This window comes from Anomaloglossus baeobatrachus, chromosome 11, assembly GCF_048569485.1.
Source record: "Anomaloglossus baeobatrachus isolate aAnoBae1 chromosome 11, aAnoBae1.hap1, whole genome shotgun sequence".
Classification (NCBI taxonomy): Eukaryota; Metazoa; Chordata; class Amphibia; order Anura; family Aromobatidae; genus Anomaloglossus; species Anomaloglossus baeobatrachus.
Window position 1 is genome coordinate 16,511,173 of NC_134363.1, and position 71,806 is coordinate 16,582,978.

At 44.0% G+C, this 71,806-nt stretch overlaps 2 protein-coding genes across 4 annotated transcripts; both read left to right on the forward strand.

The window, feature by feature from the left end:
- Window positions 1–18,877: 18,877 nt before the first annotated feature.
- On the forward strand, window positions 18,878–26,488 carry LOC142256652 (phospholipase A2 inhibitor and Ly6/PLAUR domain-containing protein-like). 2 transcript variants are annotated; one of them, XM_075328457.1, is made up of 5 exons: window positions 18,878–19,063; window positions 20,220–20,299; window positions 20,387–20,533; window positions 23,819–23,968; window positions 26,325–26,488. In XM_075328457.1, exons 1-5 carry the CDS (start codon window positions 18,954–18,956, stop codon window positions 26,438–26,440), a joined length of 603 nt encoding a protein of 200 aa, XP_075184572.1. In that variant the 5' UTR covers window positions 18,878–18,953; the 3' UTR covers window positions 26,441–26,488. The 2 variants fall into 2 exon arrangements, with proteins under 2 accessions (XP_075184572.1, XP_075184573.1); XM_075328458.1 differs by having other exon boundaries at window positions 18,955–19,063; window positions 20,186–20,299.
- A 6,078-nt stretch (window positions 26,489–32,566) lies between these two features.
- LOC142256399 (uncharacterized) lies at window positions 32,567–42,618 on the forward strand. Of its 2 annotated transcripts, none has more exons than XM_075328063.1 (5): window positions 32,567–32,772; window positions 33,411–33,530; window positions 33,610–33,756; window positions 39,519–39,668; window positions 42,396–42,618. In XM_075328063.1, exons 1-5 carry the CDS (start codon window positions 32,655–32,657, stop codon window positions 42,470–42,472), a joined length of 612 nt encoding a protein of 203 aa, XP_075184178.1. In that variant the 5' UTR covers window positions 32,567–32,654; the 3' UTR covers window positions 42,473–42,618. The 2 variants fall into 2 exon arrangements, with proteins under 2 accessions (XP_075184178.1, XP_075184179.1); XM_075328064.1 differs by having other exon boundaries at window positions 32,570–32,772; window positions 33,411–33,524.
- The last annotated feature ends 29,188 nt before the right edge of the window (window positions 42,619–71,806 follow it).

Below are 71,806 nucleotides of genomic sequence, written 5' to 3' on the forward strand. Positions count from 1 at the left end.
ACAGCCAGTTCTATGATGCCACTAAATGGCAGTATTTTTTGCTATCATTATAGCTTATTAAAAACAGAGCAGGAGGGTGTCATGCAGAGGTGCTAGAAATAGCTTGGCACCAGTGGGGCACTAATCTAATACAACAGCCAGTTCTATGATGCCACTAAATGGCAGTATTTTTTGCTATCATTATAGCTTATTAAAAACAGAGCAGGAGGGTGTCATGCAGAGGTGCTGCACATAGATTTGCACCAGTGGGGCACTAATGGAGTACAACAGCCAGTTCTATGATGCCACTAAATGGCAGTATTTTTTGCTATCATTATAGCTTATTAAAAACAGAGCAGGAGGGTGTCATGCAGAGGTGCTGCACATAGATTTGCACCAGTGGGGCACTAATGGAGTACAACAGCCAGTTCTATGATGCCACTAAATGGCAGTATTTTTTGCTATCATTATAGCTTATTAAAAACAGAGCAGGAGGGTGTCATGCAGAGGTGCTGCACATAGATTTGCACCAGTGGGGCACTAATGGAGTACAACAGCCAGTTCTATGATGCCACTAAATGGCAGTATTTTTTGCTACCATTATAGCTTATTAAAAACAGAGCAGGAGGGTGTCATGCAGAGGTGCTGCACACAGATTTGCACCAGTGGGGCACTAATGGAGTACAAAAGCCAGTTCTATGATGCCACTAAATGGCAGTATTTTTTGCTATCATTATAGCTTATTAAAAACAGAGCAGGAGGGTGTCATGCAGAGGTGCTACAAATAGCTTGGCACCAGTGGGGCACTAATCTAATACAACAGCCAGTTCTATGATGCCACTAAATGGCAGTATTTTTTGCTATCATTATAGCTTATTAAAAACAGAGCAGGAGGGTGTCATGCAGAGGTGCTGCACACAGATTTGCACCAGTGGGGCACTAATGGAGTACAACAGCCAGTTCTATGATGCCACTAAATGGCAGTATTTTTTCCTATCATTATAGCTTATTAAAAACAGAGCAGGAGGGTGTCATGCAGAGGTGCTAGAAATAGCTTGGCACCAGTGGGGCACTAATGGAATACAACAGCCATTTCTATGATGCCACTAAATGGCAGTATTTTTTGCTATCATTATAGCTTATTAAAAACAGAGCAGGAGGGTGTAATGCAGAGGTGCTATAAATAGCTTGGCACCAGTGGGGCACTAATGGAATACAACAGCCAGTTCTATGATGCCACTAAATGGCAGTATTTTTTGCTATCAAAAACAGAGCAGGAGGGTGTCATGCAGAGGTGCTAGAAATAGCTTGGCACCAGTGGGGCACTAATGGAATACAACAGCCAGTTCTATGATGCCACTAAATGGCAGTATTTTTTGCTATCATTATAGCTTATTAAAAACAGAGCAGGAGGGTGTCATGCAGATGTGCTAGAAAGAGCTTGGCACCAGTGGGGCACTAATGGAATACAACAGCCAGTTCTATGATGCCACTAAATGGCAGTATTTTTTGCTATCAAAAACAGAGCAGGAGGGTGTCATGCAGAGGTGCTAGAAATAGCTTGTCACCAGTGGGGCACTAATGGAATACAACAGCCAGTTCTATGATGCCACTAAATGGCAGTATTTTTTGCTATCATTATAGCTTATTAAAAACAGAGCAGGAGGGTGTCATGCAGAGGTGCTAGAAATAGCTTGGCACCAGTGGGGCACTAATGGAATACAACAGCCAGTTCTATGATGCCACTAAATGGCAGTATTTTTTGCTATCATTATAGCTTATTAAAAACAGAGCAGGAGGGTGTAATGCAGAGGTGCTAGAAATAGCTTGGCACCAGTGGGGCACTAATGGAATACAACAGCCAGTTCTATGATGCCACTAAATGGCAGTATTTTTTGCTATCATTATAGCTTATTAAAAACAGAGCAGGAGGGTGTCATGCAGAGGTGGTAGAAATAGCTTGGCACAAGTGGGGCACTAATGGAATACAACAGCCAGTTCTATGATGCCACTAAATGGCAGTATTTTTTGCTATCATTATAGCTTATTAAAAACAGAGCAGGAGGGTGTCATGCAGAGGTGCTAGAAATAGCTTGGCACCAGTTGGGCACTAATCTAATACAACAGCCAGTTCTATGATGCCACTAAATGGCAGTATTTTTTGCTATCATTATAGCTTATTAAAAACAGAGCAGGAGGGTGTCATGCAGAGGTGCTGCACATAGATTTGCACCAGTGGGGCACTAATGGAGTACAAAAGCCAGTTCTATGATGCCACTAAATGGCAGTATTTTTTGCTATCATTATAGCTTATTAAAAACAGAGCAGGAGGGTGTCATGCAGAGGTGCTGCACATAGATTTGCACCAGTGGGGCACTAATGGAGTACAACAGCCAGTTCTATGATGCCACTAAATGGCAGTATTTTTTGCTATCATTATAGCTTATTAAAAACAGAGCAGGAGGGTGTCATGCAGAGGTGCTGCACACAGATTTGCACCAGTGGGGCACTAATGGAGTACAAAAGCCAGTTCTATGATGCCACTAAATGGCAGTATTTTTTCCTATCATTATAGCTTATTAAAAACAGAGCAGGAGGGTGTCATGCAGAGGTGCTAGAAATAGCTTGGCACCAGTGGGGCACTAATGGAATACAACAGCCAGTTCTATGATGCCACTAAATGGCAGTATTTTTTGCTATCAAAAACAGAGCAGGAGGGTGTCATGCAGAGGTGCTAGAAATAGCTTGGCACCAGTGGGGCACTAATGGAATACAACAGCCAGTTCTATGATGCCACTAAATGGCAGTATTTTTTGCTATCATTATAGCTTATTAAAAACAGAGCAGGAGGGTGTCATGCAGAGGTGCTATAAATAGCTTGGCACCAGTGGGGCACTAATGGAATACAACAGCCAGTTCTATGATGCCACTAAATGGCAGTATTTTTTGCTATCAAAAACAGAGCAGGAGGGTGTCATGCAGAGGTGCTAGAAATAGCTTGGCACCAGTGGGGCACTAATGGAATACAACAGCCAGTTCTATGATGCCACTAAATGGCAGTATTTTTTGCTATCATTATAGCTTATTAAAAACAGAGCAGGAGGGTGTCATGCACAGGTGCTAGAAATAGCTTGGCACCAGTGGGGCACTAATGGAATACAACAGCCAGTTCTATGATGCCACTAAATGGCAGTATTTTTTGCTATCATTATAGCTTATTAAAAACAGAGCAGGAGGGTGTCATGCAGAGGTGCTAGAAATAGCTTGGCACCAGTGGGGCACTAATCTAATACAACAGCCAGTTCTATGATGCCACTAAATGGCAGTATTTTTTGCTATCATTATAGCTTATTAAAAACAGAGCAGGAGGGTGTCATGCAGAGGTGCTGCACACAGATTTGCACCAGTGTGGCACTAATGGAGTACAACAGCCAGTTCTATGATGCCACTAAATGGCAGTATTTTTTCCTATCATTATAGCTTATTAAAAACAGAGCAGGAGGGTGTCATGCAGAGGTGCTAGAAATAGCTTGGCACCAGTGGGGCACTAATGGAATACAACAGCCATTTCTATGATGCCACTAAATGGCAGTATTTTTTGCTATCATTATAGCTTATTAAAAACAGAGCAGGAGGGTGTAATGCAGAGGTGCTAGAAATAGCTTGGCACCAGTGGGGCACTAATGGAATACAACAGCCAGTTCTATGATGCCACTAAATGGCAGTATTTTTTGCTATCATTATAGCTTATTAAAAACAGAGCAGGAGGGTGTCATGCAGAGGTGCTAGAAATAGCTTGGCACCAGTGGGGCACTAATGGAATACAACAGCCAGTTCTATGATGCCACTAAATGGCAGTATTTTTTGCTATCATTATAGCTTATTAAAAACAGAGCAGGAGGGTGTCATGCAGAGGTGCTAGAAATAGCTTGGCACCAGTGGGGCACTAATGGAATACAACAGCCAGTTCTATGATGCCACTAAATGACAGTATTTTTTGCTATCATTATAGCTTATTAAAAACAGAGCAGGAGGGTGTCATGCAGAGGTGGTAGAAATAGCTTGGCACAAGTGGGGCACTAATGGAATACAACAGCCAGTTCTATGATGCCACTAAATGGCAGTATTTTTTGCTATCATTATAGCTTATTAAAAACAGAGCAGGAGGGTGTCATGCAGAGGTGCTAGAAATAGCTTGGCACCAGTGGGGCACTAATCTAATACAACAGCCAGTTCTATGATGCCACTAAATGGCAGTATTTTTTGCTATCATTATAGCTTATTAAAAACAGAGCAGGAGGGTGTCATGCAGAGGTGCTGCACATAGATTTGCACCAGTGGGGCACTAATGGAGTACAACAGCCAGTTCTATGATGCCACTAAATGGCAGTATTTTTTGCTATCATTATAGTTTATTAAAAACAGAGCAGGAGGGTGTCATGCAGAGGTGCTGCACATAGATTTGCACCAGTGGGGCACTAATGGAGTACAACAGCCAGTTCTATGATGCCACTAAATGGCAGTATTTTTTGCTATCATTATAGCTTATTAAAAACAGAGCAGGAGGGTGTCATGCAGAGGTGCTGCACACAGATTTGCACCAGTGGGGCACTAATGGAGTACAACAGCCAGTTCTATGATGCCACTAAATGGCAGTATTTTTTCCTATCATTATAGCTTATTAAAAACAGAGCAGGAGGGTGTCATGCAGAGGTGCTAGAAATAGCTTGGCACCAGTGGGGCACTAATGGAATACAACAGCCAGTTCTATGATGCCACTAAATGGCAGTATTTTTTGCTATCATTATAGCTTATTAAAAACAGAGCAGGAGGGTGTCATGCAGAGGTGCTATAAATAGCTTGGCACCAGTGGGGCACTAATGGAATACAACAGCCAGTTCTATGATGCCACTAAATGGCAGTATTTTTTGCTATCAAAAACAGAGCAGGAGGGTGTCATGCAGAGGTGCTAGAAATAGCTTGGCACCAGTGGGGCACTAATGGAATACAACAGCCAGTTCTATGATGCCACTAAATGGCAGTATTTTTTGCTATCATTATAGCTTATTAAAAACAGAGCAGGAGGGTGTCATGCACAGGTGCTAGAAATAGCTTGGCACCAGTGGGGCACTAATGGAATACAACAGCCAGTTCTATGATGCCACTAAATGGCAGTATTTTTTGCTATCATTATAGCTTATTAAAAACAGAGCAGGAGGGTGTCATGCAGAGGTGCTAGAAATAGCTTGGCACCAGTGGGGCACTAATCTAATACAACAGCCAGTTCTATGATGCCACTAAATGGCAGTATTTTTTGCTATCAAAAACAGAGCAGGAGGGTGTCATGCAGAGGTGCTAGAAATAGCTTGGCACCAGTGGGGCACTAATGGAATACAACAGCCAGTTCTATGATGCCACTAAATGGCAGTATTTTTTGCTATTATTATAGCTTATTAAAAACAGAGCAGGAGGGTGTCATGCAGAGGTGCTAGAAATAGCTTGGCACCAGTGGGGCACTAATGGAATACAACAGCCAGTTCTATGATGCCACTAAATGGCAGTATTTTTTGCTATCATTATAGCTTATTAAAAACAGAGCAGGAGGGTGTCATGCAGAGGTGCTAGAAATAGCTTGGCACCAGTGGGGCACTAATGGAATACAACAGCCAGTTCTATGATGCCACTAAATGGCAGTATTTTTTGCTATCATTATAGCTTATTAAAAACAGAGCAGGAGGGTGTCATGCAGAGGTGGTAGAAATAGCTTGGCACAAGTGGGGCACTAATGGAATACAACAGCCAGTTCTATGATGCCACTAAATGGCAGTATTTTTTGCTATCATTATAGCTTATTAAAAACAGAGCAGGAGGGTGTCATGCAGAGGTGCTACAAATAGCTTGGCACCAGTGGGGCACTAATGGAATACAACAGCCAGTTCTATGATGCCACTAAATGGCAGTATTTTTTGCTATCATTATAGCTTATTAAAAACAGAGCAGGAGGGTGTCATGCAGAGGTGCTGCACACAGATTTGCACCAGTGGGGCACTAATGGAGTACAACAGCCAGTTCTATGATGCCACTAAATGGCAGTATTTTTTCCTATCATTATAGCTTATTAAAAACAGAGCAGGAGGGTGTCATGCACAGGTGCTAGAAATAGCTTGGCACCAGTGGGGCACTAATGGAATACAACAGCCATTTCTATGATGCCACTAAATGGCAGTATTTTTGCTATCATTATAGCTTATTAAAAACAGAGCAGGAGGGTGTAATGCAGAGGTGCTATAAATAGCTTGGCACCAGTGGGGCACTAATGGAATACAACAGCCAGTTCTATGATGCCACTAAATGGCAGTATTTTTTGCTATCAAAAACAGAGCAGGAGGGTGTCATGCAGAGGTGCTAGAAATAGCTTGGCACCAGTGGGGCACTAATGGAATACAACAGCCAGTTCTATGATGCCACTAAATGGCAGTATTTTTTGCTATCATTATAGCTTATTAAAAACAGAGCAGGAGGGTGTCATGCAGAGGTGCTAGAAATAGCTTGGCACCAGTGGGGCACTAATGGAATACAACAGCCAGTTCTATGATGCCACTAAATGGCAGTATTTTTTGCTATCATTATAGCTTATTAAAAACAGAGCAGGAGGGTGTAATGCAGAGGTGCTAGAAATAGCTTGGCACCAGTGGGGCACTAATGGAATACAACAGCCAGTTCTATGATGCCACTAAATGGCAGTATTTTTTGCTATCATTATAGCTTATTAAAAACAGAGCAGGAGAATGTCATGCAGAGGTGGTAGAAATAGCTTGGCACAAGTGGGGCACTAATGGAATACAACAGCCAGTTCTATGATGCCACTAAATGGCAGTATTTTTTGCTATCATTATAGCTTATTAAAAACAGAGCAGGAGGGTGTCATGCAGAGGTGCTAGAAAGAGCTTGGCACCAGTGGGGCACTAATGGAATACAACAGCCAGTTCTATGATGCCACTAAATGGCAGTATTTTTTGCTATCATTATAGCTTATTAAAAACAGAGCAGGAGGGTGTAATGCAGAGGTGCTAGAAATAGCTTGGCACCAGTGGGGCACTAATGGAATACAACAGCCAGTTCTATGATGCCACTAAATGGCAGTATTTTTTGCTATCATTATAGCTTATTAAAAACAGAGCAGGAGGGTGTCATGCAGAGGTGGTAGAAATAGCTTGGCACAAGTGGGGCACTAATGGAATACAACAGCCAGTTCTATGATGCCACTAAATGGCAGTATTTTTTGCTATCATTATAGCTTATTAAAAACAGAGCAGGAGGGTGTCATGCAGAGGTGCTAGAAATAGCTTGGCACCAGTGGGGCACTAATCTAATATAACAGCCAGTTCTATGATGCCACTAAATGGCAGTATTTTTTGCTATCATTATAGCTTATTAAAAACAGAGCAGGAGGGTGTCATGCAGAGGTGCTGCACATAGATTTGCACCAGTGGGGCACTAATGGAGTACAAAAGCCAGTTCTATGATGCCACTAAATGGCAGTATTTTTTGCTATCATTATAGCTTATTAAATACAGAGCAGGAGGGTGTCATGCAGAGGTGCTGCACATAGATTTGCACCAGTGGGGCACTAATGGAGTACAAAAGCCAGTTCTATGATGCCACTAAATGGCAGTATTTTTTGCTATCATTATAGCTTATTAAAAACAGAGCAGGAGGGTGTCATGCAGAGGTGCTAGAAATAGCTTGGCACCAGTGGGGCACTAATCTAATAAAACAGCCAGTTCTATGATGCCACTAAATGGCAGTATTTTTTGCTATCATTATAGCTTATTAAAAACAGAGCAGGAGGGTGTCATGCAGAGGTGCTGCACACAGATTTGCACCAGTGGGGCACTAATGGAGTACAACAGCCAGTTCTATGATGCCACTAAATGGCAGTATTTTTTCCTATCATTATAGCTTATTAAAAACAGAGCAGGAGGGTGTCATGCAGAGGTGCTAGAAATAGCTTGGCACCAGTGGGGCACTAATGGAATACAACAGCCATTTCTATGATGCCACTAAATGGCAGTATTTTTTGCTATCATTATAGCTTATTAAAAACAGAGCAGGAGGGTGTAATGCAGAGGTGCTATAAATAGCTTGGCACCAGTGGGGCACTAATGGAATACAACAGCCAGTTCTATGATGCCACTAAATGGCAGTATTTTTTGCTATCAAAAACAGAGCAGGAGGGTGTCATGCAGAGGTGCTAGAAATAGCTTGGCACCAGTGGGGCACTAATGGAATACAACAGCCAGTTCTATGATGCCACTAAATGGCAGTATTTTTTGCTATCATTATAGCTTATTAAAAACAGAGCAGGAGGGTGTCATGCAGAGGTGCTAGAAATAGCTTGGCACCAGTGGGGCACTAATGGAATACAACAGCCAGTTCTATGATGCCACTAAATGGCAGTATTTTTTGCTATCATTATAGCTTATTAAAAACAGAGCAGGAGGGTGTCATGCAGATGTGCTAGAAAGAGCTTGGCACCAGTGGGGCACTAATGGAATACAACAGCCAGTTCTATGATGCCACTAAATGGCAGTATTTTTTGCTATCATTATAGCTTATTAAAAACAGAGCAGGAGGGTGTCATGCAGAGGTGCTAGAAATAGCTTGGCACCAGTGGGGCACTAATGGAATACAACAGCCAGTTCTATGATGCCACTAAATGGCAGTATTTTTTGCTATCATTATAGCTTATTAAAAACAGAGCAGGAGGGTGTAATGCAGAGGTGCTAGAAATAGCTTGGCACCAGTGGGGCACTAATGGAATACAACAGCCAGTTCTATGATGCCACTAAATGGCAGTATTTTTTGCTATCATTATAGCTTATTAAAAACAGAGCAGGAGGGTGTCATGCAGAGGTGGTAGAAATAGCTTGGCACAAGTGGGGCACTAATGGAATACAACAGCCAGTTCTATGATGCCACTAAATGGCAGTATTTTTTGCTATCATTATAGCTTATTAAAAACAGAGCAGGAGGGTGTCATGCAGAGGTGCTAGAAATAGCTTGGCACCAGTGGGGCACTAATCTAATATAACAGCCAGTTCTATGATGCCACTAAATGGCAGTATTTTTTGCTATCATTATAGCTTATTAAAAACAGAGCAGGAGGGTGTCATGCAGAGGTGCTGCACATAGATTTGCACCAGTGGGGCACTAATGGAGTACAAAAGCCAGTTCTATGATGCCACTAAATGGCAGTATTTTTTGCTATCATTATAGCTTATTAAAAACAGAGCAGGAGGGTGTCATGCAGAGGTGCTGCACATAGATTTGCACCAGTGGGGCACTAATGGAGTACAACAGCCAGTTCTATGATGCCACTAAATGGCAGTATTTTTTGCTATCATTATAGCTTATTAAAAACAGAGCAGGAGGGTGTCATGCAGAGGTGCTGCACACAGATTTGCACCAGTGGGGCACTAATGGAGTACAAAAGCCAGTTCTATGATGCCACTAAATGGCAGTATTTTTTCCTATCATTATAGCTTATTAAAAACAGAGCAGGAGGGTGTCATGCAGAGGTGCTAGAAATAGCTTGGCACCAGTGGGGCACTAATGGAATACAACAGCCAGTTCTATGATGCCACTAAATGGCAGTATTTTTTGCTATCATTATAGCTTATTAAAAACAGAGCAGGAGGGTGTCATGCAGAGGTGCTATAAATAGCTTGGCACCAGTGGGGCACTAATGGAATACAACAGCCAGTTCTATGATGCCACTAAATGGCAGTATTTTTTGCTATCAAAAACAGAGCAGGAGGGTGTCATGCAGAGGTGCTAGAAATAGCTTGGCACCAGTGGGGCACTAATGGAATACAACAGCCAGTTCTATGATGCCACTAAATGGCAGTATTTTTTGCTATCATTATAGCTTATTAAAAACAGAGCAGGAGGGTGTCATGCACAGGTGCTAGAAATAGCTTGGCACCAGTGGGGCACTAATGGAATACAACAGCCAGTTCTATGATGCCACTAAATGGCAGTATTTTTTGCTATCATTATAGCTTATTAAAAACAGAGCAGGAGGGTGTCATGCAGAGGTGCTAGAAATAGCTTGGCACCAGAGGGGCACTAATCTAATACAACAGCCAGTTCTATGATGCCACTAAATGGCAGTATTTTTTGCTATCATTATAGCTTATTAAAAACAGAGCAGGAGGGTGTCATGCAGAGGTGCTGCACACAGATTTGCACCAGTGTGGCACTAATGGAGTACAACAGCCAGTTCTATGATGCCACTAAATGGCAGTATTTTTTCCTATCATTATAGCTTATTAAAAACAGAGCAGGAGGGTGTCATGCAGAGGTGCTAGAAATAGCTTGGCACCAGTGGGGCACTAATGGAATACAACAGCCATTTCTATGATGCCACTAAATGGCAGTATTTTTTGCTATCATTATAGCTTATTAAAAACAGAGCAGGAGGGTGTAATGCAGAGGTGCTAGAAATAGCTTGGCACCAGTGGGGCACTAATGGAATACAACAGCCAGTTCTATGATGCCACTAAATGGCAGTATTTTTTGCTATCATTATAGCTTATTAAAAACAGAGCAGGAGGGTGTCATGCAGAGGTGCTAGAAATAGCTTGGCACCAGTGGGGCACTAATGGAATACAACAGCCAGTTCTATGATGCCACTAAATGGCAGTATTTTTTGCTATCATTATAGCTTATTAAAAACAGAGCAGGAGGGTGTCATGCAGAGGTGCTGCACACAGATTTGCACCAGTGTGGCACTAATGGAGTACAACAGCCAGTTCTATGATGCCACTAAATGGCAGTATTTTTTCCTATCATTATAGCTTATTAAAAACAGAGCAGGAGGGTGTCATGCAGAGGTGCTAGAAATAGCTTGGCACCAGTGGGGCACTAATGGAATACAACAGCCATTTCTATGATGCCACTAAATGGCAGTATTTTTTGCTATCATTATAGCTTATTAAAAACAGAGCAGGAGGGTGTAATGCAGAGGTGCTAGAAATAGCTTGGCACCAGTGGGGCACTAATGGAATACAACAGCCAGTTCTATGATGCCACTAAATGGCAGTATTTTTTGCTATCATTATAGCTTATTAAAAACAGAGCAGGAGGGTGTCATGCAGAGGTGCTAGAAATAGCTTGGCACCAGTGGGGCACTAATGGAATACAACAGCCAGTTCTATGATGCCACTAAATGGCAGTATTTTTTGCTATCATTATAGCTTATTAAAAACAGAGCAGGAGGGTGTCATGCAGAGGTGCTAGAAATAGCTTGGCACCAGTGGGGCACTAATGGAATACAACAGCCAGTTCTATGATGCCACTAAATGACAGTATTTTTTGCTATCATTATAGCATATTAAAAACAGAGCAGGAGGGTGTCATGCAGAGGTGGTAGAAATAGCTTGGCACAAGTGGGGCACTAATGGAATACAACAGCCAGTTCTATGATGCCACTAAATGGCAGTATTTTTTGCTATCATTATAGCTTATTAAAAACAGAGCAGGAGGGTGTCATGCAGAGGTGCTAGAAATAGCTTGGCACCAGTGGGGCACTAATCTAATACAACAGCCAGTTCTATGATGCCACTAAATGGCAGTATTTTTTGCTATCATTATAGCTTATTAAAAACAGAGCAGGAGGGTGTCATGCAGAGGTGCTGCACATAGATTTGCACCAGTGGGGCACTAATGGAGTACAACAGCCAGTTCTATGATGCCACTAAATGGCAGTATTTTTTGCTATCATTATAGCTTATTAAAAACAGAGCAGGAGGGTGTCATGCAGAGGTGTGCTGCACATAGATTTGCACCAGTGGGGCACTAATGGAGTACAACAGCCAGTTCTATGATGCCACTAAATGGCAGTATTTTTTGCTATCATTATAGCTTATTAAAAACAGAGCAGGAGGGTGTCATGCAGAGGTGCTGCACACAGATTTGCACCAGTGGGGCACTAATGGAGTACAACAGCCAGTTCTATGATGCCACTAAATGGCAGTATTTTTTCCTATCATTATAGCTTATTAAAAACAGAGCAGGAGGGTGTCATGCACAGGTGCTAGAAATAGCTTGGCACCAGTGGGGCACTAATGGAATACAACAGCCAGTTCTATGATGCCACTAAATGGCAGTATTTTTTGCTATCATTATAGCTTATTAAAAACAGAGCAGGAGGGTGTCATGCAGAGGTGCTAGAAATAGCTTGGCACCAGTGGGGCACTAATCTAATACAACAGCCAGTTCTATGATGCCACTAAATGGCAGTATTTTTTGCTATCATTATAGCTTATTAAAAACAGAGCAGGAGGGTGTCATGCACAGGTGCTAGAAATAGCTTGGCACCAGTGGGGCACTAATGGAATACAACAGCCAGTTCTATGATGCCACTAAATGGCAGTATTTTTTCCTATCATTATAGCTTATTAAAAACAGAGCAGGAGGGTGTCATGCAGAGGTGCTAGAAATAGCTTGGCACCAGTGGGGCACTAATGGAATACAACAGCCATTTCTATGATGCCACTAAATGGCAGTATTTTTTGCTATCATTATAGCTTATTAAAAACAGAGCAGGAGGGTGTAATGCAGAGGTGCTATAAATAGCTTGGCACCAGTGGGGCACTAATGGAATACAACAGCCAGTTCTATGATGCCACTAAATGGCAGTATTTTTTGCTATCAAAAACAGAGCAGGAGGGTGTCATGCAGAGGTGCTAGAAATAGCTTGGCACCAGTGGGGCACTAATGGAATACAACAGCCAGTTCTATGATGCCACTAAATGGCAGTATTTTTTGCTATCATTATAGCTTATTAAAAACAGAGCAGGAGGGTGTCATGCAGAGGTGCTAGAAATAGCTTGGCACCAGTGGGGCACTAATGGAATACAACAGCCAGTTCTATGATGCCACTAAATGGCAGTATTTTTTGCTATCATTATAGCTTATTAAAAACAGAGCAGGAGGGTGTCATGCAGAGGTGCTAGAAATAGCTTGGCACCAGTGGGGCACTAATGGAATACAACAGCCAGTTCTATGATGCCACTAAATGGCAGTATTTTTTGCTATCATTATAGCTTATTAAAAACAGAGCAGGAAGGTGTCATGCAGAGGTGCTAGAAATAGCTTGGCACCAGTGGGGCACTAATGGAATACAACAGCCAGTTCTATGATGCCACTAAATGGCAGTATTTTTTGCTATCATTATAGCTTATTAAAAACAGAGCAGGAGGGTGTAATGCAGAGGTGCTAGAAATAGCTTGGCACCAGTGGGGCACTAATGGAATACAACAGACAGTTCTATGATGCCACTAAATGGCAGTATTTTTTGCTATCATTATAGCTTATTAAAAACAGAGCAGGAAGGTGTCATGCAGAGGTGCTAGAAATAGCTTGGCACCAGTGGGGCACTAATGGAATACAACAGCCAGTTCTATGATGCCACTAAATGGCAGTATTTTTTGCTATCATTATAGCTTATTAAAAACAGAGCAGGAGGGTGTCATGCAGAGGTGCTGCACATAGATTTGCACCAGTGGGGCACTAATGGAGTACAACAGCCACTTCTTGTATGCCACTAGGTACACTCAGTGTTTGCTAGTATAATGGCTTAGTTAAAAAGAGTTTGAATGTGCAATGCAGGCAGACGTGCTGCAAATATCTTTGCACTGGTGAAACTAGACAAAAGTCCAATAGCCACGTTTAGGATGCCACTAGGTACACTGACTGTTTGCTAGTATAATGGCTTAGTTAAAAAGAGTTTGAGTGTGCAATGCAGGCAGACGTGCTGCAAATATCTTTGCACTAGTGGGACTAGACAAAAGTCCAATAGCCACGTTTAGGATGCCACTAGGTACACTGACTGTTTGCTAGTATAATGGCTTAGTTAAAAAGAGTTTGCGTGTGCAATGCAGGCAGACGTGCTGCAAATATCTTTGCACTAGTGTGACTAGACAAAAGTCCAATAGCCACGTTTAGGATGCCACTAGGTACACTGAGTGTTTGCTAGTATAATGGCTTAGTTAAAAATAGTTTGAGTGTGCAATGCAGGCAGACTTGCTGCAAATATCTTTGCACTAGTGGGACTAGACAAAAGTCCAATAGCCACGTTTAGGATGCCACTAGGTACACTGACTGTTTGCTAGTATAATGGCTTAGTTAAAGAGAGTTTGAGTGTGCAATGCAGGCAGACGTGCTGCAAATATCTTTGCACTAGTGTGACTAGACAAAAGTCCAATAGCCACATTTAGGATGCCACTAGGTACACTGACTGTTTGCTAGTATAATGGCTTAGTTAAAGAGAGTTTGAGTGTGCAATGCAGGCAGACGTGCTGCAAATATCTTTGCACTAGTGTGACTAGACAAAAGTCCAATAGCCACATTTAGGATGCCACTAGGTACACTGACTGTTTGCTAGTATAATGGCTTAGTTAAAAAGAGTTTGAGTGTGCAATGAAGGCAGACGTGCTGCAAATATCTTTGCACTAGTGGGACTAGACAAAAGTCCAATAGCCACGTTTAGGATGCCACTAGGTACACTGACTGTTTGCTAGTATAATGGCTTAGTTAAAAAGAGTTTGAGTGTGCAATGCAGGCAGACGTGCTGCAAATATCTTTGCACTAGTGGGACTAGACAAAAGTCCAATAGCCACGTTTAGGATGCCACTGCCACTAGGTACACTGACTGTTTGTTAGTATAATGGCTTAGTTAAAAAGAGTTTGAGTGTGCAATGCAGGCAGACGTGCTGCAAATATCTTTGCACTAGTGTGACTAGACAAAAGTCCAATAGCCACGTTTAGGATGCCACTGCCACTAGGTACACTGACTGTTTGTTAGTATAATGGCTTAGTTAAAAAGAGTTTGAGTGTGCAATGCAGGCAGAGGTGCTGCAAATATCTTTGCACTAGTGGGACTATAGCAAAGTCCAATAGCCACGTTTAGGATGCCACTAGGTACACTGAGTGTTTGCTAGTATAATGGCTTAGTTATAATGAGTTGGAGTGTGCAATGCAGGCAGAGGTGCTGCAAATATCTTTGCACTAGTGGGACTATAGCAAAGTCCAATAGCCACGTTTAGGATGCCACTAGGTACACTGAGTGTTTGCTAGTATAATGGCTTAGTTATAATGAGTTGGAGTGTGCAATGCAGGCAGAGGTGCTGCAAATATCTTTGCATTAGTGGGACTATAGCAAAGTCCAATAGCCACGTTTAGGATGCCACTAGGTACACTGAGTGTTTGCTAGTATAATGGCTTAGTTATAATGAGTTGGAGTGTGCAATGCAGGCAGAGGTGCTGCAAATATCTTTGCACTAGTGGGAGTATAGCAAAGTCCAATAGCCACGTTTAGGATGCCACTAGGTACACTGAGTGTTTGCTAGTATAATGGCTTAGTTATAATGAGTTGGAGTGTGCAATGCAGGCAGAGGTGCTGCAAATATCTTTGCACTAGTGGGACTATAGCAAAGTCCAATAGCCACGTTTAGGATGCCACTAGGTACACTGAGTGTTTGCTAGTATAATGGCTTAGTTATAATTTGTTGGAGTGTGCAGAGGACAGGAGGGTACAGTGCCAGGGTTGTGGGGCTCTGGGTAGAGGAATGGAAACCTGCCTTTCTATTCCCTCCTAATGGGGAAATGCAGCGAGGAAATCCCTGACCTTAGCTACACAGACGCTGTCTCTGTTTTCAGGACCTGTCACCTATGGCTCTGACCCTGCCGGTACGAGCCCTTAAAAGGACTGATAGAAAGTGCTCTCCCTAAGCTGTCCAGCGCTGTGGATGGAGCGCATACAGCTGTATTAGCGATAGGATTTAGGACGGACCTGCGCCAGTGATGTCTGACACCAAGGACGCAGAAGGCAGATAATGGCGTGCTGGAGGAAAATGTCCGGTTTTATAATGCAGGGACATGTGACATGAACATCCTATCACACATGCCGTTGCTCCTCTGGCTAAAAGTCCACTTAGCTGTGTGTGTGTCTGGGTTTGGCTGACATGCTGGCCCTCCCCACTACACGCGCGCGCTTAGGGAAGGAAGACAAGGAAAAAAAAAAATGGCGATCGCCATTATACAAACAGCAGTGATCTGAAGGCGCTGTTCCCGCACACTATACACTGAAAATTCATAATAGTGTGAGTCACAGAGTGACTTACACTATTACAGCGGAAAGCCAGCTAGGAATTAGCTGTTTTTTTGCTGCTAGAACCGTTCTCGAACGTTTCTAGAACTATCGAGCTTTTGCAAAAAGCTCGAGTTCTAGTTCGATCTAGAACAGGCCCCAAAATCACTCGAGCCTAGAACTGGAGAACCTCGAACCGCGAACCGCGCTCAACTCTACCAATAACCATGGGCCTTCCCAGCTTGATAATACCACAACTGTCTGATTTACCTTGGCTTGTTATTAAAAATAGGGGGAACTCTCCACACATTTTTTTTAATTATCTACATAACTAATTTTAAAAACGAATCACCATTTGATAACCTGCCAAGGTAAAGCAGACAACTGAGGGCAATTTTTGCTAGTTTGATTTACCTGTGCTGGATATCAAAAATAATGGGGACTCAATGTAATTTTTATTTTTCTTAGTTATTGTTCACAGAAGCGTACAGTCATCTTCCTCATGCCAAAAAGCTTATAAATTTAAAATCAACAAACTTTATTAGCATATTAAAAGCATCCGAGTCCAAAGTCAAACACAGACTTTTTGAAAGTCAATATTTGACTTTCAGCCCCGAATATGTTTTATATCAGGGTAACTCACAACTAATCATTAGAATTATTGTTTAACAATTTGAAAAATTAACATTAATTGTTTGGATCGCATTTTATGGAGCAGTATATAGCATGGGGAAGAATGGCATTGAGATAAGCTCAGAAACAGAAGATAGAAGACAAAGTAAAGAAGATAGAGAAGATTGGAGGAGCAGTGTTGGAATGGCGATTGGAAGGCAAGTAATCCGTTGTCTGTATATGACATCACAATTATAGAAATCTTTGGAATTTTGCGGTTTTTACACTGACCAGTGAGCTTTACTGATTGTTTTTAACTGCAATGAAAAGATTCCATGCTTAGGCTACTGTAATACAAATCTCAAAACCACTATTTATTGATAAAAGCAGCATTTAAGGCAAATTGACTGCCCCCTAAATGATGAGCAGGAATTAGAAGAAATACTGATAGAATAGAAAAATAAAAATAAAGTAGAAAAAAAAGAAAAAAAAGTACAAGAAAAAAGTATTTTGATTTGCACACTTCCCAGGGGCAATGCACCTAGGATTTCACTGTGTTGAGCACCTTTGCTTGCTGCTGGCAGTGTTTTCTCTGGCTTTTTTCCCCAAGATCAGTGTCTGTTTTGTCTTGCTGGTCTACTAGGCATTGCTCCCACCTGGCAAGAATCCTACTCCACACTGATGAGGGACAATACCCCGAAACAGCTGTCTGTGGATGGATACCTGGCCTTGGTATTTCCCTTGTCATATCTTTAAACTCGTCAAAAGCTGGATATTTACTAAAAGGGCCACTTAATATGGTGGTTATGGTGGTCTCCTAAAAAGAGCCACTTCTTTGCTAGGTCCTTTCCGGAAGGATATCAGGCTATTTTCCGTGTCGAGACTCCTAACAGAGACTTCACGGGCCCTTTTGATTTTCAAGAAAAAAGGTTTGACAGCAAAGACACCAGATATGATTACAGGGAAACTTTATAATTGCCCTTAGTTAATTGCATACTTTCAAATGCTTTCAGATTGCATTTGAGTGCAATATTTATTTGTAAGTGATACATATTGACTGTGAATTCCTGAATATGGTCAGGCATATTGGAAACACACCAGAAACGCGTTGATGCATATGCTTTTAAAGCGGTTTCCTTATGAAAGTTTTAATGTCCTGTGTACTTGAAATTATCAAGAAAGAAAGAATAAATTGTTAATTTCAAATTTACTTGTATAAAAATATATTTTACTAATTTTCTAGGACATTGTATACCTTATCATGAAATAGATGTGTATTGTATCCTTCTCCATTTGAGATGTGGAAAATGTTAACTTTCGAAAACTTTTGTGAATTCCCTGATAATTAACTTTTTTGCAAATGAACACCAAACCAATAATCCATCATTTCACAGAAAAGTAAAACAGTAAAGGAAAAAAGTTTCAGATAAGTAAAAGTTTTCTAAATTGTTAACAGATAAAATGGCGCATCAAAAAAAAAAAAATAACTGTCCACAAAGTGTCTCTGCGGACAATCAAATAACAAAGCTCTAACCCCTAAGAAGAAAACTTTTAGGAATTCCCTGATTATTTTTTTTAAACAAACACTAAACTAATCATCTACATTTCACCAGAAAGTAAAACAGGAAAGGAAAACATTTTAAGATAAGTAAAAGGAATTAAAGATTGTTATCACATAAAATGCGAGTAATACAAAAATAATTAATTTTCCCAAAATTGTCTACGTGGACAATCAAGGATCAAAAATACAGAGCTCTAACCTTATAAAAATATAAAGTTCTATGAGTTTATCAGATAAGGGATTTCATCTATTTAAATTATGAAAATGAAAATGGGGTGAAGAAATGGAAATTAAGAGAGAAATTAAGAGAGAAACAAACAGTAAAAGCTTCTGATCACAAATAAAATAATTCCACCCAAACTTCCTCAGGGAAGGCAAATATGTTCTCCTGATATATTTAAAGCTAATAGTTAAGCATTGCAAAACAGCAAACAAGACAGGAACGTTCTCTTTAGGCAAGATCAAATAGAATGACATTCTGATGGATTCCTTGTAAGTTACATCATCACTGTATTGCTTTATTACTAGAAACATGAACTTTGCTGAGAAGAGAATGACCATCTAAGAGAAATGTTTTGGGCTAAATCTCATCCATCCCATGATACAATAGTATGTTTACCTTTCCAAAGACTATTTATATGATCCATGTGTGCAGACAACAGGACAAGCAGAAGAAAATCCGAGAAGGTGCCCATTATCCACAATGAAGAACCTGGTCACTCTACTTTGCATGATCTCTGCTCTTGTTGTCTCAGGTAAGATGAATCGAGTCACTACACATTATATACATATAGGGCATCACGGAGTGTTGTCAAACTCTATTGCAAAATTTCTCTATCGTGTTAAACAGGTCTATGCTAATATAAAATGAAATTTCTTATGAATCTTGTACGTCTCTGGTAAATCTGGTTTGCGGTAATAATTTTAACATATTGAAAAATAAACTATGGTGAAATCAGACCTGATGTAAATGTGTCCCAAAACATTTCATGGATTCATCACTTACCAAATCAAGTGGTGAGTCCACATCGACCAAAAATTCTTAGCCAGAGATGGTTTTAGTTAGACCCATTTTTACGCTACATAGATGATTTGTGAAAACTTGTGATTGATCTAAAAAGTTAATTATCTTAACGTAAAAGTGTGAATGAAGGGAACCCCTCAAAAATAGTAGGGCGAATGCACAAACAAAAGTTCACCCACTTATTTTATGCTAAAAAAAATATAAGTTCGTAATTCAAGTCACCATACGGCCAAGTGTTGGAAGTGACATATATCCTGTTCTTGTTGAGTATGATAACAAAAAAAAGATGTCAATATCAACCAATATACTAATCTTTTTACCTGAATTCCCCTTTATTTTATGGCTCTCACCAAATAATTTGACTATTCAAAATGGAGTAGAGAAGGGGTTAACGCCGCACATCAGCCAATGAAACAGGAGAGGTGTTGCTGAAAAATATCTTTATTTTATTTTATCGGTCTACGCGTTTTGAGGTTGAAACCTCTTCCTCGGGACCAGTACATCTACAAAAGCCAAGGGCTTTTGTTGATGTACTGGTCCCGAGGAAGAGGTTTCGACCTCGAAACGCGTAGACCGATAAAATAAAAGAAAGATATTTTTCATCAACTTCTCTACAGTTTCATTTGGCTGATGCGCAGCGTTAACCCCTTCTCTACTTTGTTTTGAATGTTCATCCATGTGGGGCTGCAGCAGATGCCATTATCTTATGCTTATCAGTGGTTGTAACTTTCACAACCGAATTAGGTGAGTGTATTTTTCCTATATACTACACTTGTTCATCTGGTGTTACACTATCAGCACTTCTTATTTTTAGATTTACAAATAATATGACTGAAATATCCCCTTTATTCAGCTTTAACCTATAAATGTTATTCGGGCTTCTCCAGCAACTCTACAACATGTAAAGAGTCTGAGGTTGAATGTCTTGGAAATCGATGCATGACCGCTTCCCAATATGTTGACAGAAGTGAGTGTAACTTATTTCTTCTTTAAGAAAATTATGGTATCACCTTCTCAGTTCCTATTTTCTGATGTTTATGTTCTCTTTTTGTAGAAGGTAATGTGTTTAAATCCATACTAAAAAGCTGCGCGAATGAAACCTTTTGTGGAACCAATGGCTCAGTAGCAATAAAGAATGCAATGTATCGATTTTATGTCAAATGCTGCACTGGACACTTATGCAATACCGATGGATATGAACGTAAGTGTCACAATGGCAATAATTATCTTAGCATAATTGACTGATAATCAAAACCAAAATCTTATTGAAGTTCAACATGTTTTACCTTTACAAAAAACTTTTTTTAATGAATGTAACTTTTACAAGATTTATTTGTAAATGTGAATAGAGATGAGCAAACCCCCCGCATCTCGCTGAGCTTAATCGAGCAAAATATGCACTCTTAAGTTTTTATTAAACAGAACCTGAACCAACCCTAAGCCTTTATACCATTAACTTGGATGATCTTCTGACGACAACCCCGTGACACTTGGAAGCACTGGTGTAGCGGCAATGTTGTCAGGAGGTCATCTGAGTTCATTTGATACTCTGATCACCTCCTGTCATTGCTTGGTACTCACCGGCGATGCTGTCCCCGGTGATGCTGTTGTTTCCAGGTTTGCGTGTCCACATCTGCTACAGTAATGTCTAAATTACAGTGGGTAAAAAGACCTTTGCTGACGTTCTGCCCGTGTGACCAGAAGGGCTGCCCTTCAAGTCTTATGGGCTTGATATGAGCAAAGGCCTCCACAAACATCGCTGATAAGAGGAAGCAACATTATTTTTCTAAGTCCATGTGGGCACGGAGTTGATTATAATAGAAGTGGCGGTCTGGGGGTAAGTCTCTCAGATGCTGGGCTTCCACCATTAGCATGCAAGGGGGGCTTTGCCTCTCCTGCATCCTTCATATCTGGAGGTCTCACCCCACAACATTGCTTCTATTATAATCAACTCCATGCCTATGTGGACTTAGAAAAATGTTTATTCTGTCTGAAAATGACGGACTGCATTTTGAAATGATGTCATACCTGGAAGGAGCCCGTACACTAAAGCATCTACGATCAGTATCATGGTATAAACATAAATAAGTAATACAATCGGCATAGGGTCCCCCCATATTATGATACCCAGCACAGATAAAGCACATGGTTTCAGGCTGCAACCCCAAGCCATCCACTTATCTTGGCTGTGTAGCAAAATAAGAGGAACCACATATATTTTTTTACTTAATTAAATAAATAATTAAATAAAAGAGGGTGTGGTCCCCCTAATTTTGATACCTAGACATGATAAAGCCTGAAAGCTGGGGATGGTATTCTCAAACTGGGGAAGCCTATGGTTATTAAGTTACCCAGCCTAAAATTAGCAACCTGTAGCTGTCCAAGATTATCACATCCATTAGATACATAAATCTCAGCACTTTACCAGCTTTCCCAATTGCCTTGGTGCAGTGGCAATCAAGGTATTGAGGGGTTAATAAAAGCGCCCAACTTTCATCAAGGCCAAAATTAATGATAAGAAGGGACTTTCTATGAGAGTAAAAAGAAATACACAAACACCGAGAAAACAATGGCAGTGCGGGCAGGGGGCCAGTCACAATTAGAAGTGATATCACTAAGGGAAGAAGGACCATGGGAACCTTTCTGCTATGACCGCAACTTACCTGAATGATGTTACCGCTGATCACGGCACTGTCACTGTTAAAGTGTGGGGTATTGTCCTGCTCACCTCCAGCCCTTCAACACTAACAATTCCATCCTGGGAGTGTGGGAAATCCTGCACCTCCATGCTGGCACTGTTACTGTTAAACTGCTGGTGGAGTGTGGGACATGGCCCTGTACTTTAAGCCAGAGTGCTTTAGGTCATATCGTGGGAATCCGGGTATGACCTACGATGAACTGAGTGAAGTCACTGCTGAAAGCCAGGCCTTGTTGTCAGTGTTTCCTGGAGCCTGGAGAGATTAGAAATGTTTTCGGTTTCTCCCAGCACAGATGTAGCAGAGCCAGGACCGTTGTGGGACCTCGTGTGGATATCGTCGGACCATTTTGGGGTTAATAAAGTGGAGAAAGAGGGTGAATTTTTTGTTTTTTCAAAATAAAGCATTTGTTTCTGCTTGTTTTTATTTACTTTTACTTACGTATTAGTGATGGGGGTGTCAAAGATGCCTGTCATTACTAATCTAGGACTTAGTAGCAGCTGTGAGCTCTTATTAACCCATTATTACCACGATTGCCACCACACCAGGGCAACAGGAAGAGCTGGGTAAAGTGCAGGGCTTGTCACAGTTAATGGATGCAACAATCTTGGGCATCTACAGGTTGCTATTTTTAGGCTTGGGGCCTACTAACCAAAGGCCTCCACAGTCTGAAAATATCAGTCCCAGCTTTTGGACTTTATCATGGCTGGACTTCAAAATTGTGGGGACTGCAAATTGTTTTTTAAATTATTTATTTAAATAGTTAAAAAAAAGCTGCATGTGGTTCCTCCTATTTTAATACACAGCCAAGATGAGCGCAGGGCTAGGCGCTGCATCCTGTAGCCGAGGGCTTTATCTGTGCTGGGTATCAGAATATCGGGGGATCCTACACCAATTGTTTTATTTATTAATTTATTTTTATACCAGGGTACTGAGTCACAAACAGCGCCTGTCATTGGTTGCAGGAAGGCTGGGGCTCGTCTGACTGCAACCAATCACAGACACCATGATGGCTGGTTGGTGGGGAAAGCAGGGAAAGCAGTGCATATATGATGAGCGGCACAGGAAGTGAAGGAGAGGCCGCAAGAACAGCATACTGCCGCATATGAGCAGTGTGACAGCAGCCCCGGTGAATCGGGGAGTATTAAGTCCTTGCTCCTACCCCTTTGCACCAGATTCGAAATGTACTTTTGGAAATGCAGGGTTCGTGGCAAAACTTAACTGAACACCAAGTTTTAATTGTAATGCTAATGTTTGCCGAGCCCAAATGAATAAGCTTAAGCTCGTACCGAACAGGAGTTTGGCGAGCCTTTATCGAACAGGTTTGCTCATCTCTAAATGTGAACTTTTTTGCTTACAGACTTAAATTCCATACAAATATGATCCCTTTTATAGGTTAGAGCAGTGTTTACCAACTCCAGTACTCAGGTTCCACAAGCAGTGCATGTTTTCAGGATTTCCTTATCACTGCACATGTGTTGGAATCATAACCTGTTCAGGTTATTAATTTATCACCTGTGCAATACTAAGGAAATCCTGAAAACATGCACTGTTGGTGGGCCCTGAGGACTGGAGTTGGGGAACCCTGGGTTAGAACACTGGATGTCAAAAAGTAAAACATTTGTGCTGCTGCCTCTGTTGACCAGAAAGTAACACATCACTACAATCAAGGTCTCAACTTCTACATTATGCTGCTCTCAGATTACATAGCAAAAACCTGCTGACAGATTCCCTTTATACGTTTTAAGACAATACTCAGTCCAAATATTTCATTTTGTGTATTTCTCCAGTTATTTCTGAAGATCCAACACCTAATGGTGTGAAATGTCCATCTGCCTACTGTATCGGCACCTTTGAGAAATGTAACAGTACCAAGGAGATAAACTGCACTGGATCCATGAACAGATGTTTCCAATTCAGGGGACAAGCACGCTATCCTGGTAAGCAATATGTATGTCCCAAAAGATTTTATGGTGTTTGTCAGCAAAAGTTTTGTTACTAAAAATCCATGTAAAATAAAACGTTTATTGAGCTCTTATATAGAGATGTGCGAACCCAAACTGTAAAGTTCAGGATCTGTACCAGACACCTAGCATCTGTGCATGGTCCCCAAACTAGGACTTCCCAGGAAAGTCCATAATACTAATTGTGTTCGGCTGCCTAGATAACATATATAAAAATTGGAAAAAGGAAGCAAAATGGGGATAAAAGCAAGACAATTATACTTATCGAGTTTCCACATGGCTGCCACACTGTTTCCATGTCTTCTGTTTTTGTTGCAGTCAGGGAGCGCCCCCATCCTCTTGTGCCGGCATCTGTGATTGGCTGCCCTCACAATGTCTGGGTCCCCAAAGTGGAATGTAAAAATAGATAAATAATTGGTAAACATGGCTTTTTGTCCCCTGTATTTTGATACCCAGCACAGATAAAGCAGACAGCTGGAGGCTGCAGCCCCCAGCTGTCTGCTTTATCTTGACTGTGTATTTAAAATTAGAGGGAACTCGGGCAGATTTTTTTTTAATTATTGAAATAAATAATTTAAAAAAATGGCATCGGGTTCCCTACAATTTTGATACCCAGACAAGATAAATTATACAGCGAGGGGCTGGTATTCTAAAGCTGGGGAGGCCTATAGTTATTGGGCTTTCCCCAGCTTAAATATTGCAGCCTGAATCTGCCACAAAATTGGCATATCCATTGGATGCACAATTCATTCCTGGTGCTTACCTGGCTCATCTCGATTGCCATGATGCGGTGGCAATCAGTTTAATGAGTTCATCTGAAGTGAATTCATCCGAAGTCACAGCTTTGATACCATTCAAACTGCAGCTATGGCCTCAGGTGAACTCATTGAACTCAGACATGAATTAGGCTATATTCGCATGTTGAGTATATATTTACAGATATTTATGCACCAAATCTGCATTTACTGCCAGGAATATGCAATAAAATCCAGTAAAAAAATGCATTGCGTTTTAGATGCATTTTTCTACCAAGATATGCAGAAATGGTGCAGAAATATCTACAACCAAATGCTCAACGTGCACATATAGTCTAATCCCATAGTTCGGCATTGAGTTCAATGACTTCACTTGAGGTGACTTCACTGAGTTCAATGAGTTCACCTCAAATGAGTTCATCTGAGGTCACAGCTGGGGTACTGTTGGAACCTCAGCTGTAAACTCAGGTGAACTCACTAATGTTACCGCTCTCACAGGTGTGTTTTCGTTAGTGTGTTTCGATGGCCTCAGTGTTCAGTCACATTTTCTAATGTGGGCTACTATTTTTAGGCTGTGAAAGGCCAAATAACCATGGGCCTCCCCAACTTGAGAATACCAGCCCCCAGATGTCTGCGTTGTCTTGATTGGGTAGAAAAAAATAAAAAATGGGAGGGACCCCATGCAATTTTTTAAAATTATTTATTTCATTAATTAAAAAAAGCCACCAGGGGTCCCTTATTTTGATACATAACCACAATAATGCAGACAACTGGGGGCTGCAACGTTCAGGCTATTTTTTTATCTGCACCGTGTATCAAAATATGGGGAATCCTACTCCATTTTTTCCAATTATTCTTTTTTTACACTCCACTTCAGGCATCCAGACAGCTCGAGTGAGGGGTAACTAATCACAGACAACAGAAAAGAGAGTGGGGGTGTAGTTTGACTGCAACCAATCACAAATGCTGTTACAGATGGTAGCTGGGGGAAGTAGTGACTATTCAAAAGACATAATAAGTGGACCAGGAAACAATGTGCAAGTCACGTTGAAACTTGGTAAATATAATTGTTCTGCTTTAATTGTATTTAACTTCCCTTTGAGGCCCCCTAGCCATAGGTGGACATATCATTGGTGGAGCCTGTGCATCTGCACAGCAGTGCAAGAGGTTGAAGGGCTAGTTTATATTTCCAAAGCAGATCGAATTGTGAATTTTGATGAGTTCTTGGGCTGAAAAAGACCCATATATTGTTTTGGCACAGGGGCCCTTTTCTGTCTGTGTCCGCCAATGCTCTTAGCCTTACCACCATCATTTTATAGCACTTACTTTTAATCTTTTATGGGATTTGGGGTCCAGGCTAAACTTTGGGTCAAGTCAGGTCTTGAACCGGACTTTTTAAATCTGTCTGGACCCAAACATCTGTAGATTCGCCCTTCTCTTTTCCTGTACTGTGCAAATTAGATCTTCTGGAAATTGTGAAATGGTACTAAAACTGTAACAAGGGATTTTTACTGAAAGTATCTACATATTCTAAGTATTAACGATGTCTTTTTTTTTTATCTTTCATTTGTTTTCAGGGGATACATGGAAAAATGTTTCTGCCAAAGGTTGTACTAATTATATTGCCTGCAAATATAATTTTAAAAATATCATGGCGGTTCCAGAACAACCAGGGATAGAAATAATCTGTTAGATGTTACATGATCATCTGAGCATCTTTAATGAATCAATGAAGAAATAAATGCAATCAAATCTGATGATCTTCTGAATAAAAACCTTCCAAAATCTGTCTAATAAAGATTATTTAGTTAATAATCATTGTTTAAGGCCTTCCGCTGGGATAGCTAATTTTTTAAATATCAGTGATCTTTTAAGCGGGCTTTACATGCTGCGATCTCGCTAGCGAGATTGCAAGCGATCGTACCCGCCCTCGTCAGTTGTGCGACACGGGCAAATCGCTGCCTGTGGCGCACAACCTCGCTTAACCCTGTCACACGCACTTACCTGCCCTGCGATGTCGCTCTGGCCGGCGAACCGCATCCTTTCTAAGGGGGCAGTTCGTGCGGCGTCACAGCGATGTCACACGGCAGGCGTCCAATAGAAGTGGAGGGGCGGAAATGAGCGGGATGTAACATCCCACCCACCTCCTTCCTTCCATATTGCCGGTGGAGGCAGGTAAGGAGATGTTCATCGCTCCTGCGGTGTCACACACAGCGATGTGTGGAGCCGCAGGAATGACAAACAACATCGCTATTAAGCAGAAAATGATTTTTTGTTTCAGGACGACCTCTCCCCAGCAAACGATTTTGACCGCTTTTGCGATCGTTTAAGGTCGCTCATAAGTGTCCCACACTGTGATATTGTTAATGATGCTGGATGTGCGTCACAAACACCGTGATCCTGACGATAATTTATTAACGATATTGTAGCGTGTAAAACCCACTTTAGTCTATTGTGTTGTAAGAGTAAAACATTCAACATGCTCTTCATACCAAAGTTATAGCATCCCATCTGCCATATATTTTAGAATATAGCTATTATTATTATTATTTATTATTATAGCACCATTTATTCCATGGCGCTTTACAAGTGAAAGAGGGTATAATTACAACAATCATTAACAGTACAAGACAGACTGGTATAGGAGGAGAGAAGACCCTGCCCATGAGGGCTCACAGTCTGCAGGGAATAGGTGAGGGTACAATAGGTAAGGACAGAGCTGGTTGCGCAGTGGTGTACTGGACAGGGGGTTATTGTAGGTTGTAGGCTTGTTGGAATGGTGGGTCTTCAGGTTCCTCTTGAAGCTTTCCACGGTAGGGGAGAGTCTGATATGCTGAGGTAGAGTGTCCCAAAGTATGGGGGAGGCACAGGAGAAATCTTGTGCGCGATTGTGGGAAGAGGAGATAGGAGTGGAGTAAAAAAGGAGATCTTGTGAAAATCTGAGATGGCGTGCAGGTAGCTACCAGGAGACTAGGTCACAGATGTAAGGAGGAGACAGGTTGTGGATGGCTTTGTATGTCATGGTTAATGTTTTGAACTGGAGTCGTTGGGTGATGGGAAGCCAGTGAAGGGACTGGCGGAGTGGCAAGGCTGGGGAATAGCGAGGGAAGAGGTGGATTAAGCGAGGCGCAAAGTTTAGGATAGTTTCGAAGGGTGCAAGAGTGTTGGAAGGGAGGCCAGAGAGAAGGAGGTTGCAGTAGTCAAGGCGGGAGATGATGAGGGCATGCACTAATGTTTTTGCTGATTCTTGGTTAAGGAAAGCACGAATTCGGGAGATATTTTTAAGTTGTAGTCTGCATGAGGTGAAGAGGGCTTGGATGTGCAGCTTGAAGGATAGAGCAGAGTCGAGGGTTACTCCAAGGCAACGAGCTTGTGAGACTGGGGAGAGTGAGCAACCATCAAGTTTGATGGAAAGGCTAAATAATCTGAAATGAAAAAATGATTTGTAACATTTTAATTAATTAATAGTGATGAGCGAGCGTGCTCAGCATTGCTTGTTGCTCAATCAAGCATCACAGTTCTCGACACTCTTGATACTCGACTGAGTATCGGGGGCGCTCGACAGCTATGCCTGAGGCCCTTCCCTGGAAGTTTTGTGGTTGTTTTTCAGCAACTAAGCATGGATGGATTGCCTGATAATCACGATAATACAGCAAGACATTTGTAACAGGTTTGGTGCTGGAGTCCCACATTGCCTTATGATACTCTAGATTTGCATGTTTTTTCCTTTCTTTTGGTGCAGCAATGGTAAATGTCAGTTTCTCTGCTAGCAGCTGTTGGCTAATTCCCCTCATATTCAGCTGGTTTGTGACCACAAGCTTTCCCCTTAAATTATCACATGTGATACTCAGCACTAATAAAGCATACGGTCACTAGCTACATCCCCATCCATGAACTTATCTTGGCTTTGTATCAAAATAAGAAGTGCATGCACATTTTTTTAAATTGAAATAAATAATTTTAAAAAAGTGCATGCGGTGTACCCAAATTTCATACCCAGTCATTATAAAATGAACAGCTGGGAGCTGGTATTGTCAAACTGGGGAGACCCATGCTTATTGCCCCCCCAAGCCTGAAAATAGCAGCCTGCAGCTGGCCAGGATTAGATATGACAATCCTGAGACTTTACTTATCTCTTCCTGATTTGCCCCGTGCAGTGGCAATCAGAGTAAAAACAGTAATAATAGCTACCACTAAGCCCTAGATTAGTAATGGGAGGCATTTATGAGACCCCCCTTATCACTAATCTGAAAATGTAAAGACGTAAAAAAAATTAAAAAAAAGGAAATATTTCCAAGAAAGACCATTTCAGAACAAAATTGATGTTTAAAAATATATTTTGCTAATTTTACAAAAAAAAATTGTACATTATTCAACAGATTTGTATTGTTTCCTTCTCCATTTAAGATATGGAAATTGTAACCTTTAGGAAACTTTTATGAATTCCATGATAATTTAATTTTTGTAAATGAATACCAAACCAATGATCTATCATTTCACAGTAAAGTTGAACAGTAAAGGAAAATAGTTTCCGATAAGTAAAAGTTCTCAAAATTGTTACCAGATAAAATGGCGCATCGGAAATAACAAAATTAACTTTCCTAAAAAGTGTCTCTGTGGACAATTAAAAATACAAAGCTCTAACCCCTATGAAGAAACCTTTGATGAACTATTATTTTTAGAAAAAAACCAAACCAATCATCTACATTTCACCAGGAAAGTAAAACAGTAAAGGAAAACAATTTCATATAAGTAAAAGGATTTAGAAGTTATTACCACATAAAAAGGCGAGTCATACAAAAATAATTAGTTTTCCAAAAATTGTCTACGTGGACAATTAAGGATCAAAAATACAAAGCTCTAACCCAATGAAAATATACAGTTCTACTAGTTAATCAGACAAGGAATTTCATCTATTTACAGTGGGTACAGAAAGTATTGACCCCTTTCAATTTTTCACTCTTTGTTTCATTGCAGACATTTGGTAAATTCAAAAAAGTTCAACTTTTTCCCATTAATGTGCACTCTGCACCCCATACCCTATCATGACAGAAAAAAAACAGAAATGTAGAAAGTTTACAAATTTATTAAACAAGAAAACCTGAAATATCCCATGGTCATAAGTATTCAGACCCTCCTCAGTATTGAGTAGAAGCACCATCCTTTTTAGATAGTACAGCCATGAGTCTTCTTGGGAATGATGTAACAAGTTTTTCACACCTGCATTTGCATCCTTGCAGATCCTCTCCAGTTCCATCAGGTTGGATAGTGAATGTTGGTGGACAGCCATTTTCAGGTCTCTCCAGAGATGCTCAATTGGGTTTAGATCAGGGCTCTAGCTGGGCCGGTCAAGATTGGTCACAGAGTTGTTGTGAAGCTACTCCTTTGTTATTTTAGCTATGTGTTTAGGGTAATTTTCTTTTTGGAAGGTGAACCTTTGGCCAACTCAGAGGTCCAGAGCACTCTGGAAGAGGTTTACTTCCAGGATATCTCTGTACTTTGCCGCATTCACCTTTCCTTCAATTGCAACCAGTTGTCCTGTCTCTGCAGCTGAAAAACATCACTATTATTATTATTATTATTATTATTATTATTATTATTATTATTTATTATAGTGCCATTTATGCCATGGCGCTTTACAAGTGAAAGAGGGTATATGTACAACAATCATTAACAGTACTAAGCAGACAGGTACAGGAGGATAGAGACCCTGTCTCACAGTCTACAGGGAATAGGTGATGGTACAATAGGTGAGGACAGAGCTGGTTGTGCAGTGGTGTACTGGACTGAGGGTTATTGTAGGTTGTAGGCTTGTTGGAAGAGATGGGTCTTGAGGTTCCTCTTGAAGCTTTCCATGGTAGGGGAGAGTCTGAGATGCTGAGGTAAAAGCATGATGCTGCTGCTGCCACCACCACCATGTTTCACTGTTGGGATTGTTCTGGGCAGGTGAGGAGCAGTACTTGGTTTTCTCCACACATACCACTTAGAATTATTACCAAAAAGTTCTATCTTCATCTCATCAGACCAGAGAATCTTATTTCTAATAGTCTGGGAATCTTTTATGTGTTTTTTTTGTAACCTCTATGTGGGCCTGTATAGGTCTTGCACTGAGGAGAGGCTTCTGTCAGGCAACTCTGCCATAAAAATCAAAAAGACTGCTTGAACACGATTGTAAATGTGAACAGGGTGCTAGCCAAAAAATACATAATCTATATGAAGTGAAAGCTGCACACCAAAGTCATAGAAATATGAACAAGCATAACTGCTTTATAATACATAAGGAATTAAAATTACAATTAGCCATATGAAAAATTGAAAAAAATGAAATGTGACACTGCGTAACTGCTGAGGATTATTTGAAAAAAGAGTTATTTAGCTAATGTATTGATCAATTCATTACTGCCCCATCCCAACTTCACGGTAATCTCTTATTTATGGGGTCCCGAACCAAATGTTACCTCTTTATGCAGTTAAAACCTGCTTGTGTGCATGGGTACCTAACCAAATGTTACCTCTATGTGCGGTTAACTCATGCTTGTGTATGGGAAGCCAGGGATCTGGCTATATAGGAAATTGAATAAACAGTGAATTTAGAGATTACCGTGAAGTTGGTAATGGGGTAGTAATGAATTGATCAATACATTAGCTAAATATCTCTTTTTTCAAATAATCCTCAGCAGTTATGCAATGTCACATTTCAATTTTTTCAATTTTTATATGCCTAATTGTATTTTTCATTCATTATGTATTATAAAGCAGTTATGATTGTTCATATTTCTCTGAATTTGGTGTGCAGCTTTCACTTCATATAAACTCTGCCATAAAGACATGACTGGTGGAGGCCTGCAGTGATAGTTGACTTAGCAACTTTCTCCCATCTCCCTACTACATTTCTGGAGCTCAGCCACAGTGATATTTGGGTTCTTCTTTACCTCTCTCACAAGGCTCTTCTCCCATGATTGCTCAGCTTGGCTGGATGGCCAGATCTAGAAAGAGTTTTGGTGGTCCCAAACTTCTTCCATTTAAGGATTATGGAGGCCACTGTGCTCTTAGGAACCTTGAGTAATTCAGAAATACTTTTGTAACCTTGCCACAATTCTGTCTCTGAACTCCCTGGGCAGTTGCTTTGACATCATGATTTTCATTTGGTCTGACATGCACTGTGAGCTGTGAAGTCTTATATAGACTGATGTGTGCCTTTCCAAATCAAGTCCTATCAGTTTAATTAAACACAGCTGGACTTGAATGAAGGAGTAGAAGAATCACAAGGAGGATCACAAGGAATTGTACAGCATGTGACTTAAATAATAGTGTCTGAACAAAGGGGCTGAATACTTATGACCATGTGATATTTCAGTTTTTCTTGTTTAATACATTTTCAAAAATGTCTATATTTCTGGGGTTTTTTCTGTCAAGATGGGGGATGAGGGGCAGAGTGTACATTAATGAGAAAAAAAATTACTTTTTTTAATTACCAGATGACTGCAATGAAACAAAGAGTGAAAGATTTTAGGGTCCTGAATACTTTCCGTATCCACTGTAAAAAATGAAAATGAAAATGGGGTGAAGTAATGGAAATTTACTTTTGGCAAGAGAGAGACAGTAAAAGCTTATGTTGACAAATAAAATAATTCCACCCAAACTTCCTCAGGGAAGGCAAATAATTCTCATATATTTCAAGCTAATAGTTAAACATTGCACAAACACAAACAACACGGGAACATTCTCTTAAGGCAAGATCAAATTGAAAGACATTCTGATGGACTCCTTGTAAGATACATCATCACTGTACTATTAGACACATGACCTTTGCTGAGAGCAGAATAACCCCCTATGGGAAGTGTTTGGGCTAGATCTTCTCCATCCCATGATACAATAGTTTCTTTACCCTTCCAAAGGGTATTTATATGGTCCATGTGTGCAGACAGCAGGACGAGCAAAAAAGAATCCGAAAAGACGCCCAATCATCCACAATGAAGAACCTGGTCACTTTACTGTGCCTGATCTCCGCTCTTGTTGTCTCAGGTAAGACCGATCGAGTCACTACACATTATATACATACACATAGGACACCAAGGAGTGTTGTCGAACTTTATTGCAAAGTTACTCTATCATTTTAAACAGGTTAAATGCAACTTATTATGGATCTTGTACATCTCTGGTAAATCTGGTTTGCTGTAACAATTTTCACATATTGAAAAATAAAAAATGGTGAAATCGGACCTGATTTAAATGTGCCCCAAAACATACCATGGATTCATCACTTACCAAATCAAGTGGTGTGTTCACATAGACCAAACATTCTTAGCCAGAGATGGTTTTATTTAGAACCATTTTTACGCTACATAGATGATTTGTTAAAACTTGTGATTGATCTAAAAGGTTAATTCTCTTAAAATAAAAGTGATGGATGAAGAGAAACTCCAAAACATGGTATAAGAATACAAAAACAAAAGTTAAGACACTTATTATATGATTAAAAAAACTTTTTTAAGTTTGATGCCCAAGTCACCATAGGGCCAAATGTTGGAAGTGATATATATCCTGTCTTGTTTGGTAAAAGAAAATTCGATAACAATCAATATACTAATCTTTTCACCTTAATGTCTCTTTATTTTATGACTCTCACCAGATAATATCAGTGAAATATCCCCTTTTTTCAGCTTCTACCTATAAATGTTATTCGGGCTTCTCCATTAACTCTACAAAATGTAATGAGTCTGAGATTGAATGTCTTGGAGATCGATGCATGACCGCTTCCCAATATCTTGACAGAAGTGAGGGTAACTTATTTTTTCTTTAGCAAAATTACAGCATTACCCCCTCAGTCCTTGTTTTCTGATGATTATTTTCTTTTTTTAGAAGGTTATATGTTTAAATCAATACTAAAAAGCTGCGCAAATGAAACCATGTGTGGGACCAATGGCTCAGTAGCGATAGAAAATGTCAAGTATCGATTTTATGCCAAATGCTGCACCGGACACTTATGCAATACTGATGGATATGAACGTGAGTGTCACAATGGCAATAATCATATAGGAATAATTGACTGGTAAATAAAACCAAAATCTTATTCAAGTTCATAATATTTCAACTTTTCAAAAAACTATTTTTAGTTCCTGTAACTTTTACAGATTTTTTTGTAAATGTGAAAAGAGATGAGTTAACCCCTTTATCAAACCGAACCAAAACTGAACGTGAGTCTTTTTCCCAGCCTTTATACATTTTACTCAGAAGATCTCCTGACCGCAACCCCGTGTTTTCAGGAGGTCACCCGAGTTCATTAGACACACTGCTGGGTGCTCACCGGCGATGCTGTACCCGGTGATTCTGTTGGTTCCGGGTCCATGTGTTCACATCTGCTACGGTAACATCTATATCCCAGTGGCTAAATGGACCTTTGCTGACGTCATGTCCATGTTCTGGTCACATGGGTAGGATGTCAGCAAAAACCTCCATGAACCTATCTGATACGAGGAAGCAACATTATTTTTCTTAGTCCACGTGGGCATGGAGTTGATAATAATAGAAGCGGCGGTGTGGGGGTAAGACCCCCAGATTGGTGGGTCCACCATAATCATGCAATCCTGCATGCTCACCATCTGGGGTTTTACCCCTAGACCCCTGCTTCTACGATAATCAACGAGATGCCCACTTCGACTTAGAAAAATAATGTATAATCTAGCTGAAAATGTCAGACTGCATTTTGAAATGACATCATACCTGGAAGGAGCCCGTACAATCTAGTGTGTACTGTTAGTATCATGGTATAAAAATAAATTAATGAAACAGTTGGCGTTGGGCCCTCCTATATTATGATACGCAGCACAGATAAAGCCCATGGCTACAGGCTGCAGCGTCCAGCCATGCCCTTATGTTGGCTGCGTATCAAAATAAGAGAAACTGCATTTGTTTTTTTAATTATTTAAATAAATAATGAAAAAAACAGGATGCGGTCCCCCAATTTTGATACCCAGCCATGATAAAGTCTCACAGCTGGGGCTGCTATTCTCAGACTGGGGAAGCCTATGGTTATAAGGACACTCAGCCTAAATATAGCAACCTGTAGCTGTCCGAGATTGTCGCATCCATTAAATGTGACAAGCTCGCCGCTTTACCAGCTTTCCCAATTGCCCTAGTGCCATAGCATTTGGGGTAATGTGGGGTAAATAAAAGCGCACAGCTGTCATCAAGCCCAAAAATAGGGATGGTAAGGGGTCTTCTATGAGAATTCAAAGAAATACACAAACAGAGAAAAAAACCTTTATTTGGAATAAAATAAAAAAAACCTCTTTCACCACTTTACTAACCCCAAAACACTCAGGTCTGACGAAATGCACACAAGGTTCCTCGACCGTCCTGGCTTTGCTACATCTGACATTGGAGAAACCAAAAATATGTCCATTCTCTCTAGGCTCCAGGAAACACTGAAGAGTAAGACATGGCTGGCAGCAGTGATGTCACTCAGTTCATCGGAGGTTCTACCCGGTTTGCCACGGTATGACCTCTGGGGACCTGAAGCACCCTAGCTTAAAGAGCGGGGCCATGTCCCGCACCCTGACAGCAGTATAACAGTGACAGAGCCGGCATGGAGGTCAGTGTTGAAAGGCTGTCAGGGAGCGTAGTAAGGCCGCTGGCAGGTAAGGAGGACCCTGGGAACCTTTCTGCTTTGATCGCAACTTACCTGCGTGACGTTACCGCTGATCGCGGCACTGCCTCTGTTAAAGTGCGGGGCCATGTCCTGCTCCCGCCAGCCCTTCAACACTGACAATGCTGTCTGAGGAGTGTGTATGGGGCAGCCGCACCTCAATGCTGACATTGTCACTGTTAAAGTGCTAGTTTTGGACTTGTCCCTGCACTTTAGACCAGAAGATTTATTCTGTGTTTGTGTTTATTTACGTTCACTTACAGATTTGTGATGGGGTGTCATAGATGCCTGTCATTACTAATCTAGGACTTAGTAGCAGCTGTGGACTGTTATTATTTCCTTATTACCACAATTGCTACTGCACAAGAGCAATCAAATGAGCCGGGTAAACCGCCAGCCTTGTCGCATGTAATAGATGTGACAATCTCGGGAAGCTACAGGTTGCTAATTTTAAGCTTGGGGGCCTAATAACCATAGCACTTGCCAGTCTGAGAATACCAGCCCCAGTTTTCGGGCTTTTTCATGACTGGGCATCAAAATTGGAGGGAACTGCACATCATTTTTTTAATTATTTATTTAAATACTTAAAAAAAAGCCACATGCGGTTCCTCTTATCTTCCTACACAGCTAAAAAAAGCACAGGGCTGGATGCTGCAGCCTGTGGCTATGGGCTTTATTTCTGCTGGGTATTAGAATATGGAAGGACCCTACAACAATTGTTTTATTTATTTAATTATTGTTATACCATGATATTGACTCGCAGGTAGCGCCTGTAATTGGATGCAGGCAGAAACTATCAAACAGGTTGGGGGCACGTCTGACTGCAACCAATCACGGATAGTAGCCGGCCAGTGGGCGGCAACATCAGGGAAAGCAGTGCATATGTGATGAGCGGCAAAGGAAGTGAAGGAGAGGCTGCAAGAGCAGCGTACAGCCGCGTGTGAGCAGTGTGACAGCCGACCCGGTGAATCGGTGAGTATGAAGCGCTTGCTCCTACCCCTTTGTGCCAGATTCCAAATGTATTTTTTGAAATAAGATGTTCGTGGCAAAACTGAACCAATCATCAAGTTTTAAGTGTAATGCTCTTGTTTGCCGAGCCAAATGAACAAGCTCAGGCTCGTACCAAACCTGAGTTTGGTGAGTCTTTATCAAAAAGGTTCACTCATCTCTAAATGTGAACAATTTTTGCTTACAGGCTAAAATTCTATACAAATATAATTACTTTAAAGGTCAGAGCAATGTTCTCAAACTCCAGTACTCAAGGTCCACAAGCAGTGCATGTTTTCAGGATTTCCTTATCACTGTACAGGTGTTGGAATTATCCCCTGTTCAGGTTATTAAATTATCACCTGTGCAATACTAAGGAAATCCTGAAAACATGCACTGTTGGTGGCGCCAGAGAAGTGGAGTTGAGGAACCCGGGGTTAGAAGACTGGAGATCAAAAAGTGAGAAATTTGTGCTACTGTATCTGTTGAACTTTTAAATTTTCAGAATATTCATTACAAATTACAAATGTGAATCCAGAATTTAAACAAGAAAGTATCATTTTACTACATCAAGCCGAAATGTTATGTAATTGAGCAAAAACATTAAAGGATATCTCTCAGCTGGTATTTGATATGTAATCCAAGAGCAGCACGTCAAAGGGACAGAGACTTTAATTCCAGTAATGTGCAGTGCCGTAACTATAAACTTCGGGGCCCCAGGGCAAAACTTCATAGTGGGGCCCTTCAACATTTCAATTACTAGAGGTTGTGCGGAACGTGGTGAAGCTTGCTACGCATTGTTGTATACAACACACTGGCTTCACCACATTCTGAAAGACCTTTAATAGATTTTGTTTATGATGCAAGTTTTAGAAGTTAAATATTCAGTGAATATGTTTTGAATCTTAATAAGGTGAATAATTCCAAATATTGCACAATTTTCTAATAACTGTATATGTTTATTAAATATTAAGTATTTTTAAACAGTATATCTTTAAACTTTGCTCACTTAAACATATCATTACTTAAACATTACCAATTTGTTCAGTTTTAAACAGCTACTTAAACATTTGTTTGCTAAGGCTAGGTTCACATTTCCATTATTTTAAAACCGTCAGGTCCATCATTGCGACTGAGCGACATTTTTAGATGTCAACTGACGCAATGGATGTGTTATTGCAAAGGATTCCGTTCACAAAGATTGTCCGTTACATCCGCTGTGCATCCGTTTTTTGACGGATCAGTCATGATTCGTTTGTGTTTGGGACAGCCAGTGGGTGTGCCAAACAAGCTGGTCATGCTCAGTAGAGCATGACTGAATCCAGCGCTGGATTCCGCCGTAAGACGGATTACGACGGAATCTAGCACCATAGACAAACTTTACAAGCTTGACGGATTGAGACGGATTCCTGTGCGGTGCGTTAATTTTGACGACCCAAAAAACGTTACATTCTGCGTTGTTTACGCCCGGTGGTCAGTCCAAAAACAACTGATACGCCGCGCAGCGGATGCAACACAAGGTCATCAGTTGCAATCTGCCACTGATACAAGTCTATGAGAAACAAGAGACTCCGCCAAACAGATTTCGTTGTTTACTAGAGCCGCGGATTGTGACTGATACAAATTGACGGAAATGTGAACCTAGCCTACTTTCAGAGAAGCAAATTCATCAATTACTTTGCCAAAGTTGATCTGTTGAGCTCGATCATTCTCAATTGAAAGTAAAGCTAAGCTGCTGAGTCTTTCTTGAGCCATAGTAGTTCTCAAGTTGTTTTTTATGAGTTGAAGGCAAGAGAAGGATCGTTCAGCCTTAGACACAGGAACAGTCAAATACATGATGCACGCTGTGCAAACATCTAGATAGCTTGATGAAAGTGAAGAATGCTCAACTATTAGGAAATCAGCAAATTATATGTGCACTGTGTCCAGCCACTCTCTCCAGGAGGATAGAGACTAGAGCTGACATTTCTGCCTCCCCCATCAGGTGCCAGATATCAAATACAATCCCTTACCACAGGTACAGCAGCAGTCACTATTGCTCCCTCCCGGTTGTGAGGAGAGTGGGGGTTGTACACAGCTCTGATTATTGAAAACAAGAGGCAGATGACTGAGAAGATAGATTATGATTCTGCATGACCCAGTGCCGGAAGGAATGTGTGATTATGGAGAATGCCCCCTCCTCCCTCTCTCCCCCTCACAGCAGTATAGACCTGCACCCTCGCAGCAGTATAGACCTGCACCCTCGCAGCAGTATAGACCTGCAGACTGGAGAGGGGCAGGGCTTCTCACAGTTTGTCACAGAGATATTTGTGTCTGTTGAGACTGTCTGTCTCCTCTCAAAACAAGACCTCAGTGTCAGTGCACGTCGCATCGCGGCCGCTGCCTGAACTATTGGCTGAGTCAACGCCTGGCACAACAACACACGATCAGCTAACAGTCTACTGTCTGCCATAGAGCTCCTGTTACTAAGCAAAATAGCAGTTCCCCGTTTAAAGTAAACAAACAAAAAACATTTGTGCTTGCACTTTCATGGATCTTTTCATTATTTTTATTAACTTTAAACTCGAATAATATAGGAGCTGGGTATTTTATGAGAAATTAAAGTATTAAAATACATTTTTTTGCCATCAGTTTGGGGCCCCTTGGGTGTTTGGGGCCCCGGGGCAGTGCCTCAGCTGCCCCGATTGTAGTTACGGCCCTGGTGATGTGTCAATTACTTGGCTGTGTGCAGCTGTTTCAATGAAATCTGGATTTTGTCAATAGGAGATTATCACTACAGTACTAGCTGTCTCATGCCTCCTAGTCCTGCTGCTTTTAAGAAATTTGCTCACACCACTGATTAGCAGCTTTCAATTTCTGTCAACATACAGAGTACACAGAAAGCTGACAATCTGTGTTGTGGGTGTGATTATACAGGACTCAGTATTCTGAGTATTGCTAGATCTGCAGTAAATAAAATGGTGATTGTATCAAAATGATAGTGTGCAGACCAGAAAGTAAAAATCACTAGAATCAAGGTCTCAGCTTTTATATTACAATGCTCTCAGATTACATAGGCGAAACCTGCTGACAGATTGCCTTTATATGTTTTAAGTAAATACTCAATCCAAATATTTCATTTTGTGTATTTCTCCAGTTATTGCCGAAGATCCAACACCGAATGGTGTAAAATGTCCAAACGCCTTCTGTATTGGCACTTTTGAGGAATGTAAGAGTACCAAGGAGATAAACTGCACTGGATCCATGAACAGATGTTTCCAATATAAGGGACAAATACACTATCCTGGTAAGAAATATGTATGTCCTAAAGGATTTTGCAAACACAAGTTTTGTTACTATTAATCCATGTAAAATAAAAGGTCTATAGAGCTCTTGTGTAGAGATGGGAGAATCTAAACTGTAAAATTTAGGGTCTGTACCAGACACCTAGCATCCGTGCATGGTTCCCAAACAAGAACTGCTCAGGGAAGTCCATGTTACTATTCGGTTATGGCTGCCCAGATAACAAATAATAAAAATAAGTATATGAAGCAAAATGGGGATAATAGCATTACAATTATACTTGTCGAGTTTCCACACAGCTACCACACTGTTTCCAGGTCCTTTATTATATCTTATGAATATTCACTGTTTCCCTTTTCCACCCTTCATAACAGCATCTGTAATTGCAATCATAAAGCGCCCTTCCCTCTTGTGCTGGCATCTGTGATTGGCTGCCCTCATGCTATCTGTCTGGGTCCCCACAGTAAAATGTAAAAATAAATATATAATTGGTAAAAATGGCTTATTGTCCCCCATATTTTTATATCCAGTAAGGATAAAGCAGACAGCTGGAGGTTGAAGTCCCCAGCTGTCTGCAAAATCTTGGCTGTGTATCAAATTATAAGGCCCCCAGGCAGATTTTTTTTTAAATTATTCAAATAAATAATTTAAAAAAATGGCATTGGTTCCCCCCAAGTTTGATACCAAGACAAGATAAAGCATACATCTAGGGGATGGTATTCGAAGGCTGGGGAAACCTATGGTTATTGGGCCCTAACCAACTTAAAGATAGTAGCCTGAAGCTGCCTTAGAATTGGCATATCCTTTAGATGCACAATTCCTGGTGCTTACCTGGCTCATCTCAATTGCCATGATGCGGTGGCAATCAGTTTAATATAAGGGGTTAATGAGAGCTGGGATTTGTTGAAAAATCTATAGGACTCTCCATTACTAATCATATAAGTAATATGAAATGAACACAAATCACAGAGAAAAATCCTTTATTCAAAGAAAACAAACATCCTCTTTCTCCAAATTATTAACCCTCAAAACATCATTGCAGGCCTGAAATAATCAACATGAAGACTTCCCACAATGATCCTGGCTCTGCTACATCCAGATGGCACAGTGCTTGGTCATAATAGGAAACTTGACTGATTACTGCAGTGTCCAGGAAACACTGACAGAATCCCAGCTGTAAGAGTGGTGAAGTCAGTGAGTTCACCTGAAGTAACAGCTAGGGTACACACAGTACCCCAACTGTGACCTATGGTGAACTTACCTGAGCTGAACTCACTGAACTTAATTCTGGTAATCTGGCATTAATTTCAATGGTCTTGGATTGACTGATTATTGACTTCAATGGTGCTGCATTACCTGATTAACCCACACCATTGCAGTCAATAAATCGGAATCTGGCTGCATTGAATTCAATGCTGGGTTATCAGACTTCCCACACATATTGATAATCCAAGATTGAGTTCAATGAGTTCATTTAAAGTGAGTTCACCTGAAGTCACAGCTTTGATACCATGCTATGACCTCAGATGAACTCATTGAACTCAATCACGGATTAGCCTATATGTGCAAGTTGAGTAATTATTTGCAGACATTTATTCAATGTTCAATGAGTTTAACTCAGATGAGTTTATCTGAGGTCAGAGCTGAGGTACTGTGGAAACCCCAGCTCTAAACTCGTAAATTCACTGACATTACCGCTCTTACAGTTGTGTATTTGTCATTGGTTTTCAACAACCTCATTGATCAGTCATGTTTTCTAATGTGGGCTGCTATTTTTAGGCTGGGGATTGCCTAATAACTATGGGACTCCCCAACGTGAGAATACTATCCCATTATCTTGACTGGGTATAAAAAATGGAAGGGACCTCATGCCATTTTCTTAAATTATTTATTTCAATAATTAAAAAAGCCACCTGGGTTTCCTCTTACTTTGATACACAACCAAGATAATGCAGACAGTGGGGGGCTGAAACCTCCAGTTGTCTGTTTTATCTGCACTGGGTACCAAAGCATGGGGGATCCTACTCCATTTTTTCCAATTTTTCACTTTTTACACTCCACTTCAGGGATCCAGACAATTAGAATAAGGGAAACTAATCACAAACACCAGAACAGAGAGTGAGGTGTAGTCTGACTGCAACCAATCACAGATGCTGTGATAAGCTGGGGTAAGAAGTGACTATTCGTAAGGTATAATGAGCGGACAAGGAAACAATGGGACAGCCACATCGAAATTCAGTAAATACATTTGTCCTGCTTTAATTGCCATTTTACGGACATATCATTGGTGCAGCCTGTGCAGCCATACAGGGGCCCAAAAGGTTGGGGGCCCATTTGTATCTCCAAGAGAGATGGAATTGTGTATTTTGATGAGTTCTTGACCTGTAAAGGACCCATATATTGTTCTTTCATAGAGGCCCTTTTCTGTCTATGATCGCCAGTGCCCCTAGCCTTTACTACCTCCATTTTATAGCACTTACCGTTGGTTACCTTAAACTTTTATGGGGTTTGGGGTCCAGGCTAAAGTTTCGGTCAAGTCAGGTCTTGAACTGGACTTTTTAAATTTGTCCGGACCCAAACATCTGCGGTTTTGCTCATCTCTTTTCCTTTACTGTGCAAATTAGGTTATGTGGAAACTTTCGATAGTATTAAAACTGTAACAAAGGATTTTTGCTTAAAGTATGTACATATTCTAAGTATTAACGATGTATGGGTTTTTCTTTTTTTTCAGGGGATACATGGAAAAATGTTTCTGCCCTGGGTGTACTAATTATATTGCCTGCAAATATAATTTTAAAAATGTCATAGCGGCTCCAGAACGACCAGGAATAGAATTAATCTGTTAGATGCTACATGATCATCTGAGCATCTCTAATGAAGCAATGAATAAATAATTGCAATCAAATCTGATGGTTTTCCCAATAAAAGCCTTCCCAAACCTGTCTAATAAAGATTATTCAGTTATCATTCATTGTTTAAGGCATCTAATTTGTTAAATATCAATTAATTAGTCATAGTGTTGTAAGAGTAAAACAGTCAACATGCTTGTCATACCAGACATCATTGTCATACCATTTTATATTTTAGAATAAAGGTATAGCTAAATAATCTGAAATAAAATGATTTTTCCCTCGGCAGTGCTTGTTACTCGATCAAGCATCAAGATGCTCGGCACCCTCAGCACTGTTGAGTATCGGGGGTGCTCGAGGGCCATGCTTCAGTCCCTTCCCTGCATGCTTTGTGGCTGTTTTTCAGCAACTAAACATGCATGGATTGCCTGAATATCACCATACTGAAGCAGCTATGTGTCACAAACGTATCCTGTCATTAGATTTGTGAAAGGTTTGGTGCCGGAGTCCCACGTTGCTTTATGAAACTCTAGATTTAAATGATTTTTCCTTAATTTTAGTGCAGCAAGGGAAAATGTCAGTTTCTCTGCTAGATGCTTTTGGCTAATTTCTTTTAGATTCAGCCAGTTTGTGACCTCAAGTATTCCCCTTAAATTGTCACATGTGATACCCAGCACAAATAAAGCATGCGGCCACTGGCTACAGCCCCATCCATGTGCTCCTCTTCTCTTTGTATCAAAATGAGAACTGCATGTGGCTTTTTTTAATTATTGAAATAATTTTTTTAAAAAAATGGTGTGCAGTCCACCCAAACTTGATACCCAGTGATAGTAAACAGAATAACTGGGAGCTGGTATTTTTAGACTGGGTCTGCTTATTCCCCTCCAGCCTAAAAATAGCATCCTGCAGCCACCCAGGATTGTCACATTCATTACATGTGACAATCCAGGAACTTTACCCATCTCTTTCCAATTGCCCTTGTGTGGTGGCACGCTGAGTAATAAGGGGTTAATGGCAGCTCACAACTGCCACTTAGTCCTAGATTAGTAATGAGAGGTGTATATGAGACCCCCTGATCCCTAATTTGCAAGTAAAAAAAAAGTAAAAACAAACTCCGAAAAAATTCTTTATTTGAAATAAAATACAAAAAAACCCTTCTTTTACCAATTTATTAACCCCCAAAACACCCAGGTCTGACGTAATTCACACAAGGTCCCATAATGATTCCTGCCCTGCTACATCTGAAGTGATAGTAGACTGCCATAGAACATGTCTGCACACTGCACATGCAGGCAGAGAATGAGCCGCAATCAGCGGTCACATCACTCGGGATATTTACGGTCCTAGCTGTAGGTTCCCACGGTCCTCCACCTGTGATTACAGGTAAACTGACCTCAAGTTACCTCAGTAAACTCAGTGTCCTTACCCATATGGGGTGGTATAATTCACCAAAATCAGACCCTCCAGTCTTCATTCATGGTACATTATCAGCTTGTGTCACATTGATTTGGCCATTAAACCAGTGGTACGTCCATTTCTCCAGAGTATCTAAGGGACTATAACTCTTTAACATGACTTGGCACCAGGTAAGTTAACAACTCTTCAGTCCCCCTAAAAAAAAATTTGTGCCCCAGGCATATTTAACCCCATTTAAGTTTTTCAATGTAACACTCCTAGATGTAAATGTTTTTAGAGCATTAAACACTGTTGTACCTTTTTTACAAGTAATATGATAAGGGAAATAATTAGTGTGACGGGGTCCTTCTCCCATATTACACAATCAACAGAGCGAGAGATGGCTGTACAATCCAAAGAGCATTTATTCCAAGCAAATCAAATGGTCCATAGCATAATTCACAAAACCAAGGGTAAAATTAGTAAAGAAACACGAATATAGTCCATAAAGCGATAAATAAATGTCCAGGTCTCCCTGAGAAGCCACAGCTTCCCTCAGAGGTTCAGTCTTCTTCCGTCTCTCTTCAAGTTCCCAACAGACTGCCTAATCCCCCAGGTAAGCAGAATGTTTACAGTAGGTGTATCTCACGCCTCTACCCTGACTTAAGCTGGTGTCACACTAAACGACAGCGACAACGACGTCGCTGTTACGTCACCATTTTCGGTGACGTAACAGCGACCTTGTAAGTCGCTGTTATGATCGCTGCTTAGCTGTCAAACACAGCAGAAGCAGCGATCATAAGGTCGCTGTGCTACATGTTCAGAGAGCAGGGAGCCGCGCTTAGCGCTGGCTCCTTGCTCTCCTGCAGCACACATCGGGTTAATTACCCGATGCGTACTGCAGCCACATGTCACAGTGCAGGAGCCGGCACTGGCAGCAAGAGCGGAGGCTGGTAACCAGCGTAAACATCGGGTAACCAGGGAAAGGTCTTCCCTTGGTTACCCGATGTTTACGCTGGTTACAGCTTACCGCAGCTGCCAGTGCCGGCTCCTGATCGCTTCATTTCGTCGCTCTCTCGCTGTCACACACAGCTTTGTGTGTGTCACAGCGGGAGAGTGACGACCAAAAAATGAAGCTGGACATTCAGCAACGACCGGCGACCTCACAGCAGGGGCCAGGTCGTTGCTGGATGTCACACACAGCGACAGCGACGGGACGTCGCTGCAACGTCACAGAAAATGGTGACGTAGCAGCGACGTCGTTGTCGTCGTCGTTATGTGTGACACCAGCTTTAGGAACAAAAGCAGGCAGGGGAGGGATTAAACCTGCAAACAGAACAATATACAGACAAAGAATATAGAATGGACAGTGAACCACGCCTAAACATTAACCCACACAAAATGGTACATGACGCACAATATCCCACCATCACATTAGTAACAAACACAGCTAATTACAGTTCAATTTTGATTTTTGAATTTTTACATTGATGCCTCTAATACATTGACAACATTACTGAAATTAAATGAAAGAAGCTCAATAAACGTTAAAGTAACATCCAAAACTACAGTGGGGATATGTAAAAAATAGTGTTCCCTATTACACCAATAGAAAATATTTCCAAGAAAGAACATTTCAGAACAAAATTGATATCTAAAAATATATTTTTCTTATTTTCTGGAAAATTGTACACCTTATTATTTAACAGATTTGTATGGCATCCTTCTTCATTTAAGATATAGAAAATAACTTTATAAAACATTTATAAATTCCCTGATAATTTACTTTTTCTAAATGAACACCAAAACAATGATCTATACTTTCACAGTAAAGGAAAATAGTTTCAGATAAGTAAACATTCTCAAAATTGTTACCAAATAAAATGGCGCATCAGAAATAAAAAAAAAAATAACTTTTCCGAAAATGTCTCTGTGGACAATCAAAAATACAAAGCTCTAACCCCTTTGAAGAAAACTTTGATGAATTCCCTAATTATTTTTGTAATCAAACAACAAACCAATCATCTTCATTTCACCAGAAAAGTAAAACAGTAAAGGAAAACAATTTCAGATAAGTAAAAGAAATTAGAAATTACCACATAAAATGGCACATCCTATAAAAATAGTTATTTTCCCAAAATTGTCTATGCGGACAATCAAGGATCAAAAATACAAAGTTTTAACCACTATGAAGATTACAGTTCTATGAGGTAATAGGTAGAGATGAGCGAACCGGTCCTGGTTCGGCTCGAGGTCGGTTCGCCGAACGGAGGTCCCGTTCGAGTTCGGCTCGTCGAACGTTCGACGAACCGAACTCGAACTGCATAGGAAACAATGGCAGGCAATCACAAACACAGAAAAACACCTAGAAAACACCCTCAAAGGTGTCCAAAAGGTGACAAAGAACTCACAACACAACACAAACACATGGGAAAATGACAAGGACATATACTCATGCGAAAACAAAACAGCTGGACAAGGAAAAAGAAGAGGACACACAGATATATGAGTATATGCAAGGAAAAATCGATTCCATTATTGTGCAACTTGAGCCCTGCTCATTTTAGGCTTCCAATCTGGATAAATTGCCTGAGCTCGCCACGTACGCCTTGGGGATCTTGTCATGTCCTGCAGCCAGCGTTCTCTCGGAACCTGTCTTCAGTGCTGCTGGGGGTCTGCTGGCAGATAAGCACACGCGTCTGTCCACTGACAATGTGGACATGGCTCTCAGAGGACTTTTCTTCCCCTGGGTCAGCCAGGGGAGGCGAAAGGCACGCGTATTTTTGAGAGTGCTTCATGCAAAGCATCTTTTTCATCTTGAAAATGGGGGTCAACTGATGCCAGTCAAGTGGGGTGTGTGTGGCCCAGTTAGTGGAAACGAGGGAGACTGTGGTTGGAGTCCCCTCGCTGTGTTTCTAAAAGAACCAAGATGAACAAGTCATGGCTCTCAGAGGACTTTTCTTCCCCTGGGTCAGCCAGGGGATGGGAAAGGCACGCGTATTTTTGAGAGTGCTTCATGCAAAGCATCTTTTTCATCTTGAAAATGGGGGTCAACTGATGCCAGTCAAGTGGGGTGTGTGTGGCCCAGTTAGTGGAAACGAGGGAGACTGTGGTTGGAGTCCCCTCGCTGTGTTTCTAAAAGAACCAAGATGAACAAGTCATGGCTCTCAGAGGACTTTTCTTCCCCTGGGTCAGCCAGGGGACGGGAAAGGCACGCGTATTTTTGAGAGTGCTTCATGCAAAGCATCTTTTTCATCTTGAAAATGGGGGTCAACTGATGCCAGTCAAGTGGGGTGTGTGTGGCCCAGTTAGTGGAAACGAGGGAGACTGTGGTTGGAGTCCCCTCGCTGTGTTTCTAAAAGAACCAAGATGAACAAGTCATGGCTCTCAGAGGACTTTTCTTCCCCTGGGTCAGCCAGGGGACGGGAAAGGCACGCGTATTTTTGAGAGTGCTTCATGCAAAGCATCTTTTTCATCTTGAAAATGGGGGTCAACTGATGCCAGTCAAGTGGGGTGTGTGTGGCCCAATTAGTGGAAACGAGGGAGACTGTGGTTGGAGTCCCCTCGCTGTGTTTCTAAAAGAACCAAGATGAACAAGTCATGGCTCTCAGAGGACTTTTCTTCCCCTGGGTCAGCCAGGGGACGGGAAAGGCACGCGTATTTTTGAGAGTGCTTCATGCAAAGCATCTTTTTCATCTTGAAAATGGGGGTCAACTGATGCCAGTCAAGTGGGGTGTGTGTGGCCCAGTTAGTGGAAACGAGGGAGACTGTGGTTGGAGTCCCCTTGCTGTGTTTCTAAAAGAACCAAGATGAACAAGTCATGGCTCTCAGAGGACTTTTCTTCCCCTGGGTCAGCCAGGGGACGGGAAAGGCACGCGCATTTTTGAGAGTGCTTCATGCAAAGCATCTTTTTCATCTTGAAAATGGGGGTCAACTGATGCCAGTCAAGTGGGGTGTGTGTGGCCCAGTTAGTGGAAACGAGGGAGACTGTGGTTGGAGTCCCCTCGCTGTGTTTCTAAAAGAACCAAGATGAACAAGTCATGGCTCTCAGAGGACTTTTCTTCCCCTGGGTCAGCCAGGGGACGGGAAAGGCACGCGTATCTTTGAGAGTGCTTCATGCAAAGCATCTTTTTCATCTTGAAAATGGGGGTCAACTGATGCCAGTCAAGTGGGGTGTGTGTGGCCCAGTTAGTGGAAACGAGGGAGACTGTGGTTGGAGTCCCCTCGCTGTGTTTCTAAAAGAACCAAGATGAACAAGTCATGGCTCTCAGAGGACTTTTCTTCCCCTGGGTCAGCCAGGGGACGGGAAAGGCACGTGTATTTTTGAGAGTGCTTCATGCAAAGCATCTTTTTCATCTTGAAAATGGGGGTCAACTGATGCCAGTCAAGTGGGGTGTGTGTGGCCCAGTTAGTGGAAACGAGGGAGACTGTGGTTGGAGTCCCCTCGCTGTGTTTCTAAAAGAACCAAGATGAACAAGTCATGGCTTTCAGAGGACTTTTCTTCCCCTGGGTCAGCCAGGGGACGGGAAAGGCACGCGTATTTTTGAGAGTGCTTCATGCAAAGCATCTTTATCATCTTGAAAATGGGGGTCAACTGATGCCAGTCAATTAGGGTGTGTGTGGCCCAGTTAGTGGAAACGAGGGAGACTGTGGTTGGAGTCCCCTCGCTGTGTTTCTAAAAGAACCAAGATGAACAAGTCATGGCTCTCAGAGGACTTTTCTTCCCCTGGGTCAGCCAGGGGACGGGAAAGGCAAGCGTATTTTTGAGAGTGCTTCATGCAAAGCATCTTTTTCATCTTGAAAATGGGGGTCAGCTGATGCCAGTCAAGTGGGATGTGTGTGGCCCAATTAGTGGAAACGAGGGAGACTGTGGTTGGAGTCCCCTCGCTGTGTTTCTAAAAGAACCAAGATGAACAAGTCATGGCTCTCAGAGGACTTTTCTTCCCCTGGGTCAGCCAGGGGATGGGAAAGGCACGCGTATTTTTGAGAGTGCTTCATGCAAAGCATCTTATTCATCTTGAAAATGGCGGTCAACTGATGCCAGTCAAGTGGGGTGTGTGTGGCCCAATTAGTGGAAACGAGGGAGACTGTGGTTGGAGTCCCCTCGCTGTGTTTTACATGCTTTTAGAAGGGCATGACATGGCTTGGAGGTTGACTTTCAGCATCTGCAAACTGTTGGCTACCAAAATGCTGCCTTTCCAACACCTGTGGTTATAGACAATGAGGAACATACTGATGAAGATGAGGCGCAGATACCCGATTGGGATGACAACTTAAATATTCGGTCAGGGCAAGAAGAGGCTCGGTCTGAGGGGGAGGGGAGTGCAAACACAACAATTGATGATGAAGTTCTAGATCCCACCTACTGTCAACCCACAGTCAGACACTCGAGGAGGTCAACAGAGGCGGTGGAGGAGGATGCAACCGACGACGAAGTTACCTTGCGCCTTCCTGGACAGAGTCGGAGCACTGGTAGCACGTCTACAACTGCATCCTCAGCCACCACTCTGCCTCTGAGCATTATTCGGGGTGGATCAACAGGTCACATGGCCTCTAAGCCTTGCCTAGCCTGGTCCTTTATTGACATAGAAAAAGATCGCCCAAATTATGTGATCTGTAAAATTTGTCATGGTTCTCTTAGTAGAGGTCAAAACCTCAGCAGTTTGACAACTTCTTCCATGAATCGTCACATGAATAAATATCATATGGCCCGGTGGGAAGCTCACCGTGCTGCAATGCGGCCTAGCGGAGCGAACCATCCACCGCCTGCCCCTTCCAGTGCATCCACGCGCTCGTCATTAGAGATGAGCGAACCGGTCCCGGTTCGGCTCGAGGTCGGTTCGCCGAACGGAGGTCCCGTTCGAGTTCGGCTCGTCGAACCGAACTCGAGCCAATAGGAAACAATGGCAGGCAATCACAAACACAGAAAAACACCTTGAAAACACCCTCAAAGGTGTCCAAAAGGTGACAAACAACTCACAACACATGAGAAAGTGACAAGGACATATACTCATGCGAAAACAAAAGAGCTGGACAAGGAAAAAGAGGAGGACACACAGATATATGAGTATATGCAAGGAAACATCGATTCCATTATTGTGCAACTTGAGCCCTGCTCATTTTGGGCTTCCAATCTGGATAAATTGCCTGAGCTCGCCACGTACGCCTTGGGGATCTTGTCGTGTCCTGCAGCCAGCGTTCTCTCAGAACCTGTCTTCAGTGCTGCTGGGGGTCTGCTGGCAGATAAGCACACGTGTCTGTCCACTGACAATGTGGACATGGCTCTCAGAGGACTTTTCTTCCCCTGGGTCATCCAGGGGACAGGAAAGGCACGCGTATTTTTGAGAGTGCTTCATGCAAAGCATCTTTTTCAGCTTGAAAATTGGCTCAACTGATGCCAGTCAAGTGGGGTGTGTGTGGCCCAATTAGTGTCAACGAGGGAGACTGTGGTTGGAGTCCTCTCGCTGTGTTTCTAAAAGAACCAAGATGAACAAGTCATGGCTCTCAGAGGACTTTTCTTCCCCTGGGTCAGCCAGGGGACGGGAAAGGCACGCGTATTTTTGAGAGTGCTTCATGCAAAGCATCTTTTTCATCTTGAAAATGGGGGTCAACTGATGCCAGTCAAGTGGGGTGTGTGTGGCCCAATTAGTGGAAACGAGGGAGACTGTGGTTGGAGTCCCCTCGCTGTGTTTCTAAAAGAACCAAGATGAACAAGTCATGGCTCTCAGAGGACTTTTCTTCCCCTGGGTCAGCCAGGGGACGGGAAAGGCACGCGTATTTTTGAGAGTGCTTCATGCAAAGCATCTTTTTCATCTTGAAAATGGGGGTCAACTGATGCCAGTCAAGTGGGGTGTGTGTGGCCCAATTAGTGGAAACGAGGGAGACTGTGGTTGGAGTCCCCTCGCTGTGTTTCTAAAAGAACCAAGATGAACAAGTCATGGCTCTCAGAGGACTTTTCTTCCCCTGGGTCAGCCAGGGGACGGGAAAGGCACGCGTATTTTTGAGAGTGCTTCATGCAAAGCATCTTTTTCATCTTGAAAATTGGGGGTCAACTGATGCCAGTCAAGTGGGGTGTGTGTGGCCCAGTTAGTGGAAACGAGGGAGACTGTGGTTGGAGTCCCCTCGCTGTGTTTCTAAAAGAACCAAGATGAACAAGTCATGGCTCTCAGAGGACTTTTCTTCCCCTGGGTCAGCCAGGGGACGGGAAAGGCACGCGTATTTTTGAGAGTGCTTCATGCAAAGCATCTTTTTCATCTTGAAATTGGGAGTCAACTGATGCCAGTCAAGTGGGGTGTGTGTGGCCCAGTTAGTGGAAACGAGGGAGACTGTGGTTGGAGTCCCCTCGCTGTGTTTCTAAAAGAACCAAGATGAACAAGTCATGGCTCTCAGAGGACTTTTCTTCCCCTGGGTCAGCCAGGGGACGGGAAAGGCACGCGTATTTTTGAGAGTGCTTCATGCAAAGCATCTTTTTCATCTTGAAAATGGGGGTCAACTGATGCCAGTCAAGTGGGGTGTGTGTGGCCCAATTAGTGGAAACGAGGGAGACTGTGGTTGGAGTCCCCTCGCTGTGTTTCTAAAAGAACCAAGATGAACAAGCCATGGCTCTCAGAGGACTTTTCTTCCCCTGGGTCAGCCAGGGGACGGGAAAGGCACGCGTATTTTTGAGAGTGCTTCATGCAAAGCATCTTTTTCATCTTGAAAATGGGGGTCAACTGATGCCAGTCAAGTGGGGTGTGTGTGGCCCAGTTAGTGGAAACGAGGGAGACTGTGGTTGGAGTCCCCTCGCTGTGTTTCTAAAAGAACCAAGATAAAAAAGTCATGGCTCTCAGAGGACTTTTCTTCCCCTGGGTCAGCCAGGGGACGGGAAAGGCACGCGTATTTTTGAGAGTGCTTCATGCAAAGCATCTTTTTCAGCTTGAAAATGGGGGTCAACTGATGCCAGTCAAGTGGGGTGTGTGTGGCCCAGTTAGTGGAAACGAGAGAGACTGTGGTTGGAGTCCCCTCGCTGTGTTTCTAAAAGAACCAAGATGAACAAGTCATGGCTCTCAGAGGACTTTTCTTCCCCTGGGTCAGCCAGGGGACGGGAAAGGCACGCGTATTTTTGAGAGTGCTTCATGCAAAGCATCTTTTTCATCTTGAAAATGGGGGTCAACTGATGCCAGTCAAGTGGGGTGTGTGTGGCCCAATTAGTGGAAACGAGGGAGACTGTGGTTGGAGTCCCCTCGCTGTGTTTCTAAAAGAACCAAGATGAACAAGTCATGGCTCTCAGAGGACTTTTCTTCCCCTGGGTCAGCCAGGGGACGGGAAAGGCACGCGTATTTTTGAGAGTGCTTCATGCAAAGCATCTTTTTCATCTTGAAAATGGGGGTCAACTGATGCCAGTCAAGTGGGGTGTGTGTGGCCCAATTAGTGGAAACGAGGGAGACTGTGGTTGGAGTCCCCTCGCTGTGTTTCTAAAAGAACCAAGATGAACAAGTCATGGCTCTCAGAGGACTTTTCTTCCCCTGGGTCAGCCAGGGGACGGGAAAGGCACGCGTATTTTTGAGAGTGCTTCATGCAAAGCATCTTTTTCATCTTGAAAATTGGGGGTCAACTGATGCCAGTCAAGTGGGGTGTGTGTGGCCCAGTTAGTGGAAACGAGGGAGACTGTGGTTGGAGTCCCCTCGCTGTGTTTCTAAAAGAACCAAGATGAACAAGTCATGGCTCTCAGAGGACTTTTCTTCCCCTGGGTCAGCCAGGGGACGGGAAAGGCACGCGTATTTTTGAGAGTGCTTCATGCAAAGCATCTTTTTCATCTTGAAATTGGGAGTCAACTGATGCCAGTCAAGTGGGGTGTGTGTGGCCCAGTTAGTGGAAACGAGGGAGACTGTGGTTGGAGTCCCCTCGCTGTGTTTCTAAAAGAACCAAGATGAACAAGTCATGGCTCTCAGAGGACTTTTCTTCCCCTGGGTCAGCCAGGGGACGGGAAAGGCACGCGTATTTTTGAGAGTGCTTCATGCAAAGCATCTTTTTCATCTTGAAAATGGGGGTCAACTGATGCCAGTCAAGTGGGGTGTGTGTGGCCCAATTAGTGGAAACGAGGGAGACTGTGGTTGGAGTCCCCTCGCTGTGTTTCTAAAAGAACCAAGATGAACAAGCCATGGCTCTCAGAGGACTTTTCTTCCCCTGGGTCAGCCAGGGGACGGGAAAGGCACGCGTATTTTTGAGAGTGCTTCATGCAAAGCATCTTTTTCATCTTGAAAATGGGGGTCAACTGATGCCAGTCAAGTGGGGTGTGTGTGGCCCAGTTAGTGGAAACGAGGGAGACTGTGGTTGGAGTCCCCTCGCTGTGTTTCTAAAAGAACCAAGATAAAAAAGTCATGGCTCTCAGAGGACTTTTCTTCCCCTGGGTCAGCCAGGGGACGGGAAAGGCACGCGTATTTTTGAGAGTGCTTCATGCAAAGCATCTTTTTCAGCTTGAAAATGGGGGTCAACTGATGCCAGTCAAGTGGGGTGTGTGTGGCCCAGTTAGTGGAAACGAGAGAGACTGTGGTTGGAGTCCCCTCGCTGTGTTTCTAAAAGAACCAAGATGAACAAGTCATGGCTCTCAGAGGACTTTTCTTCCCCTGGGTCAGCCAGGGGACGGGAAAGGCACGCGTATTTTTGAGAGTGCTTCATGCAAAGCATCTTTTTCATCTTGAAAATGGGGGTCAACTGATGCCAGTCAAGTGGGGTGTGTGTGGCCCAATTAGTGGAAACGAGGGAGACTGTGGTTGGAGTCCCCTCGCTGTGTTTCTAAAAGAACCAAGATGAACAAGTCATGGCTCTCAGAGGACTTTTCTTCCCCTGGGTCAGCCAGGGGATGGGAAAGGCACGCGTATTTTTGAGAGTGCTTCATGCAAAGCATCTTTTTCATCTTGAAAATGGGGGTCAACTGATGCCAGTCAAGTGGGGTGTTTGTGGCCCAGTTAGTTGAAACGAGGGAGACTGTGGTTGGAGTCCCCTCGCTGTGTTTCTAAAAGAACCAAGATGAACAAGTCATGGCTCTCAGAGGACTTTTCTTCCCCTGGGTCAGCCAGGGGACGGGAAAGGCAAGCGTATTTTTGAGAGTGCTTCATGCAAATCATCTTTTTCATCTTGAAAATGGTGGTCAACTGATGCCAGTCAAGTGGGGTGTGTGTGGCCCAGTTTGTGGAAACGAGGGAGACTGTGGTTGGAGTCCCCTCGCTGTGTTTCTAAAAGAACCAAGATGAACAAGTCATGGCTCTCAGAGGACTTTTCTTCCCCTGGGTCAGCCAGGGGACGGGAAAGGCACGCGTATTTTTGAGAGTGCTTCATGCAAAGCATCTTTTTCATCTTGAAAATGGGGGTCAACTGATGCCAGTCAAGTGGGGTGTGTGTGGCCCAATTAGTGGAAACGAGGGAGACTGTGGTTGGAGTCCCCTCGCTGTGTTTCTAAAAGAACCAAGATGAACAAGTCATGGCTCTCAGAGGACTTTTCTTCCCCTGGGTCAGCCAGGGGACGGGAAAGGCACGCGTATTTTTGAGAGTGCTTCATGCAAAGCATCTTTTTCATCTTGAAAATGGGGGTCAACTGATGCCAGTCAAGTGGGGTGTGTGTGGCCCAGTTAGTGGAAACGAGGGAGACTGTGGTTGGAGTCCCCTCGCTGTGTTTCTAAAAGAACCAAGATGAACAAGTCATGGCTCTCAGAGGACTTTTCCTCCCCTGGGTCAGCCAGGGGACGGGAAAGGCACGCGTATTTTTGAGAGTGCTTCATGCAAAGCATCTTTTTCATCTTGAAAATGGGGGTCAACTGATGCCAGTCAAGTGGGGTGTGTGTGGCCCAGTTAGTGGAAACGAGGGAGACTGTGGTTGGAGTCCCCTCGCTGTGTTTCTAAAAGAACCAAGATGAACAAGTCATGGCTCTCAGAGGACTTTTCTTCCCCTGGGTCAGCCAGGGGACGGGAAAGGCACGCGTATTTTTGAGAGTGCTTCATGCAAAGCATCTTTTTCATCTTGAAAATGGGGGTCAACTGATGCCAGTCAAGTGGGGTGTGTGTGGCCCAATTAGTGGAAACGAGGGAGACTGTGGTTGGAGTCCCCTCGCTGTGTTTCTAAAAGAACCAAGATGAACAAGTCATGGCTCTCAGAGGACTTTTCTTCCCCTGGGTCAGCCAGGGGACGGGAAAGGCACACGTATTTTTGAGAGTGCTTCATGCAAAGCATCTTTTTCATCTTGAAAATGGGGGTCAACTGATGCCAGTCAAGTGGGGTGTGTGTGGCCCAGTTAGTGGAAACGAGGGAGACTGTGGTTGGAGTCCCCTCGCTGTGTTTCTAAAAGAACCAAGATGAACAAGTCATAGCTCTCAGAGGACTTTTCTTCCCCTGGGTCAGCCAGGGGACGGGAAAGGCACGTGTATTTTTGAGAGTGCTTCATGCAAAGCATCTTTTTCATCTTGAAAATGGGGGTCAACTGATGCCAGTCAAGTGGGGTGTGTGTGGCCCAGTTAGTGGAAACGAGGGAGACTGGGGTTGGAGTCCCCTCGCTGTGTTTCTAAAAGAACCAAGATGAACAAGTCATGGCTTTCAGAGGACTTTTCTTCCCCTGGGTCAGCCAGGGGACGGGAAAGGCACGCGTATTTTTGAGAGTGCTTCATGCAAAGCATCTTTTTCATCTTGAAAATGGGGGTCAACTGATGCCAGTCAAGTGGGGTGTGTGTGGCCCAATTAGTGGAAACGGGGGAGACTGTGGTTGGAGTCCCCTCGCTGTGTTTCTAAAAGAACCAAGATGAACAAGTCATGGCTCTCAGAGGACTTTTCTTCCCCTGGGTCAGCCAGGGGACAGGAAAGGCACGCGTATTTTTGAGAGTGCTTCATGCAAAGCATCTTTTTCATCTTGAAAATGGGGGTCAACTGATGCCAGTCAAGTGGGGTGTGTGTGGCCCAGTTAGTGGAAACGAGGGAGACTGTGGTTGGAGTCCCCTCGCTGTGTTTCTAAAAGAACCAAGATGAACAAGTCATGGCTCTCAGAGGACTTTTCTTCCCCTGAGTCAGCCAGGGGACGGGAAAGGCACGCGTATTTTTGAGAGTGCTTCATGCAAAGCATCTTTTTCATCTTGAAAATGGGGGTCAACTGATGCCAGTCAAGTGGGGTGTGTGTGGCCCAGTTAGTGGAAACGAGGGAGACTGTGGTTGGAGTCCCCTCGCTGTGTTTCTAAAAGAACCAAGATGAACAAGTCATGGCTCTCAGAGGACTTTTCTTCCCCTGGGTCAGCCAGGGGACCTGAAAGGCACGCGTATTTTTGAGAGTGCTTCATGTAAAGCATCTTTTTCATCTTGAAAATGGGGGTCAACTGATGCCAGTCAAGTGGGGTGTGTGTGGCCCAGTTAGTGGAAACGAGGGAGACTGTGGTTGGAGTCCCCTCGCTGTGTTTCTAAAAGAACCAAGATGAACAAGTCATGGCTCTCAGAGGACTTTTCTTCCCCTGGGTCAGCCAGGGGACGGGAAAGGCACGCGTATCTTTGAGAGTGCTTCATGCAAAGCATCTTTTTCATCTTGAAAATGGGGGTCAACTGATGCCAGTCAAGTGGGGTGTGTGTGGCCCAGTTAGTGGAAACGAGGGAGACTGTGGTTGGAGTCCCCTCGCTGTGTTTCTAAAAGAACCAAGATGAACAAGTCATGGCTCTCAGAGGACTTTTCTTCCCCTGGGTCAGCTAGGGGACGGGAAAGGCACGCGTATTTTTGAGAGTGCTTCATGCAAAGCATCTTTTTCATCTTGAAAATGGGGGTCAACTGATGCCAGTCAAATGGGGTGTGTGTGGCCCAATTAGTGGAAACGAGGGAGACTGTGGTTGGAGTCCCCTCGCTGTGTTTCTAAAAGAACCAAGATGAACAAGTCATGGCTCTCAGAGGACTTTTCTTCCCCTGGGTCAGCCAGGGGACGGGAAAGGCACGTGTATTTTTGAGAGTGCTTCATGCAAAGCATCTTTTTCATCTTGAAAATGGGGGTCAACTGATGCCAGTCAAGTGGGGTGTGTGTGGCCCAGTTAGTGGAAACGAGGGAGACTGTGGTTGGAGTCCCCTCGCTGTGTTTCTAAAAGAACCAAGATGAACAAGTCATGGCTCTCAGAGGACTTTTCTTCCCCTGGGTCAGCCAGGGGACGGGAAAGGCACGCGTATTTTTGAGAGTGCTTCATGCAAAGCATCTTTATCATCTTGAAAATGGGGGTCAACTGATGCCAGTCAATTAGGGTGTGTGTGGCCCAGTTAGTGGAAACGAGGGAGACTGTGGTTGGAGTCCCCTCGCTGTGTTTCTAAAAGAACCAAGATGAACAAGTCATGGCTCTCAGAGGACTTTTCTTCCCCTGGGTCAGCCAGGGGACGGGAAAGGCACGCGTATTTTTGAGAGTGCTTCATGCAAAGCATCTTTTTCATCTTGAAAATGGGGGTCAACTGATGCCAGTCAAGTGGGATGTGTGTGGCCCAATTAGTGGAAACGAGGGAGACTGTGGTTGGAGTCCCCTCGCTGTGTTTCTAAAAGAACCAAGATGAACAAGTCATGGCTCTCAGAGGACTTTTCTTCCCCTGGGTCAGCCAGGGGATGGGAAAGGCACGCGTATTTTTGAGAGTGCTTCATGCAAAGCATCTTTTTCATCTTGAAAATGGGGGTCAACTGATGCCAGTCAAGTGGGGTGTGTGTGGCCCAATTAGTGGAAACGAGGGAGACTGTGGTTGGAGTCCCCTCGCTGTGTTTTACATGCTTTTAGAAGGGCATGACATGGCTTGGAGGTTGACTTTCAGCATCTGCAAACTGTTGGCTACCAAAATGCTGCCTTTCCAACACTTGTGGTTATAGACAATGAGGAACATACTGATGAAGATGAGGCGCAGATACCCGATTGGGATGACAACTTAAATATTCGGTCAGGGCAAGAAGAGGCTCGGTCTGAGGGGGAGGGGAGTGCAAACACAACAATTGATGATGAAGTTCTAGATCCCACCTACTGTCAACCCACAGTCAGACACTCGAGGAGGTCAACAGAGGCGGTGGAGGAGGATGCAACCGACGACGAAGTTACCTTGCGCCTTCCTGGACAGAGTCGGATCACTGGTAGCACGTCTACATCTGCATCCTCAGCCACCACTCTGCCTCTGAGCATTATTCGGGGTGGATCAACAGGTCACATGGCCTCTAAGCCTTGCCTAGCCTGGTCCTTTTTTGACATAGAAAAAGATCGCCCAAATTATGTGATCTGTAAAATTTGTCATGGTTCTCTTAGTAGAGGTCAAAACCTCAGCAGTTTGACAACTTCTTCCATGAATCGTCACATGAATAAATATCATATGGCCCGGTGGGAAGCTCACCGTGCTGCAATGCGGCCTAGCGGAGCGAACCATCCACCGCCTGCCCCTTCCAGTGCATCCACGCGCTCGTCATTAGAGATGAGCGAACCGGTCCCGGTTCGGCTCGAGGTCGGTTCGCCGAACGGAGGTCCCGTTCGAGTTCGGCTCGTCGAACGTTCGACGAACCGAACTCGAGCCAATAGGAAACAATGGCAGGCAATCACAAACACAGAAAAACACCTTGAAAACACCCTCAAAGGTGTCCAAAAGGTGACAAACAACTCACAACACATGAGAAAGTGACAAGGACATATACTCATGCGAAAACAAAAGAGCTGCACAAGGAAAAAGAGGAGGACACACAGATATATGAGTATATGCAAGGAAACATCGATTCCATTATTGTGCAACTTGAGCCCTGCTCATTTTAGGCTTCCAATCTGGATAAATTGCCTGAGCTCGCCACGTACGCCTTGGGGATCTTGTCGTGTCCTGCAGCCAGCGTTCTCTCAGAACCTGTCTTCAGTGCTGCTGGGGGTCTGCTGGAAGATAAGCACACGTGTCTGTCCACTGACAATGTGGACATGGCTCTCAGAGGACTTTTCTTCCCCTGGGTCATCCAGGGGACGGGAAAGGCACGCGTATTTTTGAGAGTGCTTCATGCAAAGCATCTTTTTCAGCTTGAAAATTGGCTCAACTGATGCCAGTCAAGTGGGGTGTGTGTGGCCCAATTAGTGTCAACGAGGGAGACTGTGGTTGGAGTCCCCTCGCTGTGTTTCTAAAAGAACCAAGATGAACAAGTCATGGCTCTCAGAGGACTTTTCTTCCCCTGGGTCAGCCAGGGGACGGGAAAGGCACGCGTATTTTTGAGAGTGCTTCATGCAAAGCATCTTTTTCATCTTGAAAATGGGGGTCAACTGATGCCAGTCAAGTGGGGTGTGTGTGGCCCAATTAGTGGAAACGAGGGAGACTGTGGTTGGAGTCCCCTCGCTGTGTTTCTAAAGGAACCAAGATGAACAAGTCATGGCTCTCAGAGGACTTTTCTTCCCCTGGGTCAGCCAGGGGACGGGAAAGGCACGCGTATTTTTGAGAGTGCTTCATGCAAAGCATCTTTTTCATCTTGAAAATGGGGGTCAACTGATGCCAGTCAAGTGGGGTGTGTGTGGCCCAATTAGTGGAAACGAGGGAGACTGTGGTTGGAGTCCCCTCGCTGTGTTTCTAAAAGAACCAAGATGAACAAGTCATGGCTCTCAGAGGACTTTTCTTCCCCTGGGTCAGCCAGGGGACGGGAAAGGCACGCGTATTTTTGAGAGTGCTTCATGCAAAGCATCTTTTTCATCTTGAAAATTGGGGGTCAACTGATGCCAGTCAAGTGGGGTGTGTGTGGCCCAGTTAGTGGAAACGAGGGAGACTGTGGTTGGAGTCCCCTCGCTGTGTTTCTAAAAGAACCAAGATGAACAAGTCATGGCTCTCAGAGGACTTTTCTTCCCCTGGGTCAGCCAGGGGACGGGAAAGGCACGCGTATTTTTGAGAGTGCTTCATGCAAAGCATCTTTTTCATCTTGAAAATGGGAGTCAACTGATGCCAGTCAAGTGGGGTGTGTGTGGCCCAGTTAGTGGAAACGAGGGAGACTGTGGTTGGAGTCCCCTCGCTGTGTTTCTAAAAGAACCAAGATGAACAAGTCATGGCTCTCAGAGGACTTTTCTTCCCCTGGGTCAGCCAGGGGACGGGAAAGGCACGCGTATTTTTGAGAGTGCTTCATGCAAAGCATCTTTTTCATCTTGAAAATGGGGGTCAACTGATGCCAGTCAAGTGGGGTGTGTGTGGCCCAATTAGTGGAAACGAGGGAGACTGTGGTTGGAGTCCCCTCGCTGTGTTTCTAAAAGAACCAAGATGAACAAGCCATGGCTCTCAGAGGACTTTTCTTCCCCTGGGTCAGCCAGGGGACGGGAAAGGCACGCGTATTTTTGAGAGTGCTTCATGCAAAGCATCTTTTTCATCTTGAAAATGGGGGTCAACTGATGCCAGTCAAGTGGGGTGTGTGTGGCCCAGTTAGTGGAAACGAGGGAGACTGTGGTTGGAGTCCCCTCGCTGTGTTTCTAAAAGAACCAAGATAAAAAAGTCATGGCTCTCAGAGGACTTTTCTTCCCCTGGGTCAGCCAGGGGACGGGAAAGGCACGCGTATTTTTGAGAGTGCTTCATGCAAAGCATCTTTTTCAGCTTGAAAATGGGGGTCAACTGATGCCAGTCAAGTGGGGTGTGTGTGGCCCAGTTAGTGGAAACGAGGGAGACTGTGGTTGGAGTCCCCTCGCTGTGTTTCTAAAAGAACCAAGATGAACAAGTCATGGCTCTCAGAGGACTTTTCATCCCCTGGGTCAGCCAGGGGACGGGAAAGGCACGCGTATTTTTGAGAGTGCTTCATGCAAAGCATCTTTTTCATCTTGAAAATGGGGGTCAACTGATGCCAGTCAAGTGGGGTGTGTGTGGCCCAATTAGTGGAAACGAGGGAGACTGTGGTTGGAGTCCCCTCGCTGTGTTTCTAAAAGAACCAAGATGAACAAGTCATGGCTCTCAGAGGACTTTTCTTCCCCTGGGTCAGCCAGGGGACGGGAAAGGCACGCGTATTTTTGAGAGTGCTTCATGCAAAGCATCTTTTTCATCTTGAAAATGGGGGTCAACTGATGCCAGTCAAGTGGGGTGTGTGTGGCCCAGTTAGTTGAAATGAGGGAGACTGTGGTTGGAGTCCCCTCGCTGTGTTTCTAAAAGAACCAAGATGAACAAGTCATGGCTCTCAGAGGACTTTTCTTCCCCTGGGTCAGCCAGGGGACGGGAAAGGCAAGCGTATTTTTGAGAGTGCTTCATGCAAATCATCTTTTTCATCTTGAAAATGGTGGTCAACTGATGCCAGTCAAGTGGGGTGTGTGTGGCCCAGTTAGTGGAAACGAGGGAGACTGTGGTTGGAGTCCCCTCGCTGTGTTTCTAAAAGAACCAAGATGAACAAGTCATGGCTCTCAGAGGACTTTTCTTCCCCTGGGTCAGCCAGGGGACGGGAAAGGCACGCGTATTTTTGAGAGTGCTTCATGCAAAGCATCTTTTTCATCTTGAAAATGGGGGTCAACTGATGCCAGTCAAGTGGGGTGTGTGTGGCCCAATTAGTGTAAACGAGGGAGACTGTGGTTGGAGTCCCCTCGCTGTGTTTCTAAAAGAACCAAGATGAACAAGTCATGGCTCTCAGAGGACTTTTCTTCCCCTGGGTCAGCCAGGGGACGGGAAAGGCACGCGTATTTTTGAGAGTGCTTCATGCAAAGCATCTTTTTCATCTTGAAAATGGGGGTCAACTGATGCCAGTCAAGTGGGGTGTGTGTGGCCCAGTTAGTGGAAACGAGGGAGACTGTGGTTGGAGTCCCCTCGCTGTGTTTCTAAAAGAACCAAGATAAACAAGTCATGGCTCTCAGAGGACTTTTCTTCCCCTGGGTCAGCCAGGGGACGGGAAAGGCACGCGTATTTTTGAGAGTGCTTCATGCAAAGCATCTTTTTCATCTTGAAAATGGGGGTCAACTGATGCCAGTCAAGTGGGGTGTGTGTGGCCCAGTTAGTGGAAGCGAGGGAGACTGTGGTTGGAATCCCCTCGCTGTGTTTCTAAAAGAACCAAGATGAACAAGTCATGGCTCTCAGAGGACTTTTCTTCCCCTGGGTCAGCCAGGGGATGGGAAAGGCACGCGTATTTTTGAGAGTGCTTCATGCAAAGCATCTTTTTCATCTTGAAAATGGGGGTCAACTGATGCCAGTCAAGTGGGGTGTGTGTGGCCCAATTAGTGGAAACGAGGGAGACTGTGGTTGGAGTCCCCTCGCTGTGTTTTACATGCTTTTAGAAGGGCATGACATGGCTTGGAGGTTGACTTTCAGCATCTGCAAACTGTTGGCTACCAAAATGCTGCCTTTCCAACACCTGTGGTTATAGACAATGAGGAACATACTGATGAAGATGAGACGCAGATACCCGATTGGGATGACAACTTAAATATTCGGTCAGGGCAAGAAGAGGCTCGGTCTGAGGGGGAGGGGAGTGCAAACACAACAATTGATGATGAAGTTCTAGATCCCACCTACTGTCAACCCACAGTCAGACACTCGAGGAGGTCAACAGAGGCGCTGGAGGAGGATGCAACCGACGACGAAGTTACCTTGCGCCTTCCTGGACAGAGTCGGAGCACTGGTAGCACGTCTACAACTGCATCCTCAGCCACCACTCTGCCTCTGAGCATTATTCGGGGTGGATCAACAGGTCGCATGGCCTCTAAGCCTTGCCTAGCCTGGTCCTTTTTTGACATAGAAAAAGATCGCAAAATTATGTGATCTGTAAAATTTGTCATGGTTCTCTTAGTAGAGGTCAAAACCTCAGCAGTTTGACAACTTCTTCCATGAATCGTCACATGAATAAATATCATATGGCCCGGTGGGAAGCTCACCGTGCTGCAATGCGGCCTAGCGGAGCGAACCATCCACCGCCTGCCCCTTCCAGTGCATCCACGCGCTCGTCATTAGAGATGAGCGAACCGGTCCTGGTTCGGCTCGAGGTCGGTTCGCCGAACGGAGGTCCCGTTCGAGTTCGGCTCGTCGAACGTTCGACGAACCGAACTCGAGCTAATAGGAAACAATGGCAGGCAATCACAAACACAGAAAAACACCTAGAAAACACCCTCAAAGGTGTCCAAAAGGTGACAAACAACTCACAACACATGGGAAAGTGACAAGGACATATACTCATGCGAAAACAAAAGAGCTGGACAAGGAAAATGAGGAGGACACACAGATATATGAGTATATGCAAGGAAACATCGATTCCATTATTGTGAAACTTGAGCCCTGCTCATTCTAGGCTTCCAATCTGGATAAATTGCCTGAGCTCGCCACGTACGCCTTGGGGATCTTGTCGTGTCCTGCAGCCAGCGTTCTCTCAGAACCTGTCTTCAGTGCTGCTGGGGGTCTGCTGGCAGATAAGCACACGTGTCTGTCCACTGACAATGTGGACATGGCTCTCAGAGGACTTTTCTTCCCCTGGGTCATCCAGGGGACGGGAAAGGCACGCGTATTTTTGAGAGTGCTTCATGCAAAGCATCTTTTTCAGCTTGAAAATTGGCTCAACTGATGCCAGTCAAGTGGGGTGTGTGTGGCCCAATTAGTGTCAACGAGGGAGACTGTGGTTGGAGTCCCCTCGCTGTGTTTCTAAAAGAACCAAGATGAACAAGTCATGGCTCTCAGAGAACTTTTCTTCCCCTGGGTCAGCCAGGGGACGGGAAAGGCACGCGTATTTTTGAGAGTGCTTCATGCAAAGCATCTTTTTCAGCTTGAAAATTGGCTCAACTGATGCCAGTCAAGTGGAGTGTGTGTGGCCCAATTAGTGGCAACGAGGGAGACTGTGGTTGGAGTCCCCTCGCTGTGTTTCTAAAAGAACCAAGATGAACAAGTCATGGCTCTCAGAGGACTTTTCTTCCCCTGGGTCAGCCAGGGGACGGGAAAGGCACGCGTATTTTTGAGAGTGCTTCATGCAAAGCATCTTTTTCATCTTGAAAATTGGGTCAACTGATGCCAGTCAAGTGGGGTGTATGTGGCCCAATTAGTGGCAACGAGGGAGACTGTGGTTGGAGTCCCCTCGCTGTGTTTCTAAAAGAACCAAGATGAACAAGTCATGGCTCTCAGAGGACTTTTCTTCCCCTGGGTCAGCCAGGGGACGGGAAAGGCACGCGTATTTTTGAGAGTGCTTCATGCAAAGCATCTTTTTCATCTTGAAAATGGGGGTCAACTGATGCCAGTCAAGTGGGGTGTGTGTGGCCCAGTTAGTGGAAACGAGGGAGACTGTGGTTGGAATCCCCTCGCTGTGTTTCTAAAAGAACCAAGATGAACAAGTCATGGCTCTCAGAGGACTTTTCTTCCCCTGGGTCAGCCAGGGGACGGGAAAGGCACGCGTATTTTTGAGAGTGCTTCATGCAAAGCATCTTTTTCATCTTGAAAATGGGGGTCAACTGATGCCAGTCAAGTAGGGTGTGTGTGGCCCAGTTAGTGGAAACGAGGGAGACTGTGGTTGGAGTCCCCTCGCTGTGTTTCTAAAAGAACCAAGATGAACAAGTCATGGCTCTCAGAGGACTTTTCTTCCCCTGGGTCAGCCAGGGGACGGGAAAAGCACGCGTATTTTTGAGAGTGCTTCATGCAAAGCATCTTTTTCATCTTGAAAATGGGGGTCAACTGATGCCAGTCAAGTGGGGTGTGTGGCCCAGTTAGTGGAAACGAGGGAGACTGTGGTTGGAGTCCCCTCGCTGTGTTTCTAAAAGAACCAAGATGAACAAGTCATGGCTCTCAGAGGACTTTTCTTCCCCTGGGTCAGCCAGGGGACGGGAAAGGCACGCGTATTTTTGAGAGTGCTTCATGCAAAGCATCTTTTTCATCTTGAAAATGGGGGTCAACTGATGCCAGTCAAGTGGGGTGTGTGTTGCCCAATTAGTGGAAACGAGGGAGACTGTGGTTGGAGTCCCCTCGCTGTGTTTCTAAAAGAACCAAGATGAACAAGTCATGGCTCTCAGAGGACTTTTCTTCCCCTGGGTCAGCCAGGGGACGGGAAAGGCACGCGTATTTTTGAGAGTGCTTCATGCAAAGCATCTTTTTCAGCTTGAAAATTGGCTCAACTGATGCCAGTCAAGTGTGGTGTGTGTGGCCCAATTAGTGGCAACGAGGGAGACTGTGGTTGGAGTCCCCTCGCTGTGTTTCTAAAAGAACCAAGATGAACAAGTCATGGCTCTCAGAGGACTTTTCTTCCCCTGGGTCAGCCAGGGGACGGGAAAGGCACGCGTATTTTTGAGAGTGCTTCATGCAAAGCATCTTTTTCATCTTGAAAATGGGGGTCAACTGATGCCAGTCAAGTGGGGTGTGTGTGGCCCAATTAGTGGAAACGAGGGAGACTGTGGTTGGAGTCCCCTCGCTGTGTTTCTAAAAGAACCAAGATGAACAAGTCATGGCTCTCAGAGGACTTTTCTTCCCCTGGGTCAGCCAGGGGACGGGAAAGGCACGCGTATTTTTGAGAGTGCTTCATGCAAAGCATCTTTTTCATCTTGAAAATGGGGGTCAACTGATGCCAGTCAAGTGGGGTGTGTGTGGCCCAGTTAGTGGAAACGAGGGAGACTGTGGTTGGAGTCCCCTCGCTGTGTTTCTAAAAGAACCAAGATAAACAAGTCATGGCTCTCAGAGGACTTTTCTTCCCCTGGGTCAGCCAGGGGACGGGAAAGGCACGCGTATTTTTGAGAGTGCTTCATGCAAAGCATCTTTTTCATCTTGAAAATGGGGGTCAACTGATGCCAGTCAAGTGGGGTGTGTGTGGCCCAGTTAGTGGAAACGAGGGAGACTGTGGTTGGAGTCCCCTCGCTGTGTTTCTAAAAGAACCAAGATGAACAAGTCATGGCTCTCAGAGGACTTTTCTTCCCCTGGGTCAGCCAGGGGACGGGAAAGGCACGCGTATTTTTGAGAGTGCTTCATGCAAAGCATCTTTTTCATCTTGAAAATGGGGGTCAACTGATGCCAGTCAAGTGGGGTGTGTGTGGCCCAATTAGTGGAAACGAGGGAGACTGTGGTTGGAGTCCCCTCGCTGTGTTTTACATGCTTTTAGAAGGGCATGACATGGCTTGAAGGTTGACTTTCAGCATCTGCAAACTGTTGGCTACCAAAATGCTGCCTTTCCAACACCTGTGGTTATAGACAATGAGGAACATACTGATGAAGATGAGACGCAGATACCCGATTGGGATGACAACTTAAATATTCGGTCAGGGCAAGAAGAGGCTCGGTCTGAGGGGGAGGGGAGTGCAAACACAACAATTGATGATGAAGTTCTAGATCCCACCTACTGTCAACCCACAGTCAGACACTCGAGGAGGTCAACAGAGGCGGTGGAGGAGGATGCAACCGACGACGAAGTTACCTTGCGCCTTCCTGGACAGAGTCGGAGCACTGGTAGCACGTCTACAACTGCATCCTCAGCCACCACTCTGCCTCTGAGCATTATTCGGGGTGGATCAACAGGTCGCATGGCCTCTAAGCCTTGCCTAGCCTGGTCCTTTTTTCACATAGAAAAAGATCGCCCAAATTATGTGATCTGTAAAATTTGTCATGGTTCTCTTAGTAGAGGTCAAAACCTCAGCAGTTTGACAACTTCTTCCATGAATCGTCACATGAATAAATATCATATGGCCCGGTGGGAAGCTCACCGTGCTGCAATGCGGCCTAGCGGAGCGAACCATCCACCGCCTGCCCCTTCCAGTGCATCCACGCGCTCGTCATTAGAGATGAGCGAACCGGTCCCGGTTCGGCTCGAGGTCGGTTCGCCGAACGGAGGTCCTGTTCGAGTTCGGCTCGTCGAACGTTCGACGAACCGAACTCGAGCCAACAGGAAACAATGCCAGGCAATCACAAACAGAAAAACACCTAGAAAACACCCTCAAAGGTGTCCAAAAGGTGACAAACAACTCACAACACATGGGAAAGTGACAAGGACATATACTCATGCGAAAACAAAAGAGCTGGACAAGGAAAAAGAGGAGGACACACAGATATATGAGTATATGCAAGGAAACATCGATTCCATTATTGTGCAACTTGAGCCCTGCTCATTTTAGGCTTCCAATCTGGATAAATTGCCTGAGCTCGCCACGTACGCCTTGGGGATCTTGTCGTGTCCTGCAGCCAGCGTTCTCTCAGAACCTGTCTTCAGTGCTGCTGGGGGTCTGCTGGCAGATAAGCACACGTGTCTGTCCACTGACAATGTGGACATGGCTCTCAGAGGACTTTTCTTCCCCTGGGTCAGCCAGGGGAGGCGAAAGGCACGCGTATTTTTGAGAGTGCTTCATGCAAAGCATCTTTTTCATCTTGAAAATGGGGGTCAACTGATGCCAGTCAAGTGGGGTGTGTGTGGCCCAATTAGTGGAAACGAGGGAGACTGTGGTTGGAGTCCCCTCGCTGTGTTTTACATGCTTTTAGAAGGGCATGACATGGCTTGAAGGTTGACTTTCAGCATCTGCAAACTGTTGGCTACCAAAATGCTGCCTTTCCAACACCTGTGGTTATAGACAATGAGGAACATACTGATGAAGATGAGACGCAGATACCCGATTGGGATGACAACTTAAATATTCGGTCAGGGCAAGAAGAGGCTCGGTCTGAGGGGGAGGGGAGTGCAAACACAACAATTGATGATGAAGTTCTAGATCCCACCTACTGTCAACCCACAGTCAGACACTCGAGGAGGTCAACAGAGGCGGTGGAGGAGGATGCAACCGACGACGAAGTTACCTTGCGCCTTCCTGGACAGAGTCGGAGCACTGGTAGCACGTCTACAACTGCATCCTCAGCCACCACTCTGCCTCTGAGCATTATTCGGGGTGGATCAACAGGTCGCATGGCCTCTAAGCCTTGCCTAGCCTGGTCCTTTTTTCACATAGAAAAAGATCGCCCAAATTATGTGATCTGTAAAATTTGTCATGGTTCTCTTAGTAGAGGTCAAAACCTCAGCAGTTTGACAACTTCTTCCATGAATCGTCACATGAATAAATATCATATGGCCCGGTGGGAAGCTCACCGTGCTGCAATGCGGCCTAGCGGAGCGAACCATCCACCGCCTGCCCCTTCCAGTGCATCCACGCGCTCGTCATTAGAGATGAGCGAACCGGTCCCGGTTCGGCTCGAGGTCGGTTCGCCGAACGGAGGTCCTGTTCGAGTTCGGCTCGTCGAACGTTCGACGAACCGAACTCGAGCCAACAGGAAACAATGCCAGGCAATCACAAACAGAAAAACACCTAGAAAACACCCTCAAAGGTGTCCAAAAGGTGACAAACAACTCACAACACATGGGAAAGTGACAAGGACATATACTCATGCGAAAACAAAAGAGCTGGACAAGGAAAAAGAGGAGGACACACAGATATATGAGTATATGCAAGGAAACATCGATTCCATTATTGTGCAACTTGAGCCCTGCTCATTTTAGGCTTCCAATCTGGATAAATTGCCTGAGCTCGCCACGTACGCCTTGGGGATCTTGTCGTGTCCTGCAGCCAGCGTTCTCTCAGAACCTGTCTTCAGTGCTGCTGGGGGTCTGCTGGCAGATAAGCACACGTGTCTGTCCACTGACAATGTGGACATGGCTCTCAGAGGTCTTTTCTTCCCCTGGGTCATCCAGGGGACGGGAAAGGCATGCGTATTTTTGAGAGTGCTTCATGCAAAGCATCTTTTTCAGCTTGAAAATTGGCTCAACTGATGCCAGTCAAGTGGGGTGTGTGTGGCCCAATTAGTGGCAACGAGGGAGACTGTGGTTGGAGTCCCCTCGCTGTGTTTCTAAAAGAACCAAGATGAACAAGTCATGGCTCTCAGAGGACTTTTCTTCCCCTGGGTCAGCCAGGGGACGGGAAAGGCACGCGTATTTTTGAGAGTGCTTCATGCAAAGCATCTTTTTCTTTTTCAAAAGGGGGGTCAACCGATGCCAGTGAAGTGGGGTGTGTGTGGCCCAGTTAGTGGAAACGAGGGAGACTGTGGTTGGAGTCCCCTCGCTGTGTTTTACATGCTTTTAGAAGGGCATGACATGGCTTGGAGGTTGACTTTCAGCATCTGCAAACTGTTGCCTACCAAAATGCTGCCTTTCCAACACCTGTGGTTATAGACAATGAGGAACATACTGATGAAGATGAGACGCAGATACCCGATTGGGATGACAACTTAAATATTCGGTCAGGGGAAGAAGAGGCTCGTTCTGAGGGGGAGGGGAGTGCAAACACAACAATTGATGATGAAGTTCTAGATCCCACCTACTGTCAACCCACAGTCAGACACTCGCGGAGGTCAACAGAGGCGGTGGAGGAGGATGCAACCGACGACGAAGTTACCTTGCGCCTTCCTGGACAGAGTCGGAGCACTGGTAGAACGTCTACAACTGCATCCTCAGCCACCACTCTGCCTCTGAGCATTATTCGGGGTGGATCAACAGGTCGCATGGCCTCTAAGCCTTGCCTAGCCTGGTCCTTTTTTGACATAGAAAAAGATCGCCCAAATTATGTGATCTGTAAAATTTGTCATGGTTCTCTTAGTAGAGGTCAAAACCTCAGCAGTTTGACAACTTCTTCCATGAATCGTCACATGAATAAATATCATATGGCCCGGTGGGAAGCTCACCGTGCTGCAATGCGGCCTAGCGGAGCGAACCATCCACCGCCTGCCCCTTCCAGTGCATCCGCGCGCTCGTCATCTTCTAGGACTGTGGGGACAGCTGTCACACCTGTTTTTCCACCCACAACTTCCACCACTGTAACCGCAACAGTCAGTTTGCTTGGTAGGTCGTCAGTTGGTTTGGAAGGGGAAACAAGTGAGTGTGTACAGCTCTCTCAGACATCGATAGCACCAACGTTGGATGAAGGCAACATCATGTCTCCGCCTGCACTTTCCTCACAAACCTGCATTTTTCCATGGACACCCTACTCAACACCGTCTACACACAGCAGCCAGATCTCTGTCCCTCAGATGTGGTCAAATAAAAGGCCACTTCCTGCGACCCATGACAAAGCGAAGAGGTTGACTCTATCCGACTGTAAGCTGTTGGCTACCGAAATGCTGCCTTTCCTCCTAGTGGACACACAGGATTTTAGAGACCTTATGTCTGTCGCTGTGATCCAGTACAAGATGCCCAATCAACACTGCTTCTCCAAGAACAGCATGCCCGCGCTACACCAGCATGTCACACACAACATCACCACTTCCTTGAGAAACTCTGTGTGCGACACGGTGCATTTCAACACAGATACTTGGACCAGTAAGCATAGACAGGGTCATTACATGTCACTGACTGGGCACTGGCAAACTATGGTGAGAGATGGAGAAGGGTCTGCTGTACAAGTCTTGCAGTCTCCACGAGTTGTTTCAATCCTTCTTCTGTATGTAGAAGTTAATACACTGCTTCTGCCTCTTCAACCTCGTGTGGGTCCTCCACCTTGGCGCAAACCCTGTGTGGTCAGGCCACCCTTCCTTGTAACTGCGCACAAGCACTACCACACACCTCCTTACTATGCTGGCAGCAGAGCTCAATGCCATCAGGCGGTCAAAGTTTTACTTTGAAATGTATGGGAAATGTGAGTCACACCGCTGAGAAGTTGTGGACGGTTAGCTCTGGATACCGAGTTTCATCAATGGTTGTCTCCACTCAACCAGCAGCCAGGGAAGGCCGGGTGCGACAATGATGCAAACATGGGTGCGGCCCTTCGCTGTGACAATGTGACACACATGGCTTGTGTGGTTCACGTGTTGAACCTGGTTGTCCAGCAATTTTTAAAGCACTATCCTGGACCACATGGCCTTCTGCAGAGAGCACGGTGTAACGCCTTCCTTGATCCACACACTCAGATGGGCTGTTAATGATAGGCTAGAGGGAAGCCACTCACCAAGCAGGACCCCTAGAACCCTGAAACCCTTTAACCCCTATACAGGGATTAGGAATTGCACAGGGCCCAAGGTGATTAATACCTGTGGAAGGCTGCAGTTCCAGAGAATAGTAGTCAGGCAGGGTCAAAACATTAATTGAGGAACAGGAACAGAATGGGACGGCCAGGACTTAATCAGAAAACAAGCAGAGGTGAAATGCGGATCGGCCAACAAGGTACATAAACAGCAAGCAGGAAAAGTAGTCAGGTAACAAGCACACAAAATCATAAAACTGAACTGGGGGTAAAAGTAACCAGAGGTCATAGCTATGTCTGGCAGTGGTCTGCAGACAGGATGGGCATAAAAAAGGGTGTGGTGTCTTCCCATTGGTTGTAGCTGAATGATGGTATTTCATCTGTGAGATACCCACCAGCTACATTCAGCCAGAGATTCTGCATCTGTCAAGGTAATGCAGCCCAGTGGGTGAGCATAACCTGCGTCCACCTGCGCCGCTGGCATCGACTCCTCTCCCATCATCAGCACTATTCATGAAAGGAACACGTTGTCACCTGGCGACCGGAGTACAAATTGACGGAGCGGACTCCGTTGGTGACTTAACAGCCGTGTGCGGCAATGATGAAAACCTGGCTGCGGGCCATCCTCAGGGCAATGTGACACATGTGCCTTGTATGGCTCACGTGTTGAACCGAATTCTCCAGCAATTTTTAAAACACCATCCCGGCCTACATGGCCTTGTGCAGCGGGCACGCTCGCTATGTGCTCACTTACATTGTGCGCACACAGCAGCTCAACAACTTTCATCACTCCGGAAGTCTTAGGGTCTGGCAGTTAAACGCCGGAAATGCGATGTTCCGACACGCAGGAATTGGAATCTGCACATGTTGCAGCGTGTGTGGCAGCACCGCAGAGCCCTGCTGAAATACGGTATGACATATAGCCTGGGATAACTTGATCCAGAGGTGGTGCAGATCACGCTGCTGGAGTGGTGTCAGATCAAGGACCTATGCACCCTGCTACACAGTTTACAAATGTCGACGAAGATGTTTAGCACTGGCAATGTCATTCTCAGCGTGACAATTCTGGTCATCTACATGATGGAGCACACTGTA

Excerpts from the sequence above, each read along its gene's own strand:
- LOC142256652 (XM_075328457.1), top strand. The coding sequence starts at position 18,954 with ATGTGTGCAGACAACAGGACAAGCAGAAGAAAATCCGAGAAGGTGCCC. Across the intron at positions 19,064-20,219 it reads CTCTGCTCTTGTTGTCTCAG|CAACTCTACAACATGTAAAG; the intron begins GTAAGATGAATC and ends GGGCTTCTCCAG. Across the intron at positions 20,300-20,386 it reads TTCCCAATATGTTGACAGAA|AAGGTAATGTGTTTAAATCC; the intron begins GTGAGTGTAACT and ends CTCTTTTTGTAG.
- LOC142256399 (XM_075328063.1), top strand. The coding sequence starts at position 32,655 with ATGGTCCATGTGTGCAGACAGCAGGACGAGCAAAAAAGAATCCGAAAA. Across the intron at positions 33,531-33,609 it reads ATATCTTGACAGAAGTGAGG|AAGGTTATATGTTTAAATCA; the intron begins GTAACTTATTTT and ends TTCTTTTTTTAG. Across the intron at positions 39,669-42,395 it reads GGGACAAATACACTATCCTG|GGGATACATGGAAAAATGTT; the intron begins GTAAGAAATATG and ends CTTTTTTTTCAG.